Source organism: Moschus berezovskii, chromosome 23, assembly GCF_049115385.1.
Source record: "Moschus berezovskii isolate FMDL1 chromosome 23, NW_MosBer_1.0, whole genome shotgun sequence".
NCBI classification, from domain to species: domain Eukaryota; kingdom Metazoa; phylum Chordata; class Mammalia; order Artiodactyla; family Moschidae; genus Moschus; species Moschus berezovskii.
In genome coordinates, this window is record NC_142482.1 from 40,886,344 (window position 1) to 40,958,432 (window position 72,089).

The 72,089-nt window shown below is 38.0% G+C and overlaps 3 protein-coding genes and 1 pseudogene across 3 annotated transcripts; 2 read left to right on the forward strand and 2 right to left on the reverse strand.

Moving 5' to 3' along the window:
• Window positions 1-16,022: 16,022 nt before the first annotated feature.
• On the forward strand, window positions 16,023-16,982 carry LOC129543460 (olfactory receptor 10C1-like). The gene has a single exon (XM_055406568.2). The coding sequence runs from the start codon at window positions 16,032-16,034 to the stop codon at window positions 16,980-16,982; it is 951 nt and encodes a 316-aa protein (XP_055262543.2). The 5' UTR covers window positions 16,023-16,031.
• Window positions 16,983-26,841: 9,859 nt separating this feature from the next.
• LOC129543454 (olfactory receptor 2B11-like) lies at window positions 26,842-27,777 on the forward strand. The gene has a single exon (XM_055406563.2). The coding sequence runs from the start codon at window positions 26,842-26,844 to the stop codon at window positions 27,775-27,777; it is 936 nt and encodes a 311-aa protein (XP_055262538.2).
• A 5,100-nt stretch (window positions 27,778-32,877) lies between these two features.
• LOC129543457 (olfactory receptor 2J3-like) lies at window positions 32,878-33,808 on the reverse strand (annotated as a pseudogene).
• A 30,403-nt stretch (window positions 33,809-64,211) lies between these two features.
• LOC129543448 (olfactory receptor 2J3-like) lies at window positions 64,212-65,240 on the reverse strand. Its single transcript, XM_055406556.2, has one exon. It carries the CDS (start codon window positions 65,238-65,240, stop codon window positions 64,212-64,214), a length of 1,029 nt encoding a protein of 342 aa, XP_055262531.2.
• Between the last annotated feature and the right edge of the window lie 6,849 nt (window positions 65,241-72,089).

Sequence of the window (72,089 nt, forward strand, 5' to 3'; positions counted from 1 at the left end):
AGTCCCAAAGCAGCAATTAATGCCCTTCAAGGAGTTGTCCTAGTTAGAACAGTTTCTAAGGAATACCTTCAACTTGATACCATACAGTTGTACTAAGATAGCAATATCACTAATAAACATGTTTTAAGCCTAGTGTATAGGGAAGAAAATGAGTTGTCCTGAAGTTTCTTCCTGATTTCTTCATCATCCTAAGGGCCAAATTTAAAGGAATACTTGTCAGAGGTAGTCTAATGGGGAGGTGGAAAGGGAAGCATGAAACATTTCTAAAAACAGAATCCATAGGCTTGCCTGGTGGCTCAATGGTAAAGAACCCTTCTGCCATTGCAGGAGACACTGGTTCAATCCCTGATGCAGGAAGATCCCACATGCCTCGAAGAAACTAAGCCTGAGAGTCACAACCGTTGAGCCTGTTCTCTAGAGCCCAGGAGTCACAACTACTAAGCTCACGTGCTGTAGCTACTGAAGCCTGTGCACCCTAGAGCCAGTGCTCTACAACGAGAGGCCATTGCAATGAGAAGACTGCCCACTGCCCACTGCAACTGGAAAGTAGCCCCAGCTCACTGCAACTAAAAAAATACCCAGGCAGCAATGAAGACTCAGCACAGTCAAAAATAAATAAATCGAATTATTTTTTTTAATGGAATACATAAAGACTAAACTTTGCCTTATGAATTTAATTCTGCCTGCCAACGTTTGTAAGCTTCAAGGCCAAGTTTAGTACTGCAAAAGTATTGAAAAAAACTTTGAGGACCATTTAAACTGTAACTGAGATGGTAACTACCAAAACTCAAAAACATAGTAAAATTATTTACTATTTCCAAAACTTCTCAGTAATTTCCCTTGATGTCTTGTGAAGAGTTTTGCAATAATACATAAACAACTGAAATTACCTTAGATTATTAATCTACATCCAATAATTTACTTGCTACTATTAAAATACACCATGAGTTTATAAATTAATGAACATTTTTAAATTGTTATATTGTTTCTAGCTAACATAGTTCATCTGTAGAAAGAAGATTTTGGTGTAGAAATCATATATTGTAATAAAATCACATTTTAAAAACTGTAATCTTTAGGAGAGCAATTGGGTGTTTCTATTTAACAGAAATATCAGAAAACAGTCTTTATGTTTCAGTGGTCTTAATTGTTGTGAAAATTAATAAGAAAAATACATAAATGTTTTCCCCAGTGCTTACTACATAATTATTCAATACATATTTGAACAGATATTTTAACAAACACCTCTATTTCTTTGTTATTCTTTATTTTAGATATTTAAAATATTACAATAGAGCACCTATATTCCTACAGCTAGAATCATCAACTATTACTTTTGTTATATTTATTACAATCATTTTTTAGAGGCTATCTACAACCAGTCTAGTGCACTGTAAGATCAAGAGGAAACATACAACTTTGAGAAATAGACTGGATTCAAATCAAGATGGTAGAGTACAAGGATGTGGAACTCATATACCCTCACATATTTATGTGGAAAAATTCTCACTGAAAACTAACTGGAGACGACCAGAGAGACTCCTGTACAACCAAGGCTACAAGAAAAGTAAAAGCAGAATCAAGTCAGAAACAAAGACAAGCAATTAGGTCAGGTCCTATGCCCCTAGGAGGGGACTCAGAGGAAAAGGAATATTACAAAGGAGAAGACTCTCCATGAGGGGTGAGCAGTTCAAGTTACATCTTGGACACCCCAGTCCTGGGGTCTGACTAAGGGAAGAGGAGCTCCCTTGGCTGTTTGGAGGCTCAGAGGGACTAAGATATGGGCTATGGGAAACCTTAACTCAGTTTGGGAATAGTGCAAAAATGCTTCTATCTTCCCAAAGCAGGGTGGAAAGGACAGAACAAAACCATGGGTTGACTGGCTTCACACACAAATGCCCTAGTGAATGTCCTACCCTGAACTGAGCTAACACTCCAGCACAGCTCCACTCTGGAGCAACAGCTGCCATGACAAAGAGGAAAGTTCACTGTGAGATGCTAAAAGTAGCTCCAAGCCTGAGCAGGAAGCAGGCATCCATTGCTGGAATTTGCACAGGCAGCATCACAAAGAGACCATATGTCTGAGGGTGGCCAGACCACCATAGACAATACACTGACTTTTGTCAAATAAAAACACCAGACCCTCTTCCTCCAGCACTGCTCTCCTCTGGGGCTTCAGGAACTTGAGACCCACCATACCCCCAAAAGGACTGTGATGGCCACTAAGCAAAGAGGAAGAAGCACTGGCTCACACCAGGCTCTGGCCCCAGCCCCTTCAATTCTAACCGCATCCCCCAACAAGGTTATAGTTGTCAGTGCACCCTGAGGAAAGACATGACTTGTGTTCAGGTCAAACCCAGTTCTGCCATCAAAGCCACTGGTCCCACAGAGATTGTACAGGGACACTCCCATATAAGAACACCTCTTCAAGGCCACCATGGATAACTTTTTCATTTAATTTCATAGAGCCAGAAAGAAAAACACCAATACAGTATACTAATGCATATATATGGAATTTAGAAAGATGCAAATGATAACCCTGTATACGAGACAGCAATAGAGACACAGATATATAGAACAGTCTTTGGGACTCTGTGGGAGAGGGTGAGGGTGGGATGATTTGGGAGAATGGCATTGAAACACGTATGTTGTCATATGTGAAAAGAATCACCAGTTCAGGGTCGATGCATGTTACAGGATGCTCCGGGCTGGTGTGTGGGGATGACCCAGAGGGAGGATAAAGGGAGGAGGGAGATGGGAGGGGGGTTCAGGAGGGGGAACTCATGTACACCCAGGGCGGATTCATATCAATGTATGGCAAAACCAACCAATATAATATTGTAAAATAATTAGCCTCCAATAAGAAAAAATAAAGTTAAAAAAAATTTTCATAGAGACAGAGGAAGTTAAGCAAAATAAGAAGACAGAGTAATTTGTCTCAGTTGAAATGGCAAGAGAAAATTTCTGAAAAAGAAACAGCTACTGAGATGGAAATCAATTTTACTAGACAAACAATTGAAAACATTAGTAATAATAATAGTAACTGAATTGGGGAAAAGAATAGCTGAACACAGTAAGAATTTTAACAAGGAACTAAAATTATATGAAAGATCAGTCACAATTGAAGAATACAATAAGTAAAATGAAAACACAAGAAGAAAAGAATAGCCAGACTAAGTGATACAGAAGAATGTATAAACCAACTAAAAGATAAATTAATGGAAGTCACTAAATGAGAATAGCAAAAAGAAAACTAAATTTTTTAAACTGAAAATGATTTAAGGCTCTGTAGGTCAATATCAATGTACCAGCATTCACATTATAGGGATCCCAAAAGGAGAAAAGAGAGAGAAAAGTGTGGAAAATGTAAATGTGCACCTGCATCTTGCAGCAAGCAGAGCTGGAGTGTTCCCTAGGCTCAGGCTGGAACACGAGCCTGGAGGGCAGTCTTGGGAAACTGGCCAGCCACTTATGCAGCTTTCAGTCCTCCTTCTTCTCACTGATTCAGGAGCAAGGAAGTGTGCATGTGTTCCTAAAGAGTGGAGTCCAAGCTTTCCACAGCCTTTCTGTTAGTCCCACTGGCTCTCCAACCAGTCAAGGGGGTTCACCTTCCCTGTGCAGGAGCCCAGCGTGGGAGGGAGCCAACATCTGTCTGGAACCACTTATTCTCTGGAGAGAATCTCTGCCCATGTAATCTCTCTTTTCCTCTGAGTCTCCACCCAGGACACAGGTCCCAAACGGATGGCTTCTCTTCCTACCCAATTCCATGTGGATACTTCTTACAGCCTTGGTTGCAGGAGTCTCTCTCCAAGTCTCCAATTAGTTTGCAGTGAGAACTGTTCCACGTGTACAGTAACTGCTCTACAAACAAACTTCAAGTTGTGAACTTTCAACGATGTGAACGTGCATTCTATCAGTGTCAAGTTTGAGTGAAATCGCAGCTTGCCCTCCATCTCCTATCACTGACGATCCTTCAGCTCTACCATTTCCTACCTTCTCTCCCTCCTCTAGTCAGTAGTTCTTCTGGCCTCTTCACTCAATGCCAGCCTCTGTATGCCAGCGGTTATACTGTACTACTGTACTTTTCAAGGTACTGTGCTATAAAATTTAAAATGTTTTATTTACTTTTTGTTTGTTTTTTATGTATTATTTATGTGAAAAGTATTATAAACCTATTACAGTACAGTACTATATAGCTAATTGTGTTAATTAGGTATCTAGGCTAACTTTGATGGACTTATGAACATACTCTCAGAATGGAACTCGTTTCAGATGTCAGGGACTTACTACAGATGTACTGCTGATGAGATCACTGAGGGAAGTGAGTTCCTCGACCTCCTACTCCTCCATCTTGACCTCCTCCTGGGCACAATTTATTTAACATGGAAACAAAAAGGGGAATTTTTTATCCAAATGACAACTTCCTCTTCCCTAGTCTTTCTCCTTTGCCATTATATCATGTCAATAATGAATATTCAGTACCTTACCCACTTCTTATGTAGTTTACATAATTTTATATCATTGACATAATTCAGTAGCTTACAGTTTTTTTCATCATCTTAATAAGTACTTCTGATTCTATTTTTTTCTCTTTTTTTTTAATGCTCATGGATTTTATTGTAAGGAATAAGATACAAACTTGTTTATAAACATTATTTATTTGTAGTAGCTCTTGCCTCTTTCAACGTGTATTGAGTATAGTGATTATGATGATATTGTTTTGAAAAGCACAAAGGGATTCTAATGTTAAAAAAAGATGGAAGTCAATGGGGCAGAAAATGAGGTTCAGAAAAGCACCTAACTCTCCTGCCCTCCATCACTTTATCTGACTCCTGACAGAACTTGTTCCCATTATAGGAACCAGCCAGAATAGACTTGATTTTCTTCACTACTTTTGATACAAATCAGTTGGCACTTGGCCAAATTCATGCGTAACTAGGAGATTTTTAAGATTTCAGTTCAGTTCAATTCAGTTCAGTCGCTCAGTCATGTCCGACTCTTTGCGACCCCATGAATCACAGCACGCCAGGCCTCCCTGTCCATCACCAACTCCCGGAGTTCACTCAAGCTCATGTCCATCGAGTCAGTGATGCCATCCAGCCATCTCATCCTCTGTCGTCCCCATATCCTCCCACCCCCAAACCCTCCCATCATCAGACTCTTTTCCAATGAGTCAACTCGTCACATGAGGTGGCCAAAGTATTGGAGTTTCAGCTTTAGCATCAGTCCTTCCAATGAACACCCAGGATTGATCTCCTTTAGAATGGACTGGTTGGATCTCCTTGCAGTCCAAGGGACTTTTCAGATTTACTTATTATTATTTTATGATTTATTTATAACAATCAGAAAAAATATTAACTCATCAATATAATGACATGAAAGTTACTTATGTCATTTTCATAATTATTTTTGGAGACTATCTTAATTCAGACAAAAAATTAAAATCTTAGTATTTCATGTTAATAGTTCAGAATGGTCAAATATTTAGTTCCAGTGGTACGTCACTTGAATTCATATCATATTATGCACGTAGTCTATGATAGCAGTTACATATAAAACAGATTATTCATTATATTTTACCATTGATTTATTTTTGTTTTTATAAGCTATTTTACATCTTACTTATCTTCTTCCTAAATATTTGCATTTACTATACCAACAAATAGAGAGATTGTCCATGGAAATCCCTGGGAGACAGAATCAAACTACTTTCTAACACTCTAGTGAGAAGAAAATGTCTCCTGGGAAAGGGGAAGCAGGATAAGTATTCAGAACCAGGAGAAGAAATGAAGCATATGTATTCATATTCCTTTTTTTCAGGACAGAGGAAAGCTCAAACATATCATCATGTAACTAGCACAGCTTTGCATTCTTCTGTGTGTGCGTGTGTGTATGTGTGTGCGCACATGCATGCGCGCAGTTGAGGACACTGCTAGGAGGGACATAATGCTCTCTGAAGAGACACAGAGTCTTTCTGGGAACAGACATGGCCTTGATTACAACAAAAGCGTCACAATGCATGGTCTTGGGAGTGAGGGTTGAGGAGATTTACATTCTCTGAATTTGGGGAAGTTATAAGGAGAGTGTGCAGAAAATTAAGGAGTGGCTCATCAGAATCGATAACCATCTACTTTTGTCACTCAAATATTGGGATTAAAGGTAAGTGATATAACTGATGTCTTAAAAAATAAAAGAAAGCCCTCTGGAGTCATGATTCCAGCAAAGAAGTGAACTGACAAACTTTGTTGCAAGTCCATGGACACTATATTTAACCAAGTGTAATATGATCCACACTTACATGAAATAATAATAAAAACTTTAATAGGTAAAAAAATAATAAAATAAAAAAGGATTGTGGAAGACAGTGAATTAAAATGTGAAAATGGATAGAAAACATATAAAGCATTATTCAATTCTAGACATTATTTTAATCAGTTATTTTCCCTTTCTCTGAAGAGTATAAAATTTACTCAGTTTGCCAGTATCTCTGTCATAAAATTGCCTTTAATTGTTATAAACTAATCATTTCACAGGAAATAGATAAATCTCTTATTGTTTGGTAATAGAGATGCCTAGATCATCCTGTGCATGTTACTCCAACCAAAGGATACCGTAGTTCATGCTGGGTTATGTTGAGGCATCATTCAGCTAAATATTAGGCCCTCAATGAAATGATTATGGGTGAATTGTGGAAAGCAGCAGGAAATTATTTCAACAATTTTTAATAACTAATTTACATAAATTGTATCTACTCTCCAAACATTTTAGAAAGGACAATTTCAGAAGAATGAAAGTTAATATTTATTGAGTTTTTCTTGTTTGAGAGACACTGTTCTATTTCAGGTCTCTTATGTTTTCCTTTGGCCAAGAGAAAACAAAGAAACATTTCATTAAGAGAACAGAGATTAATAAGGGACTCAATCAGTTAAGGATCATTTATGTGGCATTGACCCAAACTGAATTACTTACGCTGGATGATTTCCAAAGTAGAACCATATAGAAAGTACTTGCATTGGATCTTGGGGCAGGGTGAGTTGGCACATGAAGCCAAACCATTGAGCTATTAAAATTATCTTGTCTGTATGTACCCCAATGTTCATCACAGCACTGTTTACAATAGCTAGGACACAGAAGCAACCTAGATGGCGATCGGCAGATGAATGGATAAGAAAGTTGTGGTACATATACACAATGGAATATTACTGCTATTAAAAAGAACACAGTTGAGTCAGTTCTACTGAGGTGGATGAAACTGGAGCCTATTATATAGAGTGAAGTAAGTTAGAAACAAAAACACCAATATAGTATATTAACACAGCGCTCCAATACTTTGGCCACCTCATGCGAAGAGTTGACTCACTGGAAAAGACTCTGATGCTGGGAGGGATTGGGGGCAGGAGGAGAAGGGGACAACAGAGAATGAGATGGCTGGATGGCATCACCGACTCTGTGGACATGAGTTTGAGTGAACTCCAGGAGTTGGTGATGGACAGGGAGGCCTGGCGTGCTGTGATTCATGGGGTCGCAAAGAGTCGGACACGACGAAGCGACTGATCTGATCTGATCTGATATGGAATTTAGACAGATGGTAACGACGACCCTACATTAGAGACAGCAAAAGAGACACAGATATAAAGAACAGACTTTTTAACTCTGTGGGAGAAGGCGAGGGTGGGATGACTTGAGAGAATAGCATTGAAACATGTATATTGCTCTATGTGAAACAGATGAACAGTCCAAGTTCGATACATGAAACAGGGCATTCAAACTCGATGCACCGGGAAAACCCAGAGGGATGGAATGGGGAGGGTGGTGGGAGGGGGATTCAGGACAGGGGGGACACATGTACACCCATGGCTGATTCATGTCAATGTATGGCAAAAACCACCACAATATTGGAAAGTAATTAGCCTCCAATTATAATAAATAAATTATTTTTTTTAATTATCTTGTCTCCTTCCTCTATGCTTTCATGCATCCAACTATCACTGAAACTCCATCTCAAGACTCAAACTCAGAATCTTGTCAATGTTCAATAGTCACTTAATCTTTTGTTATACTGAGTTGGAATAGACAAATACAATATATCATTGAGCATGAAACTCCTATATTTTTAGACTAATATCACAGTGCAAATTTGCTTAATGACTGACTCTTAATATAGGTTATTTTAATAGTCTGGTAATACTAGGGAATATCACAGCAACATCCTATGAGTTTCTTATCATGAGGTTTTTAAAGGGCAAGAGGTTTTGACACTGATAAAGTGCATTTTAATTCCTTATTTTTCATTCATGGTTTATCTCTATAATGTTTCCATTTTCAGCTCAAAACAATTCAGCAAAAAAAGATGGGAAGGGCTTCATCATCCTTCCCTTACACAGAAATGATGAATCAGAAACTTTAAATCAAGAAAATGTATCAGGTGAGAGACAGAAAAATGTGCCAAATTGTTGTACTTCCTATGATGTTCCTTATCTACAGACTCCAGACACCTGCCTTGAGCATCTCCTCTCTTTCTGTCAGTCAGTCAGTCAGTTCAGTCGCTCAGTCGTGTCCGACACTTTGCGACCCCATGAATCACAGCACGCCAGGCCTCCCTGTCCATCACCAACTCCCGCAGTTCACTCAAACTCATGTCCACAGAGTCGGTGATGCCATCCAGCCATCTCATTCTCTGTCGTCCCCGTCTCCTCCCGCCCCCAATCCCTCCCAGCATCAGAGTCTTTTCCAGTGAGTCAACTCGTCGCATGAGGTGGCCAAAGTATTGCAGTTTCAGCTTTAGCATAAGTCCTTCCAATGAACACCCAGGACTGATCTCCTTTAGAATGGACTGGTTGGATTTCCTTGCAGTCCAAGGGACTCTCAAGAGTCTTCTCCAGCACCACAGTTCAAAAACATCAATTCTTCAGCGATCAACTTTCTTCACAGTCCAACTCTCACATCCATACATGATCACAGGAAAAAACATAGCCTTGACTAGACAGACCTTGGTTGGCAAAGTAATGTCTCTGCTTTTTTTTTTTTTTTTAAATATGCTATGTAGGTTGGTCATAACTTTCCTTCCAAGGAGTAAGCGTCTTTTAATTTCATGGCTGCAATCAGCATCTGCAGTGATTTTGGAGCCCAAAAAAATAGTCTGACACTGTTTCCACTGTTTCCCCATCTATTTCCCATGAAGTGATGGGACCAGATGCCATGATCTTTGTTTTCTGAATGTTGAGCTTCAAGCCAACCTTTTCACTCTCCTCTTTCACTTTCGTTAAGAGGCTTTTTAGTTCCTCTTCACTTTCTGCCATAAGGGTGGTGTCATCTGCATATCTGAGGTTATTGATATTTCTCCCAGCAATCTTGACTCCAGCTTGTGCTTCTTCCAGCCCAGCATTTCTTATGATGGACTCTGCATATAAGTTAAATAATCAGGGTGACAATATACAACCTTGATGTACTCCTTTTCCTATTTGGAACCAGTCTGTTGCTCCATGTCCAGTTCTAACTGTTGCTTCCTGACCTGCATATAGGTTTCTCAAGAGGCAGGTCAGGTGGTCTGGGATTCCCATCTCTTGAAGAATTTTCCACAGTTGATTGTGATCCACACAGTCAAAGGCTTTGGCATAGTCAATGAAGCAGAAATAGATGCTCTTCTGGAACTCTCTTGCTTTCTCCATGATCCAGCGGATGTTGGCAATTTGATCTCTGGTGCCTCTGCCTTTTCTAAAATATGCTTGAACATCTGGAAGTTCACAGTTCACATATTGCTGAAGCCTGACTTGGAGAATTTTGAGCATGACTTTACTAGCGTGTGAGATGAGTGCAACTGTGTGGTAGTTTGAGCATTCTTTGGCATTGCCTTTCTTTGGGATTGGAATGAAGACTGACCTTTTCCAGTCCTGTGGCCACTGCTGAGTTTTCCAAATTTGCTGGCATATTGAGTGCAGCACTTTCACAGCATCATCTTTCAGGATTTGAAATAGCTCAATTGGAATTCCATCACCTCCACTAGCTTTGTTCGTAGTGATGCTTTCTAAGGCCCAATTGACTTCACATTCCAAGATGTCTGGCTCCAGGTAAGTGATCACGCCATCGTGATTATCTTGGTCGTGAAGATCTTTTTTGTACAGTTCTTCTGTGTATTCTTGCCACCTCTTCTTAATATCTTCTGCTTCTGTTAGGTCCATACCATTTCTGTCCTTTATCGAGCCTATCTTTGCATGAAATGTTCCCTTGATATCTCTAATTTTATTGAAGAGATTTCTTGTTTTCCTATTCTGTTGTTTTCCTCTATTTCTTTGCATTGATCGCTGAAGAAGGCCTTCTTATCTCTCCTTGCTATTCTTTGGAACTCTGCATTCAGATGCTTGTATCTTTCCTTTTCTCCTTTGCTTTTCACTTCCCTTCTTTTCACAGCTATTTGTAAGGCCTCCTCAGACAGCCATTTTGCTTTTTTGCATTTCTTTTCCATGGGGATGGTCTTGATCCCTGTCTCCTGTACAATGTCTTGAACCTCTGTCCAGAGTTTATCAGGCACTCTATCAGATCTAGTCCCTTAAATCTATTTCTCACTTCCACTGTATAATCATAAGGGATTTGATTTAGGTAATATCTGAATGGTCTAGTGGTTCTCCCTACTTTCTTCAATTTAAGTCTGAATTTGGCAATAAGGAGTTCATGATCTGACCCACAGTCAGCTCCTGGTCTTGTTTTTGCTAACTGTTAGAGCTTCTCCATCTTTGGCTGCAAAGAATATAATCAATCTGATTTCGGTGTTGATGATCTGGTGATGTCCATGTGTAGAGTCTTCTCTTGTGTTGTTGGAAGAAGGCGTTTGCTATGACCAGTGCATTCTCTTGGCAAAACTCTATTAGCCTTTGCCCTGCTTCATTCCGTGCTCCAAGGCCAAATTTGCCTGTTACTCCAGGTGTTTCTTGACTTCCTACTTTTGCATTCCAGTCCCCTATAATGAAAAGGACATCTTTTTTGGGTGTTAGTTCTAAAAGGACTGTTCAACTTCAGCTTCTTCAGCATTACTGGTTGGGGCATAGACTTGGATTACTGTAATATTGAATGGTTTGCCTTGGAAACGAACAGAAATCATCCTGTCATTTTTAAGATTTCATCCAAGTACTGCATTTCGGACTCTTTTGTTGACCATGATGGCTACTCCATTTCTTCTAAGGGATTCTTGCCCACAGTAGTAGATAGAATGGTCATCTGAGTTAAATTCACCCATTCCAGTCCATTTTAGTTCACTGATTCCTAGAATGTCTACATTCACTCTTGTCATCTCCTGTTTGACCACTTCCAATTTGCCTTGATTCATGGACCTAACATTCCAGGTTCCTATCCAATATTGCTCTTTAGAGCATAGGATCTTGCTTCTATCACCAGTCACATTCACAACTGGGTATTTGTTTTGCTTTGGCTCCATCCCTTCATTCTTTCTGGAGTTATTTCTCCACTGATCTCCAGTAGCATACTGGGCACCTACCAACCTGGGGAATTCCTCATTCAGTATCCTATCATTTTGCCTTTTGATACTGTTCATGGGGTTCTCAAGGCAAGTATACTGAAGTGGTTTGCCATTCCCTTCTCCAGTGGACCACATGCTGTCAGACCTCTCCACCATGACCCGTCCGTCTTGGGTGGCCCCACCCGGCATGGCTTAGTTTCATTGAGTTAGACAGGGCTGTGGTCCATGTGATCAGATCAACTAGTTTTCTGTGATTATGATTTCAGGGTGTCTGCCCTCTGATGCCGCCTCGTAATACCTACTGTCTTATTTGGGGTTCTCTTACCTTGGTCATGGAATATCTCTTCACAGCTGCTCCAGCAAAGCGCAGCCGCTGTACCGTACCTTGGATGTGGGGTAGGCAGTGATTAAAATTAAACATTCTTGGTATGTTCATAAAGTTGACTTCTACTACATGGATCTCAGAGTCCCTGCACAAAGATCAACAGAGAGCAAATTCTGAAAACAATAGAAAGAGTAATGAAAAAAATCAGATTTTACTTGGTGTAGTGTTAGTCTCAGTGACAGGCAGGGAGAAGGGAATTTGACATGTTTGTTTATAATCTCACCTCCAGTGGACTCATACATTTATTTATATATATTTAATATTTATTTCTAGACAAAGTACCATTCTTTACCAGTTTAAATATTTAGAAGCACTCACAGACCTTCACTATCTTGGATATCTTAATTTTTTCTCAGCTTGACTCTGAACTTTATGAGGTTTTAAAAAGTACTTATCACAGGATGACTTTTTATTCATCCTGTGGGTCTAAGAATATTGAATGACTATCAGCATGTATTAGCCTTTGTGCAATCAGCCCTCCTGTGTGCCATCTACCAGTAGGTTTCTCCCATTCCCCACAACCCCCAACTCTCATCTCCAATACCGGTATTTCTATTTTCTGTCTACAGTCTAAATGGACAATAATATTTATGAAATGAAATCTTTATGATGTCTCTACTTAAGAAAGAGTGAGGCATTCTTCTTTTCTGGTTGGGATTTCTTCCTTGGCTCCTCCATCGGTGTCACTGAGGAAACTTCAGTTTCTCCCAGACACAGGAACATAGAATGAGTAAGAAACATATTTGCTTATTTAACTGACAAAATGAATGACAACTTGTCTACATCCAGAGTATTCTATATAACTGCATAGTCTATTAATGAGAAGATAGGATATTTCAGAAATTTTTTAGGCTTAAAAAAATGAAAGTCAACTATTGTCTTTGTTTTCTTTGCCACAACCCTAACTGAATTACGTTGCTACATGAGAAATATAGATATTAAATTATATTAGTTAATTTAATTAGATACAATGCAAGGTGAGTGATGTGAAAGTCCTTGGGACTCTTTGTGACCCCAAGGACTGTAGCCTGCCAGCCTCCTCTGTCTAGGGAATTCTCCAGGCCAGAATACTGGAGTGGGTAGCTGTTCCCTTCTCCAGGGAATCTTCCCAACCCAGGGATCGAACCCAGGTCTCCTGCATTACAAGTAGATTCTTTACCATCTGAGCCACCAGGGAAGCCCACAATGCAAGGTAAATGTTTACAAATGATTTAAAATAAGTGTAAATGCATTGTAACAGACTACAATATGTAAGCAAATTTTTCAACAGTCATATATACTGAGGGCCCCTCAATTGTGCAGAGTTTTTATTTCACATTTAACAGAATTTTTAATCAGTCCACTTGTTTCTGTTCTTAACTTTGCGGAACTGTTGCATACCTTAGTGGATATACGAATTAGTAGATTAAAATGATTCATAATATACAACTATTTTTCCTAGGACATAACATCCATGTGGCATTTTTATATTTGAATCTATATATGTATAGATTATAGACAGATAATTATATATAAAATCTATGTAATTATATATAGAATCTGTCTGTGTATGTATTTTTTACTTTTTCTTTCTATCACAGCAGATGATTAGAAAAATATGAAATGGAAATGAAGAGAATGAACAGGAGGAATGATTAGGGACTTTAGGGACTGTGACATAAAATTCAGCAAAAGGAGTATATATGAAGGTAAATTTATTGTAAGAGTATCAAGTATACAGGCACTGCTATGGCTAATATTTAAGTACATAACCACTTTTCTACATGCTTCTATGAGAATTAACTCACTTAATCCTCATAACAACTGCATAGGGAGATACTTCTATCACTTCCTTTAAAAATGGGAAAATTGAGGAACAGATATTTAAGGAAATGTTAGCCATGACTCAGTGTTAGATGGCTGCACTAGGAATTTAACCCACATAGACTATCAGCACTCTTGATTACTGTGCTATCTAGCATGGATTTGAATGTGTGTTTCTGTCAGTATAAGATATATGTATATATGCAAAAATGTACATCTTTGTACACATGCTTTTGTGAACACATTTGTTAAATTTCGTCTGTTCATAATAATTTGGAACCTCAAAATGCATACTTTTGTTCTATATATACTGGCATCAAATATTAATGTGGAATAAACAGTGATGTGTTTTAAACAAATGTAGAATAAACATGATTTCAGTTTATACTAATGCAAACATAGAGTTCAGAGGAATAGGAAAAAACCTTCTCATTCTTTTGCCCTTTCATAGCAAACATTATTTAGGATTTTGCTTGAAGACATTTCCAAAAAAATTTAAACTGCAGTACATACATATTTAGAACAAGGAACATTTTTGCCAGGAATTGGTAGTAACTATCGGATTGAGAGACAAATAGCTGTCACATTTGAGATACTTAAAGGAGATGAAATTTATCATAATTACCTTCAGAAAATAGAGTAAGTGCCACTAGACAGAATATATATGCATCCAGAGTAAAGCTTAATGTTCTAATTTTTTCATTACATGAGAACTTATTCACTGTTACGGTTGGTGGAAATAATGGTATAAATAAAATTCTTCACTCCCGAACTTCTTGAGGCTATTTTCAGGAAGAAATGAACAATCAATCATACTTGGAGTAGTGTAAATGCTCAAATATCAGTTAGAGAGTGGTGAGAAGGCAGAGTGGAAGGGCCATGAAACTGACTAGTACAAGGGCAAGGGAGAGGGGGAGCTAGGGAAGAAAGTTCCAGAGAGGAGATGAAGCTATGCTGAAACTGGATAATAGATTGTTCAATAGATGGACAAATAGGGAGGCAAATGTCCAGCCCCTTCCACCAGGGGAAAATAAACACAAAGAAAAGGAAATATATGTATACAAGGCACATACTAAAAGATGCAAGTAGTTTGCTGTGACTATAACACACAGTCCATTGGATGAAAGGTGAGATAGAAGTCTCTAAAAATAGTCAGTACCTTGATCTATAGATTTTCATCAATTATATTAAGAAATTTGATTTTTAACTTGGAGAAAGGGTAATTTTCATTTAGCAAAGAACAATCTGATGGAGAAAGCTTGGCAGATGAGATATATATTTTTTTAATTGTTGCAATGATGGGATTATCTCAGCAGTACAATATAGACATGACGTGAATGGCTGTGACAGTCTTCACACGGTTGCCTCTTCTTCATTCACATCTCAGCTCAGGCTTCTCATCATCAAGAACACTTTTTGAAAAGCCAATCTAAGTTGGTCAGTCACCAGAGCTTCAGTTCAGTTCAGTTCAGTTCAGTCGCTCAGTCGTGTCCGACTCTCCACGACCCCATGAATCACAGCACGCCAGGCCTCCCTGTCCATCACCAACTCCCGGAGTTCACTCAAACTCATGTCCACAGAGTCGGTGATGCCATCCAGCCATCTCATTCTCGGTCATCCCCTTCTCCTCCTGCCCCCAACCTTTCTCAGCATCAGAGTCTTTTCCAGTGAGTCAACTCGTCGCATGAGGTGGCCAAAGTATTGCAGTTTCAGCTTCAGCATCAGTCCCTCCAGTGAACATCCGTGTTTTAATTCTCTGCATTGTAACAATTATTTATTGAATAGTCATTTAATTATTGCTTTCCTTAAATAAATAAGTTCCCTTTGGAAAGAAGTTGTATTTTTTCATTGTTTTAAACCAGGACCTACAGTAACTGCAAAATACTTTGAAAGTATTCTGCTCAATAAATGCTTGTTTAGTGAATGAGTGAAAAAAGTAAGTTAGTGGCAAAAGAAAAGGAAAGAAATAGGTATTTGAGGAACTTCATTTGATAAAAAGAAGGAATGAAAGAGATTTGTGCTGACTTTTTTTCCCATTTTATGTCTGTGACTAGATACACTGTGGACAAATCAATTGGTATAGTTACATAGAATAGTACTGGTTTCAGGATGAGTATAACTTCCAAACTTTCAGGAGGGGGAACTTATGTAAACCCGGGGCAAATTCATATCAATATATGGCAAAACCAACCAATATAATATTGTAAAATAATTTGCCTCCAATAAAAAATAAATTAATTAAAAAAAAATTTTAAATTATAGATAACAAATTTATCTCTTTAGCTCACTGGAGCTTATTAAGGGTAATATAAAGATTTATATTTCTATCTGAAAGAATCTTTCTGATGACTTTGCTTTTCTTTTCTTCAGGTCATGAACCTCAATTGTTCCTTGTGGCAAGACAACAGCATGTCTGTGAAACACTTTGCATTTGCCAAATTCTCTGAGGTCACTGAACAGTGCTTCCTTTTATTTACCCTCATCCTACTCATGTTCTTAGCATCACTGACAGGCAACGCTCTCATAGCCATTGCCATCTGGACCAATCCAGCCCTCCATACCCCCATGTACTTCTTCCTGGCCAACTTGTCTCTCTTGGAGATTGGCTACACTTGCTCTGTCATACCCAAGATGCTGCAGAGCCTTGTGAGTGAGGCCCGAGGAATCTCTCGGGAGGGATGTGCTACACAGATGTTTTTCTTTACATTATTTGCTATAAGTGAGTGCTGTCTTTTGGCAGCCATGGCTTTTGATCGCTATACGGCCATATGCTCCCCACTTCATTATGCAACACGAATGAGTCGTGGAGTGTGTGTCCATTTAGCAATGATTTCTTGGGGAGTGGGTTGCATAGTAGGCTTGGGACAAACCAACTATATTTTTTCTTTGGACTTCTGTGGCCCCTGTGAAATAGACCACTTCTTCTGTGATCTCCCACCTATCCTGGCACTAGCCTGTGGGGATACATCCCATAATGAGGTTGCAGTCTTTGTTGTGGCCATTCTTTGCATTTCCAGTCCATTTTTATTAATCATTGCTTCTTATGGCAGAATTCTAGCTGCTGTGCTGATCATGCCCTCCCCTGAAGGCCGTCGTAAAGCTCTTTCCACCTGTTCTTCCCACCTGCTGGTAGTAACGCTCTTCTATGGCTCAGGATCTATCACCTACTTGAGGCCCAAGGCTAGCCATTCACCTGGGGTGGATAAACTCCTGGCCCTCTTCTATACTGTGGTGACATCCATGCTCAACCCTATCATCTACAGCTTACGGAACAAGGAAGTCAAGACAGCCCTTCAGAGAACTCTGGGCAAGAAAAAGTTTTGACTCATGGGTAGTTTTGACCAGAGGAACAAACAAATTCCTCTTTGCAAAAGATGCACACTCAACCTAAGAGGAAAGAAGAAATTGGGGAGAAAGGAAAAAATATTGTACTTGTCAAACTATTTTGTAAGAACATTCTTTAATAACAATGTTTGTAACAATGATTGTAATTTCGGAGACAGCTCTCTTCTCATAGCTAAAGTTCTGACTGCCAAATTCTGGAAAGAAGCTGGCTATTAAAGAATTTAATAGGAGAGTCCAACGCTAGACTGGTTTTCCAAAATATTTCAGTTTAAAAGTATAGGTTTAGAGTATAGATTGCCGGATTTTATCTCAGAAGCCTGGCAAATTCTCACCCTATACTCTTAGGTATTTTATAGCCCCTGAGGGCTCATCTGACTTCCGCTCTTGTCACTGGGTCTGTCCCATAAAACTCCGAACTCCCTAGTAACTCTGTGACGTGTATTACTTACTTCCATAAAAATGTTTTAAAATTCTTTTGCCATATTTGTTGGTACATTCTATAGAGTTAAATTTTTGAGTTGTCTGTGTTATAAAAATATGTAGACATCAGAAGAAGTAAACTCTTAAAGTCAGAGGTATTTGTTGCAGAATATTAAAAGAAAAATATGGGAAATTTTTATGGAGAGCCCTCATGGTCAAAATGTTTTTAGAAATAAAGAGAAATCACATTTAAATCCAAGGATGGAAGATGAAAACTGTACTAAAAATAATATAAATAATTGTATTTAATACAATATTTAATATAAATAATCACATAGATTTTTATGCAATTTATAAGATTTACATATGTGCAAATGGATCATAACTGAGTATCCTTGGAAATCATCCAAAAACTTGCTCTTAAGAGAAATGAACATGGTTACAACACAATCTAGTAGCTCAAGGCATGTATTAGATGCATTTCCTTGGATTTGAACATCTTGTCCTCAGGGAGGTGTTATGATCTATGAGGGATAAATAACTACTCAAACAGTAGCTATAATATGACAAAAAGTGGAGAACTGTGCTGCTGCTACGACTTAACTTACAGTATCAGAAGAATAGGTTCTGGGGCACTGATGTATGGTATGGTGACTATAGTTAATAATACTATATTGTATACTTGATACTTGCTGAGAGTACTGTAGATCTTAAGTGTTCTTACCATACACATACACAAATGATAACTATTTGAGGTAATGGAATATGTTTCTTAACTTGATTATGGTAATCATTTCACAAAGGACACATATATCAAATCATATTATATACTTTATATACAATTTTATTTGTCAGTTTTCTCTCTTAAAAGCTGAGGGGGAGAAAGACTGTGAAAATTCTACAGTCAGGGTATAGTAGTGATGTTCACTAATGACAAAGATGTGTTTTACCAGATATACGCATTTTACCAAAAACTATCCAATTCATTGTTGACCAAAACATAATACACTGTGGTTATTATTTATGTGTGTGTACAGTAACTAAGAATGGAAATAATCTGAACATGTAAAAATAACCACCTAACAATTATGCTACAGAAATAGGTAGGAATTATATGCAGGCATTAGAGATTATTATTTAAAAGTGTGAGTATTAATATAGAAAGAAATTAATGATTTATTAAGCATTAAAGCAAGTTAATAGCAATCTGTATAAATTTAAAAGTATGTTTATTAATCTAGAAAAAATTAATGATTTATTAAGCCTTAAAGCAAGTTAATGGGAATCTATATGGCACTAACATTTTGTTTTATAAGTTTGAAAAGATCAAAAATTTGACAACTTACATGTAAAAGAATCAGACTATTACATCTAATCACACCATATGCAGAATTAAACATAGTGGATTAAAGTCCTAAATGTAAGACCAGAAAGCATAAAACTCCTAGAAGAGAACATAGGCAGTAAGGTCCTTGACATCACTCTTGACAATAATTTTTGGATAGACTCCAAAGGAATGGCAACAAAAGCAAAAATAAACCAATGAGATTACATCAAATTTAAAAGTTTCTGCACAGTGAAGGAAACCACAAACAAAATAAAAAGGCAACTACAGAATGGGAAAAGATATTTGTAAATAATATACCCAATGGTTTATCCAAATAATATCCAAAATATACAAAGAACACAAGCAACTCAATAACAAAAAAATCAAACAATCCAATTGAAAAATAGGTAGTTCTAAATAGACATTCTTCTGAAGAAGACATTCAAATGGCCAACAGACACATGAGAAGACATCCAATTGGTTTAATCATTAATCACTGTTTCTGCTGCTGCTGTTTGGTCATTAGGTCATGTCCAACTCTGTGATCCCATGGCTGTAGCCTGCCAGGCTCACCTGTCCATAGGCTTTCCCAGGTAAAAATACTGAAGGGGTTGTCACGTCCTTCCCCAGGGGATCTTCCCGACCCAGGGATCGAACCCTTATCTCCTGCTTGGCAGGTGGACTTCTTACCACTAAGCCACCTGGGAAGCCCTCCACTAATAATTCAGTTCAGTTCAGTCGCTCAGTTGTGTCCGACTCTCTGTGACCCCATGAATCACAGCATGCCAGGCCTCCCTGTCTATCACCAACTCCCGGAGTTCACTCAAACTCATGTCCACAGAGTCGATGATGCCATCCAGCCATCTCATTCTCTGTCGTCCCCTTCTCCTCTCGCCCCCAACCTTTCCTAACATCAGAGTCTTTTCCAGTGAGTCAATTTTTCGCATGAGGTGGCCAAAGTATTGGAGTTTCAGCTTTAGCATCAGTCCTTCCAAACTGCAAATCAAAACCACAGTATCACTTCACATCTGTCAGAGAGGCTATTTTCAAAAGAACAGGAAATAACAAGTTTTGGCAAGAATGTAGAGTAAAGGAAACAAAAGAGCACTATTTATGGGAATGAAAACCAATGCAGATGCTATAGAAAATTGTATAGCAGTATCTCAAAAAATTAACAGCAGAACTATCATATGATCCAGCAATTCAAAATACTGGTATTTATCTGGAGAGAATGAAAACACTAATTCAAAAAGATATATGCACCCATATGTTCATTGCAGCATTGTTTACAACAGCCAAGATACAGAAACAACTTATGTCCTTTGATAGATAAACACATAAAGATGTGGTATTTATATACAATGAAATTCTGCCCAGCTATAAAAGAATTATGACACCTCTGCATTTGCAGCAACATGGATGGACCTTAATAGTATTATGCTATGGAAATAAGTCACACAGAGAAAGACAAATACCATATGATTTCACTTATGTGTGGAATCAAAATAAAACAAATAAAGCAAAGCTCATAGATATAGACGGAGAAGGCAATGGCAAGCCACTCCAGTACTCTTGCCTAGAAAATCCCATGGACGGAGGAGCCTGGTAGGCTGCAGTCCATGGGGTCGCTAAGAGTCGGACACAACTGAGCGACTTCACTTTCACTTTTCACTTTCACACATTGGAGAAGGAAATGGCAACCCACTCCAGTGTTCTTGCCTGGAGAATCCCAGGGACGGGGGAGCCTGGTGGGCTTCTGTCTATGGGGTCACACGGAGTCGGAGACGACTGAAGTGACTTAGCAGCAGCAGCAGCATAGATATAGAGAACATATTGGTGATTGCCAGAGGGGAGGAGCATTAGCAGTGGGTAAAATGCATAAAGGAGATCAAGAGGTAACAAACTTCCAGATATAAAATAAATTATGCCACAGGAATAAAATGTGTGGCATGTGGACTATAATCAATAACATTGCATGGAGAAACTAGAATTTGCTAAGAAAGTAAAACCTAAAAGCTTCTGGGCTTCCCTTGTGTTCCAGTAGTTAAGAATCCACCTTGCAATGCAAGGGACACAGTTCCAATCCCTGGTCCAGGAAGAGTCCACATGCCATGGAGCAACTAAGCCTGTGCACCACAACTATTAAGCCAGTGCACCTAGAACCTGTGCTCTGATGTAAAAGAAGCCACCTCAATGAGAAGCCTGCACATCATAACTAGAATAGCATCTGCTCACTGTAACTAGGGAAAGCCTATGCATAGCAACAAAGACCCAACACAACCAAAAAATAAATAAATCACTATCCAAACGTCTACATGCAATAAATGCTGGAGAGGGTGTGGAGAGAAGGGAACCCTCTTACACTGTTGGTGGGAATGCAAACTAGTACAGCCACTCTGGAGAACAGTGTGGAGATTCCTCAAAAAACTGGAAATAGAACTGCCATATGATCCAGCAATCGCACTCCTGGGCATACACACTGAGGAAACCAGAATTGAAAGAGGGGGATTCATTGCAGCACTGTTTATAATAGCCAGGACATGGAAGCAACCTAGATGTCCATCTGCAGACGAATGGATAGGAAAGCTTTGGTACACATACACAATGGAGTATTATTCAGCCATTAAAAAGAATGCATTTGAACCAGTTCTAATGAGGTGGATGAAACTAGAGCCTATTATACAGAGTGAAGTAAGCCAGAAAGAAAAACACCAATACAATATACTAATGCATATATATGGAATTTAGAAAGATGCAAATGACAACCCTGTATACGAGACAGCAAAAGAGACACAGATGTATAGAACAGTCTTTGGGACTCTGTGGGAGAGGGTGAGGGTGGGATGATTTGGGAGAATGGCATTGAAACATGTATATTATCATCTGTGAAATGAATCACCAGTTCAGGGTCGATGCATGTTACAGGATGCTCTGGGCTGGTATGCAGGGATGACCCAGAGGGAGGATAAGGGGAAGAGGGAGGTGGGAGCGGGGTTCAGGAGGGGGAACTCATGTACACCTGGGGCGGATTCATGTCAATGTATGGCAAAACCAACCAACATAATATTGTAAAATAATTAGCCTCCAATAAAAATAAAATAATAAATCAATAAATCTTAAAAGAAAAACTTCCATCAGAAAGAAAAAAATTTGCAACTTTCTATAATGACCAATGGTAACTAGATTTACTGTGATCCTTTCCCACTATATGCATGTTAAGTCACTTCAGTAGTGTCTGGCTCTTTGCAACCCTATGAACTGTAGCCCACCAGGTTTCTCTGTCCATGGGATTCTTCAGGCAAGAATACTGGAGTGGGTTGCCATGTCCTCCTCCAGCGGATCTTCCTGATACAAGGGTCGAGTCATTATGTTGTATACCCGAAAATAATGTAATATTGTATGCCTATCATGCTTCAACTTTAAAAATTCATGACATGGAAACAATGTGACCAACAAGGGATTAATCTCCAAAATTTGCAAACAGCTCATATGGCTCAATATCAAAAAAACAAACAACCCAACCAAAAAACTCAGCAGAAGGCCTAAATAGACATTTATCAAAAGAAGACATACAAATGGCCAAGAGGCACAAGAAAAGATGCTCAGCATCACTGTTTTAGAGGAATGCAAATCAAAACTACAATGAGCTATTACCTCACATGAGTCAGAATGGCTATTATCAAAAAGCATATACACATTAAATGCTGGCGAGGGTGTGGAGAAAAGGAAACCTTCTTACAATGTTGCTGGGAATGTAAATTGGTACAGACACTAAGAACAGAATGGAGATTCCTTAAAAAACTAAAAATCCAGCAATCCCACTCCTCAACATATATCCAGAGAAAACCATGGCTTGAAAGGATGAAAGGACACATGCACCCCAATATTCATTGCAATGCTGTTTACAATAGCCAAGACATGGAAGCAATCGAAATGTCAATTGACACACAAATGGATAAAGAAGATGTGGTACATATATACAGTGGAATATTACTCAGCCATTAAAAAGAATGAAATGTCATTTTCAGTAACATAGATGGACCTGAAAATTATCATCTTAAATGACATAAGTCAGGATTAAGGCAAGTAACATGAAATATTTCACATGAAAATATGAAATAATAATTCCATTGTGAAAGAAGAGCCCTGTAAACTATGGAGGATGTTGGGGAAATGTTTTATCCTTCTTATAAATTTAAATTGCACTGTCTTAGAAAATTAATGGATGCTTTGGAAAGTTGTGACTATGTGTCTGTGTCAATAGTTACCTGCTGAACAATCAGGAGAATAAAAAGGCAAGTGTATAGTTCATTAAAAAATGACATAATTCAGACAGAGAAAGACAAGTATCATATGATACTACTTACATGGGGGAATCTTTTTAAAAAAAGATACAAAGGAACTTATTTACAAAGTACAGACAGACTCCCAGACTTAGAAAACAAACTTATGGTTACCAAAGGGGAGAGGAGGGAGGGAAGGATAAATTAAGAGCTTGGGATGAACACACACACTACTATATATAAAATAGATAACTAATAAGGATCTACTGGATAACATACAGAACGCTACTCTGCAATATTGGAAAAGAATCTGAAAAAGAACAGATGTATGTATATTATAGCTGATTCACTTTGCTGTACAGCAGAAACTAACACAACATTGTAAATCAACTATACTCCAATAAAAATTCATTTTAAAAAAACCTATGACAAAAAACAAAATAGAACAAACCTAACAATAGAAGAGATTTGCTACCATCCTCATTTCAGTAGGGAATTAATTATACACAAGAAGCATTTCCATAGAGATCCCTGTCCCAAGGAAATTTCTCTGCTAACTCATCTGGGATAAGCATAAATGGATTGTTTAAAAACAATGCTCAAGTCTTAGGAATATAATAAAATTACACACTCACAAAGCATTCTTGAAATTATCCATACTGTCTTCCTAATCTTGGCTTTTTTCTTTCTGGCAGCATTGTATCAAATTGTAAACTCACACTTCTGAAGCTAATTCTTAAATAGTCAACTGCATACTACACTTTATCTCTTTGAAAATTTGAAAAGTTCAAGTGTGTTCCTTCCTAAATCTTTTTTTATTAAGTGGTACTTATCTAAATAAGGTAAGTAAAAAAGACACTTATTTTTTAAACTATGTATTCTTAAGGAGGATTGTAATCCATGTACATCACAATACCTAACATATGTAGGGAAAACAGACAGCATTTCATTTCTGGGAGACATTTTGAAACTTTGGAAATAACTAGTTTGGTGCCTCTTATAGAGAGCAACTAGATTTCTCTTTGTAATCAGTCTTTCTCATTCTCTCACTTAAACCAAACTTAAATGCGTGTAAATTTTAATAAACAGTATAGCTGACAGATAATAAATACGTGAATGAAATGTGAAGTTTTCATTCAATCAAGTGAATATTTTTAATACATAGTCAAAATTTGATGAATTGACTTGTCCACAAATTTCATCCAGATGTTTTAAAGTCAGATTAAGAACTTTTCTTTCTTCTCTAGTATTTTCCTACACATAAATTAATAATCACTGTAAATATAATAAAATATTCTGTGATGAAAATTATGTACAAAAAGATACACTAGGATGAAAATGTTAGTGGAGATACAAAGGAAAAATCAAAAGAAATAGTCCAAATGCTTTATTAAAGTGACTTTAAACATTCATGGATAAATAGATCCCTATATAGTTGAATAGTGATAAAACTCACTGGAAGTAGATCAAAAAGTAGGATTAAAAAGTCATGGAATCCAAGAGTTAACAGTAATGAAATATGAGAATGGCATGGAAAAGATTAGAGATCTAGTATACAATCCCAGAGCTTAATTGTACATCTTGGAAACTTGAAATCCTGAATCTATAGTCTTATAATCTGTCTACCTCATTGAAGGAATTCTCACTTTTTGATCTTTAGAACCTCCCTAGTCATTATTAGACATTAGTGATGAATGATTAATAATATCTTGAAATATGGGTTCTAAAATTTCCTTTGTCAGAGGACTTGGGAATAGTTGCTGCTGCTGCTGCTAAGTCACTTCAGTCGTGTCCGACTCTGTGTGACCCCATAGACGGCAGCCCATCAGGCTCCCCCGTCCCTGGGATTCTCCAGGCAAGAACACTGGAGTGGGCTGCCATTTCCTTCTCCAATGTGTGAAAGTGAAAAGGGAAAGTGAAGTCGCTCAGTCATGTCTGACTCGTAGCGACCACATGGACTGCAGCCTACCAGACTCCTCCGTCCGATGGGATTTTCTAGGCAAGAGTACTGGAGTGGCTTGCCGTTGCCTTCTCCGTGGGAATAGTTACTAGATGATTTAATAGGTATAAAATGCTTCCTGTAGAGTTTGGCACACAGGGCTCATTAAGTATTACTTGAAACTATTGTTTTATTTTTGTATTACACACATCTGACCTAGGGATAGTGTGGAATCGAAGAGTCATAATGACATCTTAACCTTGAGTGGCTTCATGTGACACCTCACAGGGAGGCTTTGAGGATTTAATGAAATAGAGAATGTGAAAACTGCCTTGCAACCCTATAAATGTAATCTGTTGTCCCTAAACCAATAATTAACTGTCAGGGTAACTCAGAATTTTGCCACCAGGATACATGACTCTAACTTCCCATCTGAATCTCTCTCATTTGACAGATTACAGACTTCATGAAACATGCTTCATGAAACTAAAGGAAAAGTATTTAAAAATCTCATTACATTATTAATTTTCTCAAAGTATTGCTTTACTCAGCTAGCTGATTTTTGTTGTTACACTATGCCTCTTACCTTAAAAAAAAAATTAAAGGAATATAGCCTCAGGATGTAAAATAATTTATAGTTATGAATAAGTCTCTGATGCTAAATTATAATAGAGAATTTTCTCCTGATCCAGATTCCTGGACATAAAGGTTGCATTTGTTGCTAAATACAATTAAGTAAATCATTGATAACTGTCCAAAGTCTCATAAAAACATGACAAGCTCACTTAATAAAGAAAAATTCTTATAAGACAGATAATTAAAATTTAAAATAAAAAGTCAAATGCCCAGTTTGAATGAAGTAATTATACAAGAAAATTTACATACCAAAACAAATTTTTGAGTATGAGAAAACATACTAAATTTTCATAGCTAAATTCTCTCAGTTTATACTTCAGGAAACTGACATGAAAGTGTTTACATTCCTTGCTCAATTATAATTATGAAGATGGATTTTAATAAAACCAGGCTTCATAGTCCCCATGGGGATGATACAAATTATTCAGCTATAATAATATACCTGAATCTGGAAAGGCTATCTTGATAAGTCTTACAGTACCAGGTTTTGTCTGACTCCTTCTTTTGCTATTGTTACCTCAATATTTTTATTCTTCTTAATATTTCAGTACTAGCTTGTATTAATAGCATAGTGTTTTCATAAAACAACTATCTGATTCCTAGGCCCCAAGCCACATCTATTCTATCAGACACCTGGATGTAGAAACCAATAAACTTTAATTGCCTCTTCAGCTAATATTTATGCAAAAAAAGTATGAAAATCATTACTTTGGAGTATCTGAAACAGTCATTTCTTGGCATTTAATCCTACCAGTGGCTCAGCGATAAAGAATCTGCCTACAATGCAGGAGACCTGGGTTTGATCTCTGGGTTGGGAAGATCCCCTGGAGGAGGGCACGGCCACCCACTCTGGTATTCTTGCCTGGAAAATCCCAAGATCAGAGAATCCTGGTGGGCTACAATCCACAAGGTCGCAAGGAGTCAGACATGACTGAGTGACTGAACAACAACAACTACATCCTAAGGATATAGTTATTGTCATCTTTATTATACACAGCAGGAAATTCAGTTTCAGAAATGTTGGGTTACTTGCTTAAGGTGATTACCTTTGTTTTCTAATGTCATGAAAAGCAATTAAGTCACCTGGTGTCACATATTTTAAGTTATCACCTCTACCATCTTCTGTAACCAGATGCTTAACTGTGCACACTGCATAACTGTGTTTTGTCATTTCTCAAAACCTTTCTACCTTCCCTGCCACTTCCCTGCCATAGGTGAAACAAACTGAAAATAATGGATCTGATTAACAAAAGCCATCCCAAAGAGTTTATTCTACTAGGCTTTGCTGACCGTCCTTGGCTAGAGCTTCCTCTATTCATTATTCTGCTTATAACATACCCCATGGCCATGATGGGAAACATAGCCATCATTCTGGTGTCCAAGTTAGACCCCCGTCTGCACAGCCCCATGTATTTCTTCCTCACCAACCTCTCCTTTTTGGACATGTGCTACACCACAACCACTGTTCCTCAGATGCTCTTTAACCTGGGAACGTCTAAAACAATCAGCTATATGAGGTGTGCAGTTCAGCTTTATTTCTTCCACATGACGGCAGGCACAGAATGTCTGCTTTTGGCTGTTATGTCTTTTGATCGCTATGTGGCCATCTGCAAGCCTCTACACTACACCTGCATCATGAATCAGCGCATCTGTATCTTATTAGTGGCCACCGTGTGGCTAAGTGGAATGATCTATGCTGTCTCAGAGGCCACTCTTACATTACAGTTATCACTGTGTGGTCACAATACCCTGGACCACTTGATGTGTGAGATTCCTGTTCTGATAAAGACTGCCTGTGGCGAAAAGGGTGCTAATGAGCTCACACTCTCTGTGGCATGCATTTTTTTCTTAGCTGTGCCACTATGCTTAATTCTTGTTTCCTATGCTTGTATTGGGCATGCTGTATTTAAGATTAAATCTTTAGGGGCAAGGCAAAAAGCCTTTGGGACGTGTTCCTCCCATCTCATTGTAGTTTTCTTATTTTATGGCCCAGCCATTAGCATGTACCTTCAGCCCCCCTCTTCCATCTCAAGAGACCAGCCCAAGTTCATGGCTCTCTTCTATGGAGTGGTGACTCCTGCACTCAACCCTTTCATCTACACTCTGAGGAATAAAGATGTAAAAGGGGCACTGGGCAACCTCATGAGAAGCATTTTCACTTCCAAGTGAGAGTTGGCAGACATCAAATGAAATTATTTAACCATTAGGTTAGGTATATAGAGGTTTCTTTAATATCTCATTCTTGTCTCCCACTTCCTCAGTTCATGTTAGATGTTCTTTTTGCAAAGAAAATGGTGTTAGGCAAGGGTGATATCTGGCTAATATGCACCAGTAACATCACCCTTTTATTAGTGCAATCTACTAAATATAGTTCTATTATGATGGGTAGATATTGCAATCATAACTGTACTAAGAAGTAAAAGAAAAGAAGGCAATAATATAAATTATAAACTTATTTGTTCAAGCTAATTATCACAGCAAGCATTCACCAGTGAACTTCCTTGATTGAGTCACCTAAGAAACATCCCAACACTCTACAAGATTCAGTTCAGTTCAGTTCAGTCGCTCAGTCATGTCCAACTCTTTGTGACCCCATGAATCACAGCACGCCAGGCCTCCCTGTCCATCACCAACTCCCAGAGTTCACTCAAACTCATGTCCATCGAGTCGGTGATGACACCCAGCCATCTCATTCTCTGTCGTCCCCTTCTCCTCCTGCCCCCAATCCCTTCCAGCATCAGAGTCTTTTCCACTGAGTCAACTCTTCGCATGAGGTGGCCAAAGTATTGGAGTTTCAGCTTTAGCATCAGTCCTTCCAATGAACACCCAGGACTGATCTCCTTTAGAATGGACTGGTTGGATCTCCTTGCAGTCCAAGGGACTCTCAAGAGTCTTCTCCAACACCACAGTTCAAAAACATCAATTCTTTAGCACTCAGCTTTCTTCACAGTCCAACTCTCACATCCATAAATGACCACTGGAAAAACCATAGCCTTGACTAGACGGACCTTGGTTGGCAAAGTAATGTCTCTGCTTTTTAATATGCTATCTAGGTTGGTCATAACTTTCCTTCCAAGGAGTAAGCGTCTTTTAATTTCATGGCTGCAATCAGCATCTGCAGTGATTTTGGAGCCCAAAAAAATAAAGTCTGACACTGTTTCCACTGTTTCCCCATCTATTTGCCATGAAGTGATGGGACCAGATGCCATGATCTTAGTTTTTTGAATGTTGAGCTTTAAGCCAACTTTTTCACTCTCGTCTTTCACTTTCATCAGGAGGCTTTATCTGCATATCTGAGGTTATTGATATTTCTCTCAGCAATCTTGATTCCAGCCTGTGCTTCTTCCAGCCCAGCGTTCCTCATGATGTACTCTGCATATAAGTTAAATAAGCAGGGTGACAATATACAGCCTTGACGTACTCCTTTTCCTATTTGGAACCAGTCTGTTGTTCCATGTCCAGTTCTAACTGTTGTTTCCTGACCTGCATATATGTTTCTCAAGAGGCAGGTCAGGTGGTCTGGTATTCCCATCTCTTTCAGAATTGTCTACAGTTTTTTGTGATCCACACAGTCAAAGGTTTTGGCATAGTCAATAAAGCAGAAATAGATGTTTTTCTGGAACTCTCTTGCTTTTTTGATGATCCAGGGAATGTTGGCAATTTGATCTCTGGTTCCTCTGCCTTTTCTAAAACCAGCTTGAACATCCGGAAGTTCATAGTTCACATATTGCTGAAGCCTGGATTGGCCATGTCTAAATGGGAACATGGCACCACTGTGAGGCACTCAATACCTTAAATCAACCATGAGTCTCATAAGTTTATCAGCTTCAACTTAGGTAGATGCTACTACTTCTTTAAAAACACATTGTGACTCTTGTTTAGCAAACAATTGAACAGTGTTTTTATTTTGCCTAAAAAAATGTATCATTAAATATTAAAATAAATAAAATATATGGGAAATGCATTGGTAAGTTTCTTAACATTCCTTTTAAATATCATAAGCATGAGCTTTCTGAATCAATGAGAGGAAAATGTACTGATATTAATAATGAACCACAAGGTGGAAACATATGGGGGTAGCCTGAAATGCCTTTTGAAACTGTGCAAGAATCATTATAAGAAAGAAACAATTTGTATTTCTAGACTGGAAAGCTTCTTGATTACTTCAAACAATATAAGTATATCTTTGATGCTCAGAATCTGTATCATTAAAAGTTAAAACTGCTAAACTTAGTTCCAGGACTCACACCCAGCTTAACACTTTGTCACAAAGTTAGTTATGCATTTTAAAGCAAATTAAATGTTTTTGTAATTATTCAGTATAGATTTAATATGATGAGAAATACAGCTTTGTAATGAAGAAATTAACAAGCAAGAAAAATAACAGTGATGTGAAATTTTCTGGCATGTGTTCTGGTATGATCAAAATTTAAGCAAACTATTGGATGGATAATTGCATGTTATCCTGAATAAGAATCAATTGGAACTCATATATAATTTTTTATAAAGAACAGACCTTCCAGCGCTTGGTCGAGTTCTTAAACTAAATAGATTTTTTTGGTATGTCTAGTTAGGAAAAGTTCTAAATAACTTTAAAATTTGACTGATGGTTGAATGCCAAAAAAAGATTTTAAATTTTACACATACACAGAGAGAGAGCAATGAAATTTAAAATTTTGTGACGTTAAATGATATCTCTGATAATTTTTACTAAATATATCCTTTATCTAGTTCAGTTCAGTTCAGTCGCTCAGTCGTGTCCGACTCTCCGCGACCCCATGAATCACAGCACGCCAGGCCTCCCTGTCCATTACCAACTCCCAGAGTTCATTCAAACTCATGTCCACAGAGTCGGTGATGCCATCCAGCCATCTCATTCTCTGTCGTCCCCGTCTCCTCCCACCCCCAATCCCTCCCAGCATCAGACTCTTTTCCAGTGAGTCAACTCATCGCATGAGGTGGCCAAAGTATTGGAGTTTCAGCTTTAGCATCAGTCCTTCCAATGAACACCCAGGATTGATCTCCTCTAGAATACACTGGTTGGATCTCCTTGCAGTCCAAGGGACTCTCAAGAGTCTTCTCCAGCACCACATTTCAAAAGCATCAATTCTTCGGCAATCAGCTTTCTTCACAGTCCAACTCTCACATCCATACATGACCACGGGAAAAACCATAGCCTTGACTAGACGGACCTTGGTTGGCAAAGTAATGTCTCTGCTTTTTAATATTATCAAGGTTGGTCATAACTTTCTTTCCAAGGAGTAAGCGTCTTTTAATTTCATGGCTGCAATCAGCATCTGCAGTGATTTTGGAGCCCAAAAAAATAAAGTCTGACACTGTTTCCACCGTTTCCCCATCTATTTGCCATGAAGTGATGGGACCAGATGCCATGATCTTTGTTTTTTGAATGTTGAGCTCTTAGCCTTAAACACATAGGAATGTGGTAATATTTAGTTTGGAGGGCAAAACCCAGTAAAATTTGTATCATAAGCTTAGCTATAAAGACTGCTTTAGAGTTGTTCGGATTGCTTCCTTAAATTATCTACTACCTTCTAGGCCTGTAAACATGACTCATTTCAGAATTGTGAGTGTTTTCCAGGCTCCGAAATATCAGAACTTCCTAAAGAAAATGCATAACGATTTTAAGGATAAAGAACATTGAGCGTAGTGGTGGTGGGAAAGCCACAGATATATGCTGTTACTCTAAACTACTTCACAGTAGTCGTATATGTCCAGTAAATTCCAGCATGAAGAATATTCTCATTAGCCACTGAGAAGCTCTGTTGAAGGAAACACATTATATAAGACGGTTAGAGTGTACTCTATGCTTCATGTAAAAGCATGAGCAATCTCAAGATTGCCCTTTCAAGGAAGCTAATCAAAAAACTTTTCTTCTTGTCTCAGCCAAGCAAGTCTTTCCTGAAGAACAAAAGGAAGACAGCAAAATATTGTAACCCCTAGTTATAAAAATTCAGACATGTATTTGAGAAAGGCTTTAAGGGAGAAATCAAAAAGGCTTAACTATGATTTGCTTCACACTAGAGGTGTCCTCACAGAGAAGGCAATGGCAACCCACTCCAGTGTTCTTGCCTGGAGAATCCCAGGGACAGGGAGCCTGGTGGGCTGCCATCTAAGGGGTCACACAGAGTCGGACATGACTGAAATGACTTAGCAGCAGCAGCAGAGGTGTCCTCAAATCTGCATAGCATAGTAATTGCAAAGCCTGCTTGGTTGCTTCAGATAGTCTTCATTGCTTCTTAGGTTAAGCAGGTGTTCCATGTTCCTACCTACCAATACCTTGCCTATGACGACCATTACCTTATGAGCTATATAGCATTTTTACAACTATTTTCATCTCCTTTATACTTCTCACTGTTTTGAAAAATGAGAAATATAAGATGCTTACTGTGGCTGCATTATTTCATAGACCTTCTTAATTGATTCATAAAACTTATTTTCTTACTATTGATAATGGTATAATGAAGAAATAGAACAAAATTCCTCTCAATATTAGCTGCTTTCAAAAAAGAACAACAGTTTTGGAGAAATCATTTAAAGTATCTCATTATGTGTTTAATTAAACCAAAGAAAACAAATTTTTGAATTCTGAATTCTGCCTAAAAAACAAGAAATTAAAAGGTATGTTCTAGGAACTTCTCTGTGGGTCCCATGGTTAAGACTCCATGCTCTCAATGCAGGGGGCCCAGGTTCAATTCCTAGTCAAAACTAAATCCCACACGCTGCAACTAAGAGCCCACACACCACAACTAAGAGTTCACATGCCTCAACTAAAGATCCCATGTGCTGCAACTAAGACCTGGCTCAGCCAAAATAAGTAAATAAATAAAATACTTTTAAAAAGATATATTCTAGGTATTTTAAGATTATGAATATCATCTTTCCATAGGAACTACATCTGCTCTTTAATCAACTTTTAAAACAATTTCATACCTCATTTTCAATTAAGAAAAAGATACTTTTGTTTTATTAGGTTTGTGCCATTGGAAAAAATCTAATATTGAGTTCAATCTTGATTTTATATAGTTTTTCTCTCCACCAGAGTGATTGGTATTCAGGCAGTCTGTGTTTAATTCATATCTGCTACAATGAACTCTGTGACCTTGTGATAGTACATGCTCAATAAGTCCTTAGAGAGTGAGTAAATGAAAAAGTGGCCAATGAATGAATGGATGGATGGATGGATGGATGAATCATTGATGAAGAGATGCTCCATTGTACCATTAATGTCACAAGGATACAGGCTCACTCTCACCCTACTAGTCTCTTTACTGCCCCTCTTACATCTTTGTTTCTGAGGGTGTAGATTAGAGGGTTCAGACTAGGTGTGACAACAGTATAGAAGAGGGCAATGAACTTGCCCTGATCTTGAGACTTTCCTGATGGTGGCTGGAGGTATATGCACATGGCTGGAATGAAAAAAAGGAATACTACCATAAGATGCGCTCCACACGTCCCAAAGACTTTCTGGAGTCCAGTTGTTGACTGCATCCTCAGCACTGCCCAGGCAATGGCACCATAGGAGCTGAGAATGAGGATGAAAGTTATGAGAACAAAAATGGAGCTCGTGACCATGAGGGACAGCTCATTAGCATGGGTATCAACACATGACAGTCAAAGCAATGTTGGAACTTCACAAAGGAAATGGTCCACTTGGCGATGTCCACACAGAGGTACCCAAAAGGTAAAAAAGGAATGAAGTGCTGAGTTTGTGAACCCACTTACCCAAGAAGCCACAGCCAACAGATGACAGAAACGAGGGTGCATGAGGACAGTGTAATGTAGGGGTCTACACACAGCTGCATGACGGTCATAGGACATGACTACCAACAGCACACATTCAGTGTTTCCCAGTGCAAGGGAAAAATAAAGTTGAATCATGCAACCAGTGTAAGAGATGGTTTTTTCTGGACCCCAGAGGTTGACCAGCAACTGAGGGATGAAGCTGGTAGAGTAGCAGAGATCCAGAAAAGAGAGGTTTGAGAGGAAGAAGTACATGGGAGTGTGGAGATGGGAATCCAAGTATGACAAGATAATGATGAACAGGTTGCCTGTCAAAGTCATCAAGTAGAACATCAAGACAATCACAAAGAGAACTACTTCCAGATGAGGCCAGTTAGAACAACCCAGTAGAACAAAGTAGCCTTCAGAGCTTGCATTTATTTTTTCCATTATCATTCATTTCTTGTTACCGGATGAAAAAATCACATAGATTCAAAATAAAAGGAAAGTAAACTGCCAAAACAATCTTGAGGGAAAAGAAAAGAACTGTAGTTATAACCATCCCAGGCCCCAGACTATACTATAAAGTTACAGTAATCAAAATATCATGGTATTGGCACAAAGACAGATAGGTCAATGCAACAGAATACAGAGCCCAGAAATAAACCCACACCTATGGCCAATTAAGGAGGCAAGATATACAGTGGAAAAATATAGTCTCTTCAGAAATTGGTGCTGAGAAAATTAGACAGTTACATGTAAAACAATAAAATTAGAACATTCAATCACACCATAAACAAACAATGGAAACCATAAAACTCCTAGAAGAGAACACAGGCCAAACACTCTTTGACATATATTGCAGCAATATTTTCCTGGATCAATTCCCTAAGGTAAAAGAAATAAAAGCAAAAATAAATGAGAACTAACTAAATTTAAAATCTTATATATAGCAAAGGAAACTATTGACAAAATGAAAATACAAGCTATGGAATGGGAGAAAATTTTTAAGAATAATGCAACTCACAAGGGGCTAATGTTCAAAATATACAAAGAGCTCATACAACTCCACATCAAAAAACAATCCAATCAACAACAACAACAAAAAAAAAAATGAGTACAAGACTTAAAGAGACATTTTTCCCAAGACATACAAAATGGCTAAAAAGCACATAAAAAGATGCTTGATATCACTAGTTATTAGAGAAATACAAAATAAAAAACAATGAGATAGCATATTACATCTGTCAGAATGTTTATTATCAAAAAGTCTACCAAAAAAAGTGTTGAGGATGTGGGGAAAGGGGAACACTTCTGTTAGTGGGAATGTAAGTTAGTGTAGAATGTAAGTTGTAGAACAGTAGGGAGGTTTCTCAAAAAACTAAAACTAAACCTACCGCCCATCCATTCCATTCCGTCGCTCAGTCGTGTCCGACTCTATGCGACCCCGTGGACTGTAGCCTACCAGGCTTCTCCGTCCATGGGATTCTCCAGGCAAGAATACTGGAGTGGGTTACTGTTTCCTTCTCCAGGGGATCTTCCCGACCCAGGGATCGTGGTCAATTACATCTTTCAACCCCTCTGAAGGCACACTCACACACACAAGCTGCTAAATGGTCATACCAGTAGAATACAGATCTTTGACCCATTGGGATCATACCAATGGTAGATTGGTTGGGGTTACCTGTAATTTGTTAACATGTATGACCTTAAATTCATGGGAATCCCAGGCTACACCTTCGTATCATCCCTGTAGATGTCAAGGACATAAATTAGTACCACAAATCCACTGAGTTCCATACCAATCACTCTCTCAAGGGTAATAACAGACATAGTTCATAAAGCACCCAGCCTTGTCTCATAATTACCAGGTTGATCATTTTTAGTATGATTTAACCGTTCCCAACATAGAGAAGGGCTTCCCTGGTGGCTCAGAGGTTAAAGCGTCTGCCTCCAATGCGGGAGACCCGGGTTCGATCCCTGGGTCGGGAAGATCCCCTGGAGAAGGAAACGGTAACCCATTCCAGTATTCTTGCCTGGAGAATCCCATGGACGGAGAAGCCTGGTAGGCTACAGTCCACGGGGTCGCAAAGAGTCGGACACGACTGAGCGACGGAACGGAACGGACGGAACATAGAGGAGCCTTTAAACTTAAAGGACCATAGCCTGGTGTTAACCATGTAGATCCTTTTTTATTGAGACTTAGCTCATCACTCCTATTGAGTTTATTTATTTTGTTTTCATCTTATTTTTATTTTTCTTTCTTTTTCTTTTTTTCTGATTGAGTTTAAATGACCCTAAGAGAAAACTTAAATCTATGGCCAGCCTCAGAGCAGCTATTTTTAATTGGCCAGGTGAGAGGACCCCATCTAGAATTATTATGAATAGATAGAACAGGACCAAACACTCATCTAAAACAAATTTCCTGGGGGGTATCCAATCACAGCCCTAAAGAACAGAAATCCACCAAGGTAACCTAAAAGTAATAGGCACAGGTAATTGGCCACAACCCAACAATTGGATTGAGTTTTAAACTAGCAAAGAATCATGTCCATGATAGAAAACATGTGATTGATAGGCATAGATCCAAGGAATCAATTCCACTCCTGGTTATATATCTAGAAAAATGAAAACAACCATTAAAAAAAAATGCATCTAAGTATTCACAGAAACACCATTTACAATAGCCAAAACAAGGAAGCAATCCCCATGCCCATCAACAGATGATTGGATTAAGAAGATATGGTGTATATACATATATATATATATAGTATCACTGATTCAATAGACATGAATTTGAGAAAGCTCCAGGAGATAATGGAGGACAGAGGAGCCTGAAATGCTGCAGTTGATGGGATTGCAGATTGAGATACAACTGAGCAACTGAACAACAATACAATACAATGAAATATTCAATTCAGTTCAGTTCAGTCGCTCAGTCGCGTCCGACTCTGTGACCCCATGAATCACAGCACACTAGGCCTCCTTGTCCATCACCAACTCCCGGAGTTCACTCAAACTCATGTCCATCAAGTCAGTGATGCCATCCAGCAATCTCATTCTCTGTCGTCCCCTTCTCCTCCTGCCCCCAATCCCTCCCAGCATCAGAGTCTTTTCCAGCGAGTCAATTCTTTGCAAGAGGTGGCCAAAGTATTGGAGTTTCAGCTTTAGCATCAGTCCTTTCAATGAACACCCAGGACCAATCTCCTCTAGAATGGACTGGTTGGATCTCCTTGCAGTCCAAGGGACTCTCAAGAGTCTTCTCCAACACCACTTACTCAGCCCTAAAAAAGGACAAAATACTGCCATTTGCAGCAATGTGGATGGCCCTAAATTATGTTATGCTTAGTGAGGTAAGTCAGTAAAAGACAAGTACTGTATGATATCACTGATGTCAAATTTTAAAATTAATGCAAATTAAGGTATTGCAAAAAAGAGAAAGACTCACAAGTATAGGAAAAAAACTGCGGCTACCAAAGGGGAAAGGGAGGGAAGAGGAACAAATTAAGGGCATGGGAGTAAAAAAATTCTATTATAAAATAGGTAAGCAACAAGGATATACTCCATAGCATAATGAAGTATAATCTGGAATAATAATAAACCACTATGCTGTATGCCTGAAACTAATATTGTAAATCAACTATACTTAAATAAAGAAAATGGAAAGCCTCCAAGAAATAAAGGGACACATGACAAAGAAATGGAAGCCAATTTTAAGGGCCTATGACTCTTGAAGGGCCAATTCTAAGACAATTGGGGTATTAAGGAAAACTATAATACTAATGAGCCAGAGGAAATAAGAATCCACATTCATACTGATAAATTTAAAAGAATAAATAAATAAAAGCTATTCTTGACATCAGTATCCTAACTAACAAATACAGAAGGAATAGTGAAGTTAGGAAAACTTAAATGGGTACTAAAAACTAGTGAATGAAAATATAATGAGAAATAGGATATTTACATAGTTTAAAATATCTCCCCACAAATTACTTCTTAATTACAAAATGAAAAGTAGACTTCACAACAGGAAACCCTGGTAGACATCACCATACTCAAGCAATATGTTAACATCACCAATGTTGAGACAAACCAACATCATGTGACTACTGTTATGATGCTCTGAACAGGACATAGTATCACTTCAGTCATATTACTGCCAGAAATGCACAGCCTGACTTTAATAATGAAGAAACCTGAGACAAACTCACACTAGGACAAGTTGGACAAAACAGTTGGCCTGCATTCTTCAAATGTCTAATTAAATGAAGACAAGAAAAGGCTAATGAATTAGTCCAGATAAAAGGAGGTCAAAGAGACATGATACCTAAGTGTGTGATTCTGGACTGGGAAAGAAACTGTTAACCACGTTATTGAGACAACTGGAGAAATATGAATATGGACTATGGGTATGATAATAATATTATATCCATATTAAATTTTCTTTTTTTAACTATACGGTGGTTATGTAAAATAATGTCTCTATTCTAAGGGGAAAACACTGAAGTATTTAGCATTAAAAAGACAGAATGTTTTCAAATTAGTCTCAAATATTCCAGAAAAAGAAATCATATACACAGATGATAGATGATGATAGATGGATGACAGATTGATACATATATATAAATGATAAATAGCTAGATAAATACAGAGATACATAGGTGATCAATAGATAATAGACAGGATAAATATTCCAGGCAGAATGTAAACTATTGCTCAATCTGGTTAAAAAGTTAATGGTAGTTATTTGTACCACTTTTGCTGAATTTCTTTGTTTGATATTTTATCAAATTAAAAATTTATAAAGTAAATAAAAAGTATTTTTACTTTTATATTTCATCCAGATATTTTCCTTGTTATAGAAAAATAACTTCTTAACAGTTGAATTCTCCCTCACCCCAGGGTGACATCTAGGTAAATAGTAACTTTAAAAATTCCTTACTTAGCTACAAAAGAAAATTATTGTGGAACAATAATCTTTTTCAACAAATAGTTTTAGCTTTCTTTTCAGCATTTTCATGCCATTTCCATTTATGTGATTATAGAAAACACAAAAATTACAATCCAAATAATCTTAAATATATAATAGATATGAGGATATGATGAACAATATCACATTTAGTTATAATTTTAAAATACACAGAATGAAAAACACTGAGCTTGAGTGAAATATTATTATAGAAAGAACTTTATCTTCTATTTTGCTTTCTTATACTCACAGCTTATTTCTAAAACAAAAACTAAAAAACAATCAGTTCAGTTCAGTCGCTCAGTCGTGTCCGACTCTCCGCGACCCCATGAATCACAGCACGCCAGGCCTCCCTGTCCATCACCAACTCCCGGAGTTCACTCAAACTCATGTCCACAGAGTCGGTGATGCCATCCAGCCATCTCATTCTCCGTCGTCCCCTTCTCCTCCCGCCCTCAACCTTTCCCAGCATCAGAGTCTTTTCCAGTGAGTCAACTTGTCTCATGAGGTGGCCAAAGTATTGCAGTTTCAGCTTTAGCATCAGTCCCTCCAATGAACATCCAGGATTGATCTCCTTTAGAATGGACTGGTTGGATCTCCTTGCAGTATAAGGGACTCTCAAGAGTCTTCTCCAACACCACAGTTCAAAAGCATTGATTCTTCGGCGATCAGCTTTCTTCACAGTCCAACTCTCACATCCATACATGACCACAGGAAAAACCATTGCCTTGACTAGACGGACCTTGGTTGGCAAAGTAATACAATAGAAATACAAAAAATAAAGGACACACACAGACACATCAACTATGGATGGATACTCACAATATGAAGAAAGCTAAAAATCTTAGTTCACATGATTAGATCTGTGAAACAGGGAGAACAGTGGTAGAATGTGTCTTAAAAGACATGTGAATATAACTGACTTGAAAAGAGAAATTTTGGGGAAAAGGAAGATATAAATTCATCAAAGAACAAAGAAGCAAGGGTGTGAGGTTGGAGGAAGATTGAGAGAAAAAATGACAACTGGTGCTGAAAGTTGAAAGTGTGCACATGTGTATCACAGGGTTGAGAAACCAGAACACAGGGCCTCAAGGAAGTTTCGACATTACTTCTTTCCTCTGGGACAATAACTGAGACAATATATAAATTCTGCTCACAATTTATAATGTCTACATATATTTTTATTCTCCAACGTAGAGAAGAATTCTGAATATTTACTGAAATCATTACATGGCCGTTTATCGTTTATTATATTGTTCCGAGAGAATGTTATATTTCTTTTTTGTTTAAAAAAGTACATTTCATAAATAGTTATAACTCTTAAAGTGAATTTTCACCTTCCATAAAAAGATTAATACTACCTTTTGTTATCAGTCATTATGACAAGCCATAGTAACTCATCATTTAAACACCCCTCCGTCTCTCTGCATTTTTTGTCTCATTCAACAATGCCACATCACTCTGTTTCCCTCCCACAGCCAATTCTTTTTCTTACACTTCCTAACAAGCTATAGGGAAAAAAAAGGAAGGAAGGAAGAGGAAAGAAGTGAAAAAAGAAAAGGAGAAAGAGAAATCACAGCAGAGTCATCTGTGGTTACCTCTTTGGGGGTCTCTTTGTTGCTCACATTTTATAAAAGCAGTTCTTGAAAAAGACATTCTGTTCTGTCCCGTCGCTCAGTCGTGTCCGACTCTTTGCGACCCCGTGGACTGTAGCCTACCAGGCTTCTCCGTCCATGGGATTCTCCAGGCAAGAATACTGGAGTGGGTTACCGTTTCCTTCTCCAGGGGATCTTCCCGACCCAGGGATCGAACCCAGGTCTCCCACATTGGAGGCAGACGCTTTAACCTCTGAGCCACCAGGGAAGACATTAGCAGTAGATAAATGGTTCACTTTCAGCAGGAGAGTCACAAACAGGTTGGTTCCAATGCTGTACGACTGATTTGGGCCCTAAAACTTAATCATTAGCTAGCTGTTACACTAAACTACTTTATACATCTCAGAAATCATATAGGATAATCAGACAGCATATGTTTTAAAAGAACTTTTTAAACCAATATATAATATAAAGAACTATTAAGTTATGGAAAGAGAGTAACTAAAGATATAAATAGAGCTCTAAAAGTTGGAAAGGAGCCTTCCTCCTCAAGACTAAAGTTCAGATCTTACCAAAGACAGTATGGCTGCTGCCCAGTGGATCCTGAAGTTCACCATGACAGAATCAAAAGATAGCAATGGTCAAATAAATCATAAAGAATATTTCATTTAGAGATCACTACCACTTGTGGGATAATGGGAAAGTTCCATAATTTTTCTGTATTTTCATAGAATGGGAGATACTGCATCATGAGAAATATAAAGCCAAATGCTGTCATTGCTTCTTCTAAAGCTGATATAATTTTCTCCTTCTTCATACAGTGGCATGAATAACTTAGTACATTACTTCAAACAAAATAGAAGCTATCAGATACATTTATATATTGCAAGACCCATCCTTCAACATTCTTGCAAAAGTTAGAAAGGAATGAGATAAGAGACAAAAAAAATAATATAATATGTAAATAGAGAAACTGCAGGATGGTTAAATTTATGGTTTAATTTCTTCTTACCAGAGGAGAGAGAAATAAAAACCTCATCAAAGGTATAAACTATGGAATGAAATATCTCTTTTTTAAAAAATAAGACATGGGAGAAATAGTGAGGGACATGAGTCTCTTTTTCCCATCCCCATATAACTGGTCAGGTTATTTTTTTCTTACATTAGTCCTTCAATACTTTTATTTAGTGCTTAAGTAGTATTCAAACAACTCCTTTCTCTTCTGTCCTTCCTGTGACTGTCAACATTCCCTGTATTTGTCTGCCTAATCTATGCCTCTTTATCACATGGACCAATCTGATCTCTGGTTTTCACCTCTTTCAAATTACCAACATAAATGGCTGCCTTCATCATATGTTCTAAACTACTACATCAATATATGAAAGCAGAGTCTGAAAATTACTATGATTATCATTGCTACACAAGAGAGTCTTGAGTCTACCAAAAAGATATGGTTTTAGCAGGAAGGAAGGACTCATTAGAGCATTCGTTGTGTCAGGGGATGGACTCGTTTTCATAGAGCAAGTGGTGCCCTTATGGAAACAAAAGAATAATGTGACATGCTTTCCTTAACTGGGGCCTTTGGGAAGGTAAACCCCCAAGCGGCAATTAATGCCCTTCAAGGAGTTGTCCTAGTTAGAACAGTTTCTGAGGAATCCTTCAACATGATACACAGATGCACTAAAAAAACAATGACTCTAGACCAATCATCACTGATAAACATGCATTAAGCTGTGTTTATAGATAAGGGAATGCATTGTCCTGAAATTTCTTTCGCAATTCCTCATCATGATAAGGGCCACATTTCAAGGATAACTTGTCAGAATTATTCTAACTGAGGGAGGAAGGAAGCATGAGACATTTAAAAAATGGAATACATAAAGATGAAACTGTACATCTTTGCCTTGTTAATTTAATTATCTCTGCCTGACATCTCTAAAATTCAAGGCCAAGTTCAGCCCTCAAAAGTATTGAAAGTAATCTTTGAAAACTATAACTCAGAAAGTAATGACCAAAACTCTGAAAACTTAACAAAACTATTTTTATCAATAATTTCCCTTGGTGTCTTGCCAAGAGTTTTGCCATAATATATATAAACAAATGAAATTAGCTGTGATTGCTAGCCTACATCCAATAATTGACTTGTTACTAAAAAAAAAAAATAGTATATCAAGAGTTTATGGATTAATAAACATTTTTAATTTCTGATATTGTTTTCAGCTAATATATTCCATCTGTAGAAAAAATTTTGGTTTGGAAGTCATATAACAGTACTACATTTTTAAAAGTATAATTTTAAGAGAGCAATTAGGTATTTTTCTTTCTATTTAAGAGAGGTACCAGAAAATAGTCTTTATGTTTCAGTGATCTTGACTGTTTGTAAGGACTCAATAAGAAAAAGATTTTAAAAGATTTCTGCAGTACTTAGTGCATAATTATTCAATACATCTTAGCTATTATTATCATCAGAGCGAAGTTTAATTTGAACTGATATTTTAACACATGATTCTGCTTTATTTTCTTGTTATTCTTTATTTTGGATATTTAAAATATTACACATAGAAAATCTATCTTCCCACAACTCAGAATTATCAATTATGATTTTTATACATTTAAATTAAGCCTATTTTAGCATACAAAATATCATAAATAAAATCCATATCCCTTTTAATTACCACTCTTTGACCAAAAACCCAACACAGAGACAACCATTATCATGAATTTGGCATGTATCATTCCAATTCACCTCAATATATATTAAATAATAATAAATATTTACATATTAATATCATTAAATAGTTATATATTCATGCTTTAAATTTTATTTTGAGGAGGAAGAATTTAAAGAGCAATCCAACACTAGCAGTAAAATTGAGTTATTTAAACCTGGGAAATATCTGACAACCAGTACTATAGCATTTTCGTATCAAGTTCCAATATTCCTCATGCTGTGGCTGCTAGCCTTGTATAATATTTAGCTTCTGCCAACCTATTGAGTTCTAGCAATGGTGAAATTCTTATGTGCAATATTATAAACTTGTTGGGAATATACAGATGGTATAAAATAATTTAATTAAAGCAGAGTATTTCTAAAACAGGAGCTCTCAGCTTCTTTCTTTTCCCCCAACACATTTGAGAGATAAAACACACTGAAAGTATGTGACTTTCAAAGCACTTGATAGAAGAAATATGGATTCTGCCTTTTGGTAATTTTCAGAGTCCATACTCACTCCCAATTATATAAAATCCATGCAAAATATTTTAAGTATCAGATTGTCATGGACCATAAGGCACAAGTCATATATGAGGGATGAAAATGAACAAATGACATTAATTCATTTCTGTACACTTCTGGCAAGTTGAGTTACATGAGAAGAAAGTGAATTAGAATACTTTATAAACTATTAAAGTATCATGGAGAGAACTTCACTTGGAGTTGAGTTATGGGCACTGATAATTATTACTGGATTTGATTTACTTCTATTCCCATGTTTTTAATCTTCATAAGTTGTCAGAAAAATTACACACTCCAAGTGTGAGAACACAACAGTGATGTATAATATGATGACACTAATGAGGTTGGGATTGAACAGGGTTACGACAATGCCAGAAGAAGCTGTTCATCCTCATTTAATCAGTATCAGTTCAGTCACTCAGTCATGTCCAACTCTTTGCAACACCGTGGACTGCAGCACGTCAGGCTTCCCTTTCCATCACCAACTCCCAGAGCTTATTCAAACTCGTGTCAATTGAGTTGGTGATGCCATTCAACCATCTCATCCTCTGTCATCCCCTTCTCCTCCCAACTTCAATCTTCTCAGCATCAGGGTCTTTTCCAGTGAGTCAGTTCTTCGCATCAGGTGCCCAAAGTATTGGAGTTTCAACTTCAGCATCAGTCCCTCCAACGAATATTCAGGACTGATTTCCTTTAGCATTGACTAGTTGGATCTCCCTGCAGTCCAAGGGATTCTCAAGAGTCTTCTCCAACACCACAGTTCAAAAGTATCAGTTCTGCACTCAGCTTTCTTTATGATCCAGCTCTCACATCCATACATGACTACTGGAGAAACCATAGCTTTGACTAGACAGACCTTTGCTGGCAAAGTAACATTTTGGTTTTTTCTTTTTTTTCTTTTAACGTATTTATTTTTTTATTGAAGAATAATTGCTTTACAGAATTTTGCTGTTTTCTGCCAAATTTCAACATGAACCAGCCATAGGTATACATATATCCCCTCCCTTTGGAAATTCCCTCCCATTACCCTCCACATCTCACCCCTCTAGGTTGAGATAGACCCCCTGTTTGAGTCTCCTGAGCCATACAGCAAATTCCCATTGGCTATCTATTTTACATATGGTAATGTAAGTTTCCATGTTATTATTTCCATACATCTCACCCTCTCCCCTCATGAGTCTATTCTCTATGTCTGTTTCTCCACTGTTGCTCTGTAAATAAATTCTTCATGAAGTGAGTCAGAAAGAAAAAGACAAATACTGTATTCTAACACAGTAATACATCTTGGTTTTTTAATATGCTGTCTATTTTTGTCATAGCTTTTCTTCCAAGGAAAATGTATTTTTTAATTTTCATGGCTGCAGTGACCATCTGCAGTGATTTTGGAGCCCAAGAAAATAAAGTCTGCCATTGTTTCCCTTGTTTCCCCATCTATTGGCCATGAAGTGCTGGGACCAGATGCCATGATCTTAGTTTTTTGAATGTTGAGTTTTAAGTCAGCTTTTTCACTCTCCTCTTTCACTTTCATCAAGAAGCTCTTTAGTTCCTCTTCACTTTCTGCCATAAGGGTGGTATCATCTTCATATCTGAGATTATTGATATTTCTCCCAGAAACCTTGATTCCAGCTTGTGCTACATCCAGTCCAGCATTTCTCATGATGTACTCTGCATATATGTTAAACAAGCAGGCTGACAATATACAGCCTTGATGTACTCCTTTCTCTATTTGGAACCAGTCCATTGTTCCATGTCCAGTTATAACTGTTGCTTCTTGACCTGCATAGAGATTTCTCAGGAGGCAGGTAAGGTGGTCTGGTATTCCCATCTCTTTAAGAATTTTCCACAGCTTGTTGTGATCCACACAGTCAAAGGCTTTAGCATAGTCAATGAAGCAGAAGTAGATGTTTTTCTGGAACTCTCTTGCTTTTTTGATGATCCAGCGGATGTTGGCAATTTGATCTCTGGTTCCTCTGCCTTTTCTAAATCCAGCTTGAACATCTGGAAGTTCTCGGTTCACCTACTTTTAAAGCCTAGCTTGGAGAATTTTGAGCATTACTTTGCTAGCATGTGAGATGAGTGAAACTGTGTGATAGTTTGAACACTCCTTTTTCTGTCTTTCTTTGGGATTGGAATGAAAACTGACTCCAGTCCTGCGTCCATTGCTGAGTTTTCCAAATTTGCTGGCATATTGAGTGCAGCACTTTCATAGCATCATCTTTTAGGATCTGAAATAACTCAGCTGGAATTTCATCACCTCCACTCTACTAGAGTTCTGTGACAACCTAGAGGGGAGGGACGGTGAGGGAGATGGAGGGAAGGTTCAAGAAGGAGGGGACATGTATACCTATGGCTGATTCATGTTGATGTATGGCAGAAACTATCACAATATTGTAAAGTAATTATACTACAATTAAAAATAATTTTTTTTAAAAAGTCAAGATGTATGAGACGCAGCTAAATCAGTGCTTAGAGGAAAATTTATAGCTTTAAATGTTTTATGGGTTTTTTCTTTTTTTAATTTTTATTTAATAAATGGTACAAAGCACAATGCCAAAAACATTAACAGTTAAAATTTCACCAAATGAAAAAATAATATAGAATACACGGTTGTAAAAAGCTACATTAAGTTATTTTACAACTGCCTCAAGCTGCAAAAAGAAAAAAACCCAATACCATACCTAAGTTATCCCTCTCTCAAAATAATGCCATTTATGTTATAAACCATGAGCACCCCATCGAAAGACGGGAACTGCTTTTGTTAATTCATATATATATATATATATATATATATATATATAACTGTATCACTTTGCTATACACCTGAAACAAACACAACACTGTAAATAAAATATAGTACAATATAAAATTAAAATAAGTAACAGATCTTTCCCATCTATTTCCCATGAAGTGATGGGACCAGATGCCATGATCTTTGTTTTCTGAATGTTGAGCTTCAAGCCAACCTTTTCACTCTCCTCTTTCACTTTCATCAAGAGGCTTTTGAGTTCCTCTTCACTTTCTGCCATAAGGGTAGTGTCATCTGCATATCTGAGGTTATTGATATTTCTCCCAGCAATCTTGATTCCAGCTTGTGCTTCTTCCAGCCCAGCGTTCCTCATGATGTACTCTGCATATAAGTTAAATAAGCAAGGTGACAATATACAACTTTGACGTACTCCTTTTCCTGTCTGTTGTTCCATGTACAGTTCTGACTGTTGCTTCCTGACCCGCATACAGGTTTCTCAAGAGGCAGGTCAGGTGGTCTGGGATTCCCATCTCTTTCAGAATGTTGTGAGAGTTGGACTGTGAAGAAAGCTGATCGCCGAAGAATCGATGATTTTGAACTGTGGTGTTGGAGAAGACTCTTGAGAGTCCCTTATACTGCAAGGAGATCCAACCAGTCCATTCTAAAGGATATCAGTCCTGGGTGTTCATTGGAAAGACTGATGCTAAAGCTGAAACTGCAATACTTTGGCCACCTCATGCGATGAGTTGACTCACTGGAAAAGACTCTGATGCTGGGAAAGGTTGGGGGCGGAGGAGAAGGGGACGACAGAGAATGAGATGGCTGGATGGCATCACCGACTCTGTGGACATGAGTTTGAGTGAACTCCGGGAGTTGGTGATGGACAGGGAGGCCTGGCATGTTGTGATTCATGGGGTCGCGGAGAGTCGGACACGACTGAGCGACTGAACTGAACTGAACTAAACTGAACAGATCTTTGGGGCTTTACACCAAGTTAGAGTTCCTATCAGAGGGATAACAGCACCACAGCCATACTGAATCCACATGAAGGAGAAATACGAATGACTGGATTACAAGAGTTACAGGAATGAGAGCTGCTCACTTCCCAGAAACTACAGCTCACAGAAAACCAACAAAGGCACGAGATACAGACCATTTACTTATGAATGTGTAAAACTCAAGAAAGTCCACATTATTTCTACAACATGTTGAAAGTGCTTCAGAATTCACACAATACTAATTTTCTTATGGTTCTGGTTAAATTATATATACCAGTTTATAAAGAATGGTAAAATCTGTAACTGTTCAAAGTTTTAAAAGATTACTTAAGAATAGTTTCTTGTATTTCTATGCCACCTCTATATTTCTGGTTTCTCATTTCTTAATTAGTAAATTCAGCATGCAGGTTCTATTCCAGGCTAATTTATACACTTCCGGAAGGAACGGCCTCTTAAATCCACACAGTGTTGAGGTGGGGAACCCCCAACCACGTCAGATTCATTTCACATATGATAATATACATGTTTCAATGCCATTCTCCCAAATTATCCCACCCTCGCCATCTCCCACAGAGTCCAAAAGACTGTTCCACACATCTGAGTCTCTGCTATTGTCTCGTATACAGGGTTATCATTATCCTCTTGCTATATTCCATATATATGTGTTAATATACTGTGTTGGTGTTTTTCTTTCTGGCTTACTTCACTCTGTATAATAGGCTCCAGTTTCATCCACCTCATCAGAACCAATTCAAATGTGTTCTTTTTAATTGCTGAGTAGTACTCCATTGTGTAAATGTACCACAGCTTTCTTATCCATTCGTCTGCTGATGGACATCTAGGTTGCTTCCATGTCCTCGCTATTATAAACAGTGCTGCAATGAACATTGGAGTACATGTGTCTCTTTCAATTCTGGAGTGCGATTGCTGGATCATATGGCAGTTCTATTTCCAGTTTTTTAAGGAATCTCCACACTGTTCTCCATAGTGGCTGTACTAGTTTGCATTCCCACCAACAGTGTAAGAGGGTTCCCTTTTCTCCACACCCTCTCCAGCATTTATTGCATGTAGACTTTTGGATAGCAGCCATTCTGACTGGCGTGAAATGGTATCACATTGTGGTTTTGATTTGCATTTCTCTGATTATGAGTGATTTGAACATCTTTTCATGTGTTTGTTAGCCATCTGTATGTCTTCTTTGGAGAAATGTCTGTTTAGTTCTTTGGCCCATTTTTTGATTGGGTCATTTATTTTTCTGGAATTGAGCTGCAGGAGCTGCTTGTATATTTTGGAGATTAATCCTTTATCAGTTGCTTCATTTCCTATTATTTCCTCCCATTCTGAAGGCTGTCTTTTCACCTTACAGTTTCCTTTGCTGTGCAGAAGCTTTTAATTTTAATTAGGTCCCATTTGTTGATTTTTGCTTTTATTTCCAATAATCTGGGAGGTGGTGGGTCATGGAGGATCCTGCTGTGATTTATGTCGGAGAGTGTTTTGCCTATGTTCTCCTCCAGGAATTTTATAGTTTCTGGACTTACATTTAGATCTTTAATCCATTTTGATTTTATTTTTGTGTATGGTGTTAGGGAGTGTTCTAGTTTCATTCTTTTACAAGTGGTTGACCAGTTTTCCCAGCACCACTTGTTAAAGAGATTGTCTTTTCTCCATTGAATATTCTTGCCTCCCTTGTCAAAGATAAGGTGTCCATAGTTGCATGGATTTATCTCTGGGCTTTCTATTTTTTTCCATTGATCTATATTTCTGTCTTTATGCCAGTACCATACTGTCTTGATGACTGTGGCTTTGGAGTAGAACCTGAAGTCTGGCAGGTTGATTCCCCCAGTTCCATTCTTCTTTCTCAAGATTGCTTTGGCTATCCAAGGTTTTTTGTATTTCCATACAAATTGTGAGATTATTTGTTCTAGCTCTGTGAAAAACACCGTTGGTAGCTTGATAGGGATTGCATTGAACGTATAAATTACTTTGGGTAATATATTCATTTTCACAATATTTATTCTTTCAATCCATGAACGCGGTATATTTCTCCATCTATTAGTATCCTGTCTGATTTCTTTCACCAAAGTTTTATAGTTTTCTATATATAGGTCTTTTGTTTCTTTAGGTAAATATATTCCTAAGTATTTTATTCTTTTCGTTGCAACGGTGAATGGAATTGTTTCCTTAATTTCTGTTTCTATTTTCTCATTATTAGTGTATAGGAATGCAAGGGATTTCTGTGTGTTGATTTTATATCCTGCAACTTTACTATATTCTTTGATTAGCTCTAGTAATTTTCTGGTAGAGTCTTTAGGGTTTTCTGTGTAGAGGATCATGTCATCTGCAAACAGTGAGAGTTTTACTTCTTTTCCAATCTGAATTCCTTTTATGTCTTTTTCTGCTCTGATTGCTGTGGCCAAAACTTCAAGAACTATGTTGAATAGTAGTGGTGAGAGTGGGCACCCTTGTCTTGTTCCTGACTTTAGGGGAAACGCTTTCAATTTTTCACCATTGAGGATAATGTTTGTTGTGGGTTTGTCATATATAGCTTTTATTACGTTGAGGAATGTTCCTTCTATTCCCGCCTTCTGGAGAGTTTTGATCATAAATGGATGTTGAATTTTGTCAAAGGCTTTCTCTGCATCTATTGAAATAATCATATGGTTTTCATTTTTCAATTTGTTAATGTGGTGTATTACATTGATTGATTTGCAGATATTGAAGAATCCTTGCATCCCTGGGATAAAGCCCACTTGGTCATGATGTATGATCTTTTTAATGTGTTGTTGGATTCTGATTGCTAGAATTTTGTTAAGGATTTTTGCATCTATGTTCATCAGTGATATTGGCCTGAAGTTCTCTTTTTTTGTGGCATCTTTGTCAGGTTTTGGTATTAGGGTAATGGTGGCCTCATAGAATGAGTTAGGAAGTTTACCTTCCTCTGTGATTTTCTGGAAGAGTTTGAGTAGGATAGGTGTTAGCTCTTCTCTAAATTTTTGGTAGAATTCAGCTGTGAAGCCATCTGGACCTGGGCTTTTATTTGCTGGAAGATTTCTGATTACAGTTTCAATTTCCATACTTGTGATGGGTCTGTTAAGATTTTCTATATCTTCCTGGTTCAGTTTTGGAAAGTTATACTTTTCTAAGAATTTGTCCATTTCTTGCAAGTTGTCCATTTTATTGGCATATAATTGCTGATAATAGTCTCTTATGATCCTTTGTATTTCTGTGTTGTCTGTTGTGATCTCTCCCTCTTCATTTCTAATTTTATTGATTTGGTTTTTATCCCTTTGTTTCTTGATGAGTCTGGCTAGTGGTTTGTCAATTTTATTTACCCTCTCAAAGAACAAGCTTTTGGCTTTGCTGATTTTTGCTATAGTCTCTTTTGTTTCTTTTGTATTTATTTCTGCCCTAATTTTTAAGATCTCTTTCCTTCTACTGACCCTGCTAAGCTGCTAAGTCACTTCAGTTGTGTCCGACTCTGTGCAACCCCACAGATGGCAGCTGACCAGGCTCCGCCATCCCTGGGATTCTCCAGGCAAGAAAACTGGAGTGGGTTGCCATTTCCTTCTCCAACCCTAGGGTTCTTCATTTCTTCCTTTTCTAGTTGCTTTAGATGTAGAGTGAGGTTATTTAGTTGGCTTTTTTCTTATTTCTTGAGGTATGCCTGTATTGCTATGAACCTTTCCCATAGCACTGCTGGGTTGTTGTGTTTTCACTTTCATTCATTTCTATGCATATTTTGATTTCTTTTTTGATTTCTTCAATGATTTGTTCATTATTCAGCAGTGTGTTGTTCAGCCTCCATATGTTGGAATTTTTAATAGTTTTTCTCCCATAATTGAGATCTAGTCTTACTGCATTGTGGTCAGAAAAGATGCTTGGAATGATTTCAATTTTTTTGAATTTACCAAGGCTAGATTTATGGCCAGGATGTGATCTATCCTGGAGAAGGTTCCGTGTGTGCTTGAGAAGAAGGTGAAATTCATTATTTTGGGGTGAAATGTCCTATAGATATCTATTAGGTCTAACTGGTCTATTGTATCATTTAACTTTTGTGTTTCCTTGTTAATTTTCTGTTTAGTTGATCTATCCATAGATGTGAGTGGGGTATTAAAGTTTCCCACTATTATTGTGTTATTGTTGATTTCCTCTTTCATACTTGTTAGCATTAGTCTTACATATTGTGGTGCTCCTATGTTGGGTGCATATATATTTATAATTGTTATATCTTCTTCTTGGATTGAGCCTTTGATCATTATGTAGTGTCCTTCGTTGTCTCTTTTCACAACCTTTGTCTTAAAGTCTATTTTATCTGATATGAGTATTGCTACTCCTGCTTTTTTTTGGTCTCTATTTGTGTGGAATATCTTTTTCCAGCCCTTTACTTTCAGTCTGTATGTGTCCCTCATTTTGAGGTGGGTCTCTTCTAGACAACATATATAGGGGTCTTGTTTTTGTATCCATTCAGCCAGTCTTTGTCTTTTGGTTGGGGCGTTCAACCCATTTACATTTAAGGTAATTGTTGATAAGTATGATCCTGTTGCCATTTTCTTTATTGTTTTGGGTTCGAGTTTATACACTCATTCTGTGTTTCCTGTCTAGAGAAGGTCCTTTAGCATTTGTTGGAGAGCTGGTTTGGTGATGCTGAGTTCTCTCAGCTTTTGCCTGTCTGTATGGGTCGCACAGAGTTGGACACAACTGACATGACTTAGCAGCAGCAGCAGCAGCAAAACTTTGATTTCACCTTCATATTTGAATGAGATCCTTGCTGGGTACAGTAATCTGGGCTGTAGGTTATTTTCTTTCATCACTTTAAGTATGCCCTGCCATTCCCTCCTGGCCTGAAGAGTTTCTATTGAAAGGTCAACTGTTATCCTTATGGGGATCCCCTTGTGTGTTATTTGTTGCTTTTCCCTTGCTGCTTTTAATACTTGTTCTTTGTGTTTGATCTTTGTTAATTTGATTAATATGTGTCCTGGGGTATTTCACCTTGGGTTTATCCTGTTTGGGACTCTCTGGGATTCTTGGACTTGGGTGATTATTTCCTTCCCCATTTTAGGGAAATTTTCAACTATTATCTCCTCAAATATTTTCTTATGGTCTTTCTTTTTGTCTTCTTCTTCTGGGACTCCTATGATTCAGATGTTGGGGCATTTAAAATTGTCCCAGCGGTCTCTGAGATTGTCCTCATTTCTTTTTCTTTTTTCCTCTCTGTTTCATTTATTACTACCATTCTATCTTCTAACTCACTTATTCTATCTTCTGCCTCCATTATTCTACTGTTGGTTCCCTCCAGAGTGTTTTTGATCTCATCTATTGCATTATTCATTGTATATTGACTCTTTTTTATTTCTTCTAGATCCTCATTAAACCTTTCTTGCATCTTCTAGGTCCTCATCTCCAGATTATTTATCTGTAACTCCAATTTGCTTTCAAGATTCTGGATCAATTTCACTATCATTATTTGGAATTCTTTATCAGGTAGATTCCCTATCTCTTCCTCTTTTGTTTGGGTTGGAGGCACAAGCTGGAATCAAGATTGCTGGGAGAAATATCAATAACCTCAGATATGCAGATGACACTACCCTTATGGCAGAAAGTGAAGAGGAACTCAAAAGCCTCTTGATGAAAGTGAACGAGGAAAGTGAAAAGGTTGGCTTGAAGCTCAACATTCAGAAAACAAAGATCATGGCATCTGGTCCCATCACTTCATGGGAAATAGATGGAAAAACAGTGGAGACAGTGTCAGACTTTATTTTCTTGGGCTCCAAAATCACTGCAGATGCTGACTGCAGCCATGAAATTAAAAGACGCTTACTCCTTGGAAGGAAAGTTATGACCAACCTTGATAGTATATTAAAAAGCAGAGACATTACTTTGCCAACCAAGGCCCATCTAGTCAAGGCTATGGTTTTTCCCGTGGTCATGTATGGATGTGAGAGTTGGACTGTGAAGAAAGCTGATCGCCGAAGAATTGATGCTTTTGAACTGTGGTGCTGGAGAAGACTCTTGAGAGTCCCTTGGACTGCAAGGAGATCCAACCAGTCCATTCTAAAGGAGATCAATCCTGGGTGTTCATTGGAAGGACTGATGCTAAAGCTGAAACTCCAATACTTTGGCCACCTCATGCGATGAGTTGACTCACTGGAAAAGACTCTGATGCTGGGAAAGGTTGGGGGCGGGAGGAGAAGGGGACGACAGAGAATGAGATGGCTGGATGGCATCACCGACTCTGTGGACATGAGTCTGAGTGAACTCCAGAGTTGGTGATGGACAGGGAGGCCTGGCGTGCTGTGATTCATGGGGTCGCGGAGAGTCGGACACGATTGAGCGACTGAACTGAACTGAACTGAACTCTGTGCTTCTTCATCTTGCTTATATTGCTGTGTTTGGGGTGGCCTTTCCGTCTTCTGGCAGTTTGTGGAGTTCTCTTTATTGTGGAGTTTCCTTGTTATGGGTGAGGTTGGACGGGAGGCTTGTCAAGGTTCCCTGGTTAGGGAAACTTGTGTCAGTGTTCTGGTGGGTAGAGCTGGATTTCTTCTCTCTGAAGTGCAATGAAGTGACCAGTAATGAGTTATGAGATGTCAATAGGTTTGGAGTGTCTTTGGACAACCTGTATAGTCACTTCCAAGGTGGTTCCCTCGTTTTAGCTTCTCTTTGCTGGTCTCTTCAGTGTCATATATTATGATCAAGAGTCCACTTCCACCACCTGAGGGGTGGTGGTGGACACTTTTTAAGGCTCACTTGTTCAGTCCTGTTCTGGGAAGGGAGGAACACTGCAGACAAATATCTCTGGCGTCTGTGGGGAGTGCTCGCAGTGTCCCGGCCACACTGGGTTTGCCCCTGCTCACGGCATGTGTTCTGTCCCTGTCTACACTGCACAGGCTCTAAGTTGCTCTGCTGATAACTGTCTGAGGCCGGCGCTGGGTTGCATGCACGTCCCAGGTCTAAGCCACTCAAGTTCAGGTACTCAGGTACTCCACAAAGGCGCAGACTTGGTTGGGCCTGTGTTTTGTGCCTTCCCCGGACCGAGCAGCTCAAGTGACCAGGTATTTGGTGAGCGCAGTTGCTGTGACTTACCTCCCCAGTCCCTCCCGCTTGGTTTTCTGTGTATACAACCAGTGCACCTTCTCAGGCGGATGTTAACCAGCCAGAAACCCAAAAAGTCTTGGTTAACACTGAAGCCTGTCTTCAGTTTGGTATCGGATGCCTCTCTGGGGCCGCGATTGCCCACTTCTGGCTCTGGCTGCCCTCCCCTACCTGTCTCGGCGGGGGATGGGCCGTCTGTAGCCGGCTAGCTCTGCTCAGTCCTTTGTTCTGTGAGCGGGGCTGGCAGACTCTTAAGTTAGGGCTTTTCACCTTTTTGCAGGGTAGCTACCCCACAGTCTGTTCTGCTATCTCCAGTCAGCTCCCCCAGACTGCCCTCATGGCATTCAGGCCTGGTCCTCTCCCTAAGCAGTTCAGCTGGCTCCTCCCTGCCCAGGCCCTGCTTGTTAATGGCAGATGTGGGCGTCTGCTCTGCTTCTCCGCTGGGAGTTACCATTAGACTCATAAACTGTGAGGTTTAATTATTTATTTCTTTTTCTCCTGGTTGTGTTGCCCTCTGAGGTTCCAAGGCTCGCCACAGACTCGCCTGTGAGAGTGTTTCCTGGTGTTCAGAAACTTCTCTTTTTTTATGCCTCCCTTCCCTACTTCTTTTGTCTCCCTTTTTATCTTTTATGTTTTTTCCTACCTCATTTTGAAGACAATGCACTGCTTTTCTGGGTGCCTGATGTCCTCTGCCAGCATTCAGAAGTTGTTTTATAGACTTTACTCAGTATTCAAATGTTCTTTTGATGAATTTGTGGGGGAGAAAGTGGTCTCGCCATCCTATTCCTCCGCCATCTTGTTTCAGCCCATTTTATGTTTAAAATAAAGGGAAATGATCTAATATCAATGATCTACACTTTCACCTTCAAAAGTTGAAAAAGGAAGATGAAGTTAAACTAAAAGTAAGTAAAAGAAAGGAAATAACAAATGTTTACACCAGTATCCTATTGAACATTTAAGAGGAATACCAATGCTAAACAAACTCTTTCAGAAAATAGAGAAGAAAGGAGTATTTCCCAAGTCATGTAATGAAACCAGCACTAAGTTGGTACAGAAACCAGACAAAAACATCATAAGAAAAGAAAAATACTGCTTAATATCACTCATGATTACAGACCCAAAAATTCTTACCTAGTAATTACCCTAGAATTGGACAAAAATATTAGCAACTGAAATCCAGATTGATTTTAAAAGGACAATATATTATGATCAAGAGTCCACTGCCAAGAGGCAAAGTTAGTTTAACTCATGAAAATTAACCAGTGAAATTCACCATGTTAATTGAATAAAGAAGAAAATGAAGAAATGCAGAAAAAATGCTGGACAAAATTTCACACCCTTTCATGACAAACAATCACAGCAAACCAAGAAGAGAATGAAACTTTCTAATCCTAATAGATGATACAAAAAAAAACAAAAGCTAAACATATCTTTTGATAAAAGACTGACTACTTCCCCTCAAAATTGAGAATAAGGGAAGGATTCTGGCTCCCAGTTCTTACAGTCAAAATTAATTAATCTAGAAATCAACAAAGTAAGATAGCGATATAAAAGGAACAGCAGTTGTACGTGTAGAAATAAGTCTTTATTTGTGGATGACATGGACATGTACTTATAAAATTCTTAAAAATTTATTAAAGCATTCTTGCCTTGGAAATCCCATGGATAGAGGAGCCTGGTGGGCTATAGTCCATGGGGTCACAAAGAGTCAGACACGACTTAGTGACTAAACAACATTCAAATGAACAAACATTAACTGAAGGCCTACTGTGTGTCTGGCAAAAATATGTAAAGCACAGCTCCGTTCTCATGCAGCAGTGAGACCATGATTTGGGAGGGTCTTTCCTTCTGTTCAGTACTCCTCCAGCTGCACCTTCCTCTTCATCTAGGAACTCCCTCCCTCCTATGCAATCTTGATGAGTGTGTGTCAAACAGAGGGCCCTGTCCGTAGTCTAGAGCTGGACACAGGACCGAGGCTTGATCAGGCTGACTTTCTCCAGTGCTTTGACTCTTGAGCAGAAGGACAAAGAAGGAAGATGGCAGGCCCTGAGTTGTTCTGGTGAACTTGAGGCTGTTCATTCACTCTTGCTCTGGACTCCCTAGCACTACCCTAGTAACTGGACTCTGAGAGCCTAGGGTATCCTGGCATCCATCATTCTTCCAACAATCTTTGAAGAAAATTTGCCAGAGTCAGCCTCCAGTGCTTATAGGAATGAACACTAACTGGTAGCATGTTCTGCAAGCTATAGGTTAAAATGAAATTCTCTTTACATTTTCAGACTTGGTGAAAGCTTTACTCCCTGCATTAAAAGCAAGATTTTACAGAAATGAAATCACTGAAACTAAGTCAAAAAGATAATGTAGACAGAAAAGTTAACTGAAAGTACTGACTCTCAGACTCAGACAGAGCATTCAAATGAGGGAAGTAACTTCACAACACTGTCAATACTGAGTCTGGATCATGTTTAAATTGCCACAACAGAAACTCAATTTTTAAAATTAATTTATTTATTTTAATTGGAAAATAAGAAGTAAAACTTTCACTGTTTGCTGATGACATGATCCTCTACACAGAAAACCCTAAAGACTCTACCAGAAAACTACTAGAGCTAATCAATGAATACAGTAAAGTTGCAGGATATAAAATCAACACACAGAAATCCCTTGCATTCCTATACACTAATAATGAGAAAATAGAAACAGAAATTAAGGAAACTATTCCATTCACTGTTGCAATGAAAAGAATTAAATACTTAGGAATATATCTACCTAAAGAAACAAAAGACCTGTATATAGAAAACTATAAAACACTGGTGAAAGTAATCAAAGAGGACACTAATAGATGGAGAAATATACCGTGTTCCTGGATTGGAAGAATAAATTTGTGAAAATGAGTATACTACCCAAAGTAATTTATACATTCAATGCAATCCCTATCAAGCTACCAACGGTATTTTTCACAGAGCTAGAACAAATAATCTCACAATTTGTATGGAAATACAAAAAACCTCGATTAGCCAAAGCAATCTTGAGGAAGAAGAATGGAAATGGGGGAATCAACCTGCCAGACTTCAGGTTCTACTCCAAAGCCACAGTCATCAAGACAGTATGGTACTGGCATAAAGACAGAAATGTAGATCAATGGAACAAAATAGAAAGCCCAGAGATAAATCCATGCACCTATGGACAACTTATCTTTGACAAGGGAGGCAAGAATATTCAATGGAGAAAAGACAATCTCTTTAACAAGTGGTGCTGGGAAAACTGGTCAACCACTTGTAAAAGAATGAAACTAGAACACTCCCTAACACCATACACAAAAATAAAATCAAAATGGATTAAAGATCTAAATGTAAGTCCAGAAACTATAAAATTCCTGGAGGAGAACATAGGCAAAACACTCTCCGACATAAATCACAGCAGGATCCTCCATGACCCACCACCTCCCAGATTATTGGAAATAAAAGCAAAAATCAACAAATGGGACCTAATTAAAATTAAAAGCTTCTGCACAGCAAAGGAAACTGTAAGGTGAAAAGACAGCCTTCAGAATGGGAGAAAATAATAGGAAATGAAGCAACTGATAAAGGATTAATCTCCAAAATATACAAGCAGCTCCTGCAGCTCAATTCCAGAAAAATAAATGACCCAATCAAAAAATGGGCCAAAGAACTAAACAGATATTTCTCCAAAGAAGACATACAGATGGCTAACAAACACATGAAAAGATGCTCAAATCACTCATAATCAGAGAAATGCAAATCAAAACCACAATGAGATACCATTTCACGCCAGTCAGAATGGCTGCTATCCAAAAGTCTACGTGCAATAAATGCTGGAGAGGGTGTGGAGAAAAGGGAACCCTCTTACACTGTTGGTGGGAATGCAAACTAGTACAGCCACTATGGAGAACAGTGTGGAGATTCCTTAAAAAACTGGAAATAGAACTGCCATATGATCCAGCAATCGCACTCCAGAATTGAAAGAGACACATGTACTCCAATGTTCATCGCAGCACTGTTTATAACAGCGAGGACATGGAAGCAACCTAGATGTCCATCAGCAGACGAATGGATAAGAAAGCTGTGGTACATTTACACAATGGAGTATTACTCAGCCATCAAAAAGAATATATTTGAATCAATTCTAATGAGGTGGATGAAACTGGAACCTATTATACAGAGTTAAGTAAGCCAGAAAGAAAAACACCAATACAGTATACTAACGCATATACATGGAATTTAGAAAGAGGGTAACCTTAACCCTGTATATGAGACAGCAAAAGAGACACAGGTGTATAGAACAGTCTTTGGGACTCTGTGGGAGTGGGTGAGGGTGGGATGATTTGGAAGAATGGCATTGAAACATGTATATTATCATATGTGAAACGAATCACCAGTCCAAGTTTGATGCATGAAACAGGATGCTCGGGGCTGGTACACGGGGATGACCCAGAGGGAGGATATGGGGAGGAGGGAGGTGGGAAGGGGGTTCAAGAAGGGGAACACATGTACACCCAGGGCGGATTCATGTCAATGTATGGCAAAACCAACCAATATAATATTGTAAAGTAATTAGCCTCCAATAAAAAAATAAATAAATAAAAATTTTAAAAAATAAAATAAAATTAATTTATTTTAACTGGAGGATAATTACCTTACAATATCGTGATGGTTTTTGCTATACATCAACATTAATCAGCCATGGGTACACATGTTTCCCCCATCCTGAACCCCACTTTCTGTCTCCCTTCCCACCCCATCCCTCTGGGTTGTCCCAGAGCACCAACTTTGGGTGCCTCATGCATCAAACTTGCACTGGTCATCTATTTTATATATGATAATATACATGTTTCAATGCTATTCTCTCAAATCATCCCACCCTCGCCTTCTCCCACAGGGTCCAAAAGTCTGTTCTTTACATCTGTGTCTATTTTACTGCTCTGAATCTATTTTATCATCTTTCTAAATTCCACATTAGTTGCTCAGTCGTGTTTGATTCTTTGCAGCCCCATGGACTGTAGCTTCCAGGTTCCTCTGTCCATGGAGTTTTCCAGGCAGGGATATTGGAGTGACTTTGTATGCATTAATATACAGTATTTGCGTTTCTCTTTCTCACTAATTTCACTCTGTATTATAGGCTCCAGTTCCATCCACTTCATTAGAACTGACTCAAATGTGTTCCTTTTTATAGCTGAGTAACATTCCATGTGTATATGTACCACAACTTCCTTATCTGTTTGACTGCCGATGGACATTTAGGTTGCTTCCATGTCCTAGCTATTGTAAACAGTGCTGCAATGAACATTGGGATATATGTGTCTCTTCCAATTCTGGTTTCCTCAGGGTGTATGCCCAGCAGTGGGATTACTGGGTCATATGGCAGTTCTATTTCCAGTTTTTTAAGGAATCTCCACACTGTTTTCCATAGTGGTTGTACAAGTTTGCATTCCCACCAACAGAGTAAGAGGGTTCTCTTTTCTCCACATCCTCTCCAGCATTTATTGTTTGTAGACATTTTGATGACAGTCATTCTGACTGGTGTGAGATGATACCTCACTGTGGTTTTGATTTGCATTTCTCTAATAATGAGTGATGTTGAGCATCTTTTCATCTGTTTTTAGCCATCTGTATGTCTTCTTTATGTCTGCTTAATTCTTCTGTCCACTTTTTGATTGGGTTGTTCATTTTTCTGCTATTGAGCTGCACAAGCTGCTTATATATTTAGGAGATTAATTCTTTGTCAGTTGTTTCATTTGCTATTACTTTCTCCCATTCTGAAGCCAGTCTTTTCACTTTGCTTATAATTTCCTTCATTGTGCAAAAGCTTTTAGCTTTAATTAGGTCCCATTTGTTTATATTTGTTTTAATTTCCATTACTCTGGGAGGTGGATCAGGGAGGATATTGCTGTGATTTATGACAGAGAGTATCTGCCTATGTTTTCCTCTAAGAGTTTTATAGTTTCTGGTCTTACATTTAGATAGTTAATCCATTTTGAGTTTATTTTGTATATGGTGTTAGAAAGTGTTCTAGTTTCATTCTTTTACATGTGGTTGACCAGTTTTCTCAACACCACTGTCTTTTCTCCATTGTATACTTTTACCTCCTTTGTCAAAGATACGGTGTCCATAAGTTCAGTTCAGTCCCTCAGTCATGTTCACCTTTTTGCAACCCCACAGACTGCAGCATTCCATGTTTCCCTGTCCATCACCAACTCCCTGAGCTTTCTCAACTTATGTCCATTGCATTGGTGATGCCATCCAACCATGTCATCCTCTGTCATCCCCTTCTCCTCCTGCCTTCAATCTTTCCCAGTATCATGGTCTTTTCCAATGAGTCAGTTCTTCATATCACTTGGCCAAAGTATTGGAGTTTCAGCTTCAGCATCAGTCCTTCCAATGAATATTCAGGACTGATTCCTTTAGGATAGACTGGTTGGATCTCCTTGCAGCCAAGGGACTCTCAAGAGTCCTCTCCAACACCACAGTTCAAAAGCATCAATTTATTTCTGGACTTTCTGTTTTGTTCCATTGATCTATATTTCTGTCTTTGTGCCAGTACCATACTGTCTTGATGACTGTAGCTTTGCAGCACAGCCTGAAGTCAATTTATCGCATTCCCTTGATTACTGAAATATGTCACTGAGCCAGATTTTAGGTTATTTTTAGTTGTCAATCTGGTTTAAAAATCGGGGATAATTTAAAGACAGCCATAACAAGAGACAAAAAATAGTAACTTCCTAGATAGACTTAAGCGAACTTTTGGCAGCCTTTACACCAAAGTGCTGGTCTTAAATGAATGGTAAATACATTGTCCACAATCCCTTTTAAAATATAAACACTTTGCATTTATTTTCTAAAAATTATTAAAAGTCTTCCAGAAATAAAATGTGCAGTTAGCACAGTCACAGGATACAAGGTCAATATATGAAAACTCAATTGTATTTCTATGCCATTTACAATTGCATTCAAAACATTAAATACTGATAAATTTTACCAAATGTACACAAGATCGATATAATAAAAACTTCAAATGCTTCTGAGAGAAATTTAAAAGATGTAAATAAATGGAGATATACACTGTGTTCCTGAATCAGAAGACTCAATATTGCCAAGATGTCAGTTCTTCCCAAATTGGTCCATAAATTCAATGTAATCACAATCAAAATGCTGGCATGCCTTTTTGTAGAAACACGTATCTCATTAAAGTTTAAAACTTGCTCTTTGGAAGACAGTATTAGAAAATAAAAATCACACCACAGACTGGAAGAAAATTTTACAAAACATTTATCTGACACAGGACTTGAGTTAAGAATGTATAGGTAATACTTAGAACTCAGTAATAAAAAGATAAATGACCCAATAAAAATGGGTAGAATATTTTAACATAAACATCACAAAATAAGATATAGGAGGTACATGAAAAGGTGGTCAACATCATAGTCCTTCAGTAAATGCAAATTAGAACCATAATGAGAAACAACTATAAACCCACTGGAAAGGCTAAAAGTATAAAGATTCACAATACCAGGTGTTATAGAAAATGTGGAGTAATTGGTTTTTTGAAATGAAAATGATGTAGCTACTTTGAAAACATTTTGACAATTCCACTTACCATTGCAACGAAAAGAATAAAATTCTTAGGAATATATCTACCTAAAGAAACAAAAGACCTATATATAGAAAACTATAAAACACTGGTGAAAGAAATCAAAGAAGACACTAAGAGATGGAGAAATATACCGTGTTCATGGATCAGAAAAATCAATATAGTGAAAATGGGTATACTATCCAAAGCAATCTATAGATTCAGTGCAATCCCTATCAAGCTACCAACGGTATTTTTCACAGAGCTAGAACAAATAATTTCACAGTTTGTATGGAAATACAAAAAAACCTCACACAGCCAAAGCAATCTTGAGAAAGAAGACTGGAACTGGAGGAATCAACCTGCCTGAATTCAGGCTCTACTACAAAGCCACAGTCATCAAGACAGTATGGTACTAGCACAAAGACAGAAATACAGCTCAATGGAACAAAATAGAAAACCCAGAGATAAATCCATGCACCTATGGATGCCTTATCTTTGACAAAGGGTGCAAGAATATACAATGGAGAAAAGACAATCTCTTTAACAAGTGGTACTGGGAAAACTGGTCAACCACTTGTAAAAGAATGAAACTAGAACACCTTATAACACCATACACAAAAATAAACTCAAAATGGATTAAAGATCTAAACGTAAGACCAGAAACTATAAAACTCCTAGAGGAGAACATAGGCAAAACACTCTCTGACATAAATCACAGCAGGATCCTCTATGACCCACCTCCCAGAATATTGGAAATAAAGACAATTTCTAATAAAGGTAAACATGATGCTAAAGCTGAAACTCCAATACTTTGGCCACCTCATGAGACGAGTTGACTCACTGGAAAAGACTCTGATGCTGGGAAAGGTTGGGGGCGGGAGGAGAAGGGGACGACGGAGAATGAGATGGCTGGATGGCATCACCGACTCTGTGGACATGAGTTTGAGTGTACTCCGGGAGTTGGTGATGGACAGGGAGGCCTGGCGTGCTGTGATTCATGGGGTCGCGGAGAGTCGGACACGACTGAGCGACTGAACTGAACTGAACTGATACTTAGTTTATGATTCATCAACCCCATTGTTAGGTGTTTACCTAAATTTAGGGAAAACACTTACCCACACAAACTCTTATATACCAATCTTTATAAAAGCTTTATTCATAATAACCAAAAAATCAAATACTTTCAAAAACTCATTATCAGATAAATTGATATATTGTGCCATATTCAAACAATGGAATTCTAATCAGCAAGTAAAAGGGGGGAGCCATTGATGTATGTCTAAATTTCAAAACCATCATGCTAAGAAGTCAAACTCAAAGATTATACACTGTATGATTACATTTATATGAAATTCAAAAAAAAAATGAAAGAGGCAAAACTATTATGACAAAATCAATGGTTGCTTCTGGCATGGGAAAAAGAACTGACAGCAAAAGGACAGCATTCCTTGGAGAGCGCTGGAAATGTACTATATCTTGATTGCGGTGATATTTATACAATTATACATTTGTCAGAACTCATTGAACTGTACATTTTAAATGGATGAATTTTACTATATGTAAATTATACTTCAATAAGCCTTAAAAAGGAGAACCATTTATTTGTTGAAAGACTGGAATGCTACATGTGGAATGCTAAATGGTAGGTTTTCCATGGAGGCAGGAAAAGTAAACGTTTTCACACTTTGCAAAGTTTGTGTGATATGTGAAACGATCCATCAGTTTAGTTCAGTTCAGTTGCTCAGTCGTGTCCGACTCTTTGTGACCCCATGAATCACAGCATGCCAGGCCTCCCTGTCCATCACCAATTCCCGGAGTTCACTCAAATTCATGTCCATCGAGTCGGTGATGCCATCCAGCCATCTCATTCTCGGTCGTCCCCTTCTCCTGCCCCCAACCTGTCCCAGCATCAGAGTCTTTTCCAGTGAGTCAACTCGTCGCATGAGGTGGCCAAAGTATTGTGGCCCCAATTATTTAGGAAAAATTCTATTACCCAATAAGCCTTGGTTGAGAGCTGGATTCAAAGACATGAGTCTGTACCCTATAGTCATGATCATGTCTAGTGAAAGATAAAGAGGATGAAGAGAGGGGAAGACAAATACCCTGGAGAGAGTCAATGAATAAAGGAATGGATGAATGAATGAATCATTTGAACAGGTAATTCTTTATATCTTTCAACGCAACAGGTATATATAGAGATCCATAAGACAAAACATTCAAATAATTTAGTACCTTGAATAAAGTGTATTTCAGCCAAAGTATTTTTACCACTTATGTAAATGTAATGACTGTCAATGACCAAAAACTCTATTAGCCTAATCTTTGCTATATTGAGTCTCTCTTTCTGTAGATACTAAAGTTTGCTCCATAAATTAGTATATTAATTTTAAAACCAGGCCCCTAATTTCTGGGAACACTAAATATAGAATAATTAAAGATTAAAGTTATACAAATCAAAAAGGTTATCTTTAGAAAATATTTCAGAATGAACAAATAAAAAGAACAACAAATTTGGGGGCAGAATTTTTCTTCTATGCTTGGTGGGTTGTAGACCAAAAATACCGTCATGTCTCAAAGGAGCAAAGGAAACCTCTGAGATAGATAAGACTCTCTGAACAAAAGTTGCTGGACAGGTGATCTCTCACATCTCCCTACCCCAGCCCATTAATCTTTTAACTGCCCCTTTTACATCTTTGTTTCTGAGAGTGTAGATTAGAGGGTTGAGGCTGGGTGTGACAACAGTATAAAAGAGGGCAATGAACTTGCCTTGATCTTGAGAATTTCCTGATGGTGGCTGTAGATATATGCACATGATTGGAATAAAAAAGAGGGATACAACCATAAGATGGGCTCCACATGTCCCAAAGACTTTCTGAAGTCCAGCTGTTGACTGCATCCTCAGCACAGTCTGAGCAATGGCACCATAGGAGCTGAGAATGAGAATAAGTGGTATGATCACAAAAATGGAGCTCATGACCATAAGCGTCAGCTCATTAGCACGAGTATCAATACATGACAGTCGAAGCAATGCTGGAACTTCACAGAAGAAATGGTCCACTTGGCGATGTCCACACAGGGGTACCCAGAAGGTAAATGAGGAATGAAGTGCAGAGGTGGTAAAGCCACTTACCCAACAAGCCACAGCCAACAGATGGCAGAAACGAGGGTGCATGAGGACAGTGTAATGCAGGGGTCTACACACAGCTGCGTAACGGTCATAGGACATCACCACCAACAGCACACATTCAGCAGTTCCCAGTGCAAGGACAAAATAAAGTTGAATCATGCAACCAGCATAAGAGATGGTTTTCTCTGGCCCCCAGAGGTTGATCAGCAACTGGGGGATGGAACTCGTGGTGTAGCAGAGATCCAGAAAAGAGAGGTTTGAGAGGAAGAAGTACATAGGAGTGTGGAGATGGGAGTCCAGATATGACAAGAAAATGATGAACAGGTTACCTATCAGTGTCATCAGGTAGAACATCAAGATAACCACAAAGAGAACTAACTCAAGATGAGGCCAGTTAGAAAAACCCAGTAGAACAAAGTAACCAGAACTTGCATTTTTTTCCTTCATCTTTCTTTTTCTTTCAATACCTGAAGAATCATATAAACTGAAGGTACGCCCCCTCATTGTCAAACCCTTGCAAACTGATTGAGGGAGAAAATACATTTCCAAATACTGCCATTATAACAATAGGATTTTTATAGTTTTGTTTTTATGTTTTATTCAGACATCTGTCCTGTTGTAGATACTATCAATAGCTTCTCATCTGAATTAGTTATTTTTTATGTATGTACGCATTTGGATAAATGAAGATTAAAGACTTTTCATAGCTAAGAAAATTTTCATTTTTAAAAGTTTCTTTCCTTACGGAAAAAAAAACCTCTACCCACCTTTTCCTCGTTTTCAGGTTATTTCTGATTTTGTGGTTACATAGAAAGAAATATCTGCAGTCTTAACAATCTTGCATAAAGGTGAGAATTTATCATGAGATAAAAAACAATTCGGCAGTAACTTTAAAGTATTAATATTGGATAAAAAAAGTAAACTTCAATTGATATGTTCATAGACAAAATAAAACATTCATACTTGTTTATTTATGCTATCAGCTTATTTTCAGACACAAATAACATGCAAATGTAAATATAAACAAAGACACACGCATGCATGAGCACACATCAACTTATCAATATTCATAATAATGAGTTTAGCTGAAGTTCACTGCACAGGTATCAATACATGATCATCACAGAAGTGCTAAAACCACAGAAGTGCTCCACAGAGCAATGTCCACACAAGGAAACCCAGAAGGTAAAGAAGAAATGAAATGCTGAGGTGTAAAGCCACTTATCCAAGTGGCCTTTATGGAAACAACAACAATAAACAGTTAATAGTCTGGATTAATTGAAAAATGAAGTAGATTGGGGAATTTGGTGATAAAATACTTCCAAACATAAATGAGAATACAACTTGTTTTGGAAGATTAAAAAAAAAACAAGACGAAGGAAACTGTTAAGAGGGAACAAGAAAGGGAGGGTGGTTGGAACAGGAAAGCAGAGAGGAACCCTGTGGTATTTGGAATACAAAGTGTGTATTTTGAGTGTCTATGAGATATGAACAACAGGGTTTAAAGATTGTGCCCACAAAACTGCATATGCTTTAGAACAATAGATAAGACATTAAATTCTGAGTCACAACCTATAATTACATAATATGCCTATGTTTTCCACAATTTGGAATGGGAAATTCTGAAGAGAAAATTCACTAATTTTTAATAGACAAAGATATGTGAATATTACATAAAATCCAATGACAAGGTCATCTTCTCGTGGATCTTTTGTAAAAAATAAAGAAATTTGAATGTGTACTAAGTTTGATTTTCAGTTGCTTATTTCACAGGAAAAAAAACTCTTTTATTATACAGTTATTGATGCAAGGCACAGTATCCCATCATTTAAATATTCCCAAATAGCTTTGCCTTGCTACTTCTGCTTCTCTCACATTCTCCGATAGAATATGGCAAAAGACAAATTCAACCAAAACAGATTCACCTGCAGTCTTTTGAGGAACGTTTATCTGCTCTAATATTGTAATCTTGAATCTTTAAAAAGCTATAAAAAGATGTCTAATTAGTTGAGTTACAAGCTGGAGAGCTAGGAACATTGAATTTGGCTAAGATTGATTTAGGCAGGCATAAAGGTAGTAATGCCCCACTTAATATTATTGACAATGAAAATAACTTTTAACCTTTTGAGATATGATGGGAAATTTCTAAGGGATTTTTTAAATTTCCTTAGGATTAGAGTTAATACATCACAAGATATTTGAATTCAAATACTATGGGTACGTTTTTTGATGCAGATATAATTTTTCTGCCTTATAAAGCTGCCTGAATTTCATGTTACATTAATTAAAAGAAATTGGGAGTTTTGTGGTATTTTTTATATTACCTTTCTTTCAGCATTCTTCTCAAAGTAAAAAGGAAAAAAAAAGTAATAAGGGATAAGAGATTAGGGATGAAAAACTACAGAATTCAGGAAAAATAAATTTCAAAGCTTTATGGTTTGATTTCCTTCTTAACAGGTAAAAGGGAAATAAAGACCCTATCAAAGATATCTTTTATAAATAATAGAATAAAATACTTCCCTTAAGTCAAATATTATGGGGAAAGTGGATGGCTTAGCACTTTCTTCTCACCCTCATTGTTACTAACAAACATTTTTCTAATTCTTGTCATATTCATTCCTTCATGCTAAACCTGGTTTAGCACTCCATCAACTTCTTTCAGTAGTGACCTTACTGTGCTTGCTCACCTTCCCTGCTGTTCTCTTTCTTTCTATGCCCTGCTACTGCTAAGTCGCTTCAGTCGTGTCCGACTCTGTGTGACCCCATACATGGCAGCCAACCAGGCTCCGCCGTCCCTGGAATTCTCCAGGCAAGAACACTGAAGTGGGTTGCCATTTCCTTCTCCAATGTGTGAAAGTGAAAAGTGAAAGTGAAGTCGCTCAGTCGTGTCCGACTAGTAGCGACCCCATGGACTGCAGCCCACCAGCCTCCTCTGTCCATGCGATTTTCTAGGCAAGAGTACTGGAGAGGCTTGCCATTTTATGCCCTAATCGTGTATAAACTGATGAGAGGCTCTCTGGCTATCATGTGACATGAAAACATTAACGTAATTGCCCTCCTATCCCACCTGCACTAATATATATAATCTAACTGTGGAAAGCAATCTGAAAATAACTGTGATTATCATTGTTACAAATGAGACAATGAGTTTGTCCAAAATTTTCCTTTTAGCAGAACATGGGAACTCTTAAGGGTATAATAAGGTATCAGGGGATGCACCCCTTACCCCAGAGCAAACAGGACCTTTACAGAAACAAAAAGAATATGATTTTCCTTCCTTGACTGGGGCCATTGGGAAAATAAATCCCAAAGTTGCAATTAATGACCTTCAAGGCAATTGTCTGGTTAGACTAGTGTTAGTCATTTTTTAAATTTATTTATTTTAATTGGATGCTAATTACGTTACAATATTATAGTGGTTTTTGCCACACATTGGCATGAATCAGCCATTGGTGTACATGTGTTCCCCATCCTGAACCCCCCTCCTGCCTCCCTCCCCATTCCATCTCTCCTCCCCATGGTCATCCCAGTGCCCCAGCCCTGAGCACCCTGTATCATGCATCAAAACTGGGCTGGTGATCTGTTCCACCTATGATAATATACATGTTTCAATGCTATTCTCTCAAATCATCCCGCCCTCACCATCTCCCACAGAGTCCAACAGACTGTTCTTTACATCTGTGTCTCTTTTGCATTCTCGCATATAGGGTCATTGTTATCATCTATCTTTCTAAATTCCATATATATGCATTAGTGTACTGTATTGGTGTTTTTCTTTCTGGCTTACTTCACTCTGTATAATAGGCTCCACGTTCATCCACCTCATTAGAACTGATTCAAATGCATTCTTTTTAATGGCTGAGTAATATTCCATTGTGTATATGTACCACAGCTTTCTTATCCATTTGTCTGCCCATGGACATCTAGGTTGCTTACATGTCCTCACTATTATAAACAGTGCTGCGATGAACATTGGAGTACACATGTCTCTTTCAACTCTGGTTTCCTTGGTGTGCATGCCCAGCAATGGGACTTCTGGGTCGTATGGGAGTTCTATTTAGAGATTTTTAAGGAATATCCACACTGTTCTCCATAGGGGCTGTACTAGTTTGCATTACCATCAACAGTGTAAGAGGGTTCCCTTTTCTCTGCACCCTCTCCAGCATTTATTGTTTGTAGACTTTTGGATAGCAGCCATTCTGACTAGCGTGAGATGGTACATCATTGTGGTTTTGATTTGCATTTCTCTGATAATAAGTGATGTTGAGCATGTTTTCATCTGTTTGTTAGCCATCTGTATGTATTCTTTGGAGAAATGTCTGTTTAGTTGTTTGGCCCATTTTTTGATTGGGTCGTTTATTTTTCTGGAATTGAGCTGTGGGAGCTGCTTGTATATTTTTGAGATTAATTATTTGTCAGTTGCTTCATTTGCTATTATTTTCTCCCATTCTGAAGGCTGTCTGTTCACCTTGCTTCATTGTGCAAAAGCTTTTAATTTTAATTAGGTCCCATTTGTTTATTTTTCCTTTTATTTCCATTACTCTGGGAGGTGGGTCATAGAGGATCATGCCGTGATTTATGTCAGAGAGTGTTTTGCCTATGCTTTCCTCTAGGAGTTTTATAGTTTCTGGTCTTACATTTAGATCTTTAATCCATTTTGAGTTTATTTTTGTGTATGTTGTTAGAAAGTGTTCTAGTTTCATTCTTTTACAAGTGGTTGACCAGTTTTCCCAGCTGTTGCAGTCACCCAGCACCACATGTTAAAGAGATTGTCTTTTCTCCATTGTATATTCTTGCCTCCTTTGTCAAAGATAAGGTGTCCATAGGCGTGTGGATTTATCTCTGGGCTTTCTATTTTGTTCCATCGATCTATATTTCTGTCTTTGTGTCAGTACCATAATGTCTTGATGACTGCAGCTTAGTAGTATAATCTGAATTCAGGCAGGTTGATTCCTCCAGTTCCAGTCTTCTTTCTCAAGATTGCTTTGGCTATTCGAGGTTTTTTGTATTTCCATACAAATTGTGAAATTATTTGTTTTAGATCTCTGAAAACTACCATTGGTAGCTTGATAGGGATTGCAGTGAATCTATAGATTGCTTGGGTAGTATACTCATGTTCACTATATTGATTCTTCTGACCCATGAACATGGTATATTTCTCCATCTACTTGGGTCCTCTTTGATTTCTTTCACCAGTGTTTTATAGTTTTCTGTATATAGGTCTTTGGTGTTAATCTTCACAGGAAAAAACTTCACAGAAAAGGCTTCAGCATGATGATATACTCACACTAAAGTGATAATAAATTTTTCACCAACCTACATGAAAAGTTGCTTTGAGTTGTATGGGCAATAAAAGGAATTGGGTATACTGAGTCACCCAATTTTCCCCACAATTCCCAGTGGGGCTAAGGCCCACATTTACAAGACAGCTGATTAGGAGCAGGCAAGGTTTGGGAGCCAAGAGACAAAAAAAACAAAAAAAAGAAATACATTAAAACTGTAGTTTTTCTTACTAATATGGTGCTCTTTGAGAACTTATCCACACCATTTACACCCTTCCAATTATCTTTTAAGTTCAATTTCAACTTTACATCTGAAAGTTCAGAAAATAATCCAGATACCACTCAAGCCTTTTATTCTGAACATTTAGATGATCTCTATCAATCTTGTTTATTACTTCAAAAATCTTCCATTAACAACTTTTCTTGACTGCACATTAAAATCTCCTTGTCAGGAAGGAACTTTGGTTGGTTTCTGTATGGCAGAAACAAACACAGTATCATAAAGCAAATATCCTTCAATTAAAAATAAATAAATTTAAAAAAAAATTTTTTTTAATTTTAATCTAAAAAAAAGAAATAATGGCTGAGAAATTCCTAAACCTGTGGAGAAATCTGGACATCCAAGTTCCTGAGGCTACAAGTTACCCTAAAATTTCAATCCAAAACTACCTTTTCTAAGACATATCACAATAAAACTGTCAAAAATCAGACAAAGAGAGAATCTTTAAACAACAAGAGTAAAAAATGATTATAACCTATGATGAAACCCCCACTAGGCTATCAGCAAATTTCTCAGTAAAATGGCCACAAGTCAGGAGAAGGTGAAATGACACATTCAAAGTGCTGGAAGAAAAAACCTGCCAGTCACAAACACTCTATCTGGTAAAGTTATCCTTCAAAAATTAAGAAGAAATAAAGACTCCCAGAGAAACAAAATCCATAGAAATTCATCACCACTAGGTCTGCCTTATAAGAAAAGCTAAAAGGAGTTCTTAAAGCTGAAATAAAAGAACACTAATTAGTAACATGAAAACATGGAAATATGCAACACACTGGTAAAGACAAATATATATGAAAATTTAGAATACTAATACATTGGGGTGTTAACCATTTAACTATAGTATAAAAGCTAAAAAACAAGAGCATTAATAATAACTACAGCTACTATCCTAGATAGTATATTAAAAAGCAGAGACATTACTTTGCGAACAAAGGTCCATCTAGTCAAGGCTATGGTTTTTCCCGTGGTCATGTATGGATGTGAGAGTTGGACTGTGAAGAAAGCTGATCCCCGAAGAATTGATACTTTTGAACTGTGGTGCTGCAGAAGACTCTTGAGAGTCCCTTGGACTGCAGGGAGATCCAACCAGTCCATTCTAAAGGAGATCGGTCCTGGGTGTTCATTGGAAGGACTGATGCTAAAGCTGAAACTCCAATACTTTGGCCACCTCATGTGAAGAGTTGACTCACTGGAAAAGACTCTGATGCTGGGAAGAATTGGGGGCGGGAGGAGAAGGGGACGACAGAGAATGAGGTGGCTGGATGGCATCACCGACTCGATGGACATGAGTTTGAGTGAACTCTGGGAGTTGGTGATGGACAGGGAGGGCTGGCGTGCTGTGATTCATGGGTTCGCAAAGAGTCGGTCACGACTGAGCAACTGAACTGAACTGAACTGACAGCTACTATAACTTCTTAACAAATACACAATATGATAGGTAATTTGTGACATAAAAACATAAAGAGGGGAGTAAAAGGCCAAATCTTTTCTATGCAATCAAAGCTAAGTTTCTATCAGAGTAAAATGGAAAGCTTTATAGATGATTTATATAAGCTGTGTAGGAATTGCAAAGCAAAAATTTATAGTATATTCCAATAGACAAAGAGAAGGGTATCAGAGCATATCACTGCAGAAAATCACCCATTCAAGTAAGGCACCAAGAGAGGAAGAAAGGGGAAAAACTGGAACTACAAAATAGCCAGGAAATGATTAATAAGATGGCATTAGTAAGCTATTGCCTATCAATAGTTACTTCAAATGTAAATAGATTAAATTCTCCAATCGATGGCCATAGAGTGGCTGGATGGGGGGAGAAAAGCAGGACCTAAA

Coding starts and splice junctions, on each gene's coding strand:
- LOC129543460 (XM_055406568.2), top strand. CDS start 16,032: ATGAACCTCAATTGTTCCTTGTGGCAAGACAACAGCATGTCTGTGAAA.
- LOC129543454 (XM_055406563.2), top strand. CDS start 26,842: ATGGATCTGATTAACAAAAGCCATCCCAAAGAGTTTATTCTACTAGGC.
- LOC129543448 (XM_055406556.2), bottom strand. CDS start 65,240: ATGTATTTTCTCCCTCAATCAGTTTGCAAGGGTTTGACAATGAGGGGG.